At 44.0% G+C, this 71,835-nt stretch overlaps 8 protein-coding genes across 8 annotated transcripts; 2 read left to right on the top strand and 6 right to left on the bottom strand.

Moving 5' to 3' along the window:
- Positions 1-5,351: 5,351 nt before the first annotated feature.
- Positions 5,352-5,645, top strand: EV420DRAFT_1237095 (uncharacterized protein; the record flags this gene model as incomplete). The annotated part of the gene is made up of 2 exons (XM_060466595.1): positions 5,352-5,533; positions 5,585-5,645. Coding segments are annotated over 2 exons (243 nt in total), but the record flags the coding sequence as incomplete, so codon positions are not given.
- A 1,159-nt stretch (positions 5,646-6,804) lies between these two features.
- On the bottom strand, positions 6,805-7,146 carry EV420DRAFT_1279678 (uncharacterized protein; the record flags this gene model as incomplete). The annotated part of the gene is made up of 1 exon (XM_060468153.1): positions 6,805-7,146. A coding segment is annotated over one exon (342 nt), but the record flags the coding sequence as incomplete, so codon positions are not given.
- A 6,397-nt stretch (positions 7,147-13,543) lies between these two features.
- On the bottom strand, positions 13,544-15,554 carry EV420DRAFT_1486405 (uncharacterized protein; the record flags this gene model as incomplete). The annotated part of the gene is made up of 8 exons (XM_060470380.1): positions 13,544-13,654; positions 13,727-13,903; positions 14,034-14,083; positions 14,196-14,287; positions 14,377-14,488; positions 14,823-14,965; positions 15,298-15,353; positions 15,390-15,554. The coding sequence occupies 8 exons, from the start codon at positions 15,552-15,554 to the stop codon at positions 13,544-13,546; spliced, it is 906 nt and encodes a 301-aa protein (XP_060323197.1).
- Positions 15,555-18,182: 2,628 nt separating this feature from the next.
- EV420DRAFT_1486406 (uncharacterized protein) lies at positions 18,183-19,467 on the bottom strand (the record flags this gene model as incomplete). Its single annotated transcript, XM_060470381.1, has 7 exons — positions 18,183-18,223; positions 18,255-18,274; positions 18,538-18,644; positions 18,717-18,810; positions 18,965-19,104; positions 19,269-19,317; positions 19,364-19,467. The coding sequence occupies 7 exons, from the start codon at positions 19,465-19,467 to the stop codon at positions 18,183-18,185; spliced, it is 555 nt and encodes a 184-aa protein (XP_060323198.1).
- Positions 19,468-24,308: 4,841 nt separating this feature from the next.
- EV420DRAFT_1241725 (uncharacterized protein) lies at positions 24,309-24,488 on the bottom strand (the record flags this gene model as incomplete). Its single annotated transcript, XM_060466644.1, has 1 exon — positions 24,309-24,488. A coding segment is annotated over one exon (180 nt), but the record flags the coding sequence as incomplete, so codon positions are not given.
- Positions 24,489-46,355: 21,867 nt separating this feature from the next.
- Positions 46,356-47,635, top strand: EV420DRAFT_1486408 (uncharacterized protein; the record flags this gene model as incomplete). Its single annotated transcript, XM_060470382.1, has 7 exons — positions 46,356-46,438; positions 46,504-46,723; positions 46,828-46,845; positions 46,946-47,029; positions 47,156-47,245; positions 47,419-47,442; positions 47,591-47,635. The coding sequence occupies 7 exons, from the start codon at positions 46,356-46,358 to the stop codon at positions 47,633-47,635; spliced, it is 564 nt and encodes a 187-aa protein (XP_060323200.1).
- Positions 47,636-53,424: 5,789 nt separating this feature from the next.
- EV420DRAFT_1486409 (uncharacterized protein) lies at positions 53,425-53,898 on the bottom strand (the record flags this gene model as incomplete). Its single annotated transcript, XM_060470383.1, has 4 exons — positions 53,425-53,676; positions 53,697-53,744; positions 53,766-53,776; positions 53,799-53,898. The coding sequence occupies 4 exons, from the start codon at positions 53,896-53,898 to the stop codon at positions 53,425-53,427; spliced, it is 411 nt and encodes a 136-aa protein (XP_060323201.1).
- Positions 53,899-66,689: 12,791 nt separating this feature from the next.
- On the bottom strand, positions 66,690-66,935 carry EV420DRAFT_1243286 (uncharacterized protein; the record flags this gene model as incomplete). Its single annotated transcript, XM_060466658.1, has 1 exon — positions 66,690-66,935. A coding segment is annotated over one exon (246 nt), but the record flags the coding sequence as incomplete, so codon positions are not given.
- Positions 66,936-71,835: the final 4,900 nt, after the last annotated feature.

Here is a 71,835-nt window from a genome sequence, read left to right on the forward strand (position 1 = left end):
GACTAGTAGGTCACAATCGCAGGGATGGCTTGCCTGGCTTGTGAGGCTGCCCCTCCTACTACTTATATACTACAGAGACAAGTACAGAATAAATATAAATAGATTCTCTAGGGGTAATATTGGTAAGGATGTCTTGGCTAGTCATGAAATATGGGGGAATAATCATGCAATAGTCGGCCTAGCCTGTTCTTTCTGTCAGATAGCAGGTCGAGGGACTCCACTATTGGGTCGTTTCCGCACCCTTTGCCCAGCGGTGCTCCACTAGTGACACGGCTATACGAATAGTCGGGTAACCGTGCCTGTAGCAACTGCTCGATCGTGATCGGGGCACAGCCCAGCTATACTAGTGCCGATCGTATGAGATCTGTATCACACTAGCCGGATCTGGGCTAAGGGTTATGCCTTTACTGGTTCATTTCTAAGTCCTTTTCAGAAGTGCTTGCGTGACTAGTCATCCTGACTTAGGCGTTCATGCCCAGATCGGTCCACTAGCGACTGAATAGTCAAGATCTGTGTGGGTTCTTACTTCTTGTTTGGGCACTAGCAGCTGTATTCTTTACTAGTGACCATATTTTACTAAGTCATACTAGCTTTGGAGGTGCTAGTCCGGTCGGCTGGTAGGGCTGACCCACTAGTGGTATCATTCCTAAGTCCTGACTCGACTAGTAGCATGCTAACTTGACTATCAGTCCGAAGTCTCAACTATAGCCCTTGATATATGACTAGTATAGGATAGACCTGCAACAGTATTGTTATAAAATCGCAAAATCTAGGTGTGAACACGTAGACGGCATATCAGCATTGAAGGCGGTACTGTAACAAAGGATCAGTTTGTGACTTCGAGCTGTGCATAGAATTAGCAAGCTCACTCAGAGAAATACAAGATACCCTTTTGATAAGACTTTTGAGAACTTAGTCAGAGTGAATACGAATCAGTGAAGCTGTTTCTGTTCTGTTAAGTGTGATAAGTCTGTTTGGAGAATGTGTTGAAGTGGAAATCTGAGATCTGTTCTGTTCTGTTCTGTTTCAGTCTGTTCCGTGTCAGTTCTGTTTGAAGTTCCGTTTCTGAATCTGTTTCCAAGCGCTTTTGAAGTGTTCTTGAGTCGAGATAACCTGCTGGAGTTAGTTGGAGAACCCCTACATACAGTTGTGTAGCGAGCGGGCTAAGTCAGTGCTTGCCTGTGGTGTTCTTTTAGCGAGCTCACTAAAGTTTCGGCATGTATTGCCTCTGTTTCTGTCGGGATCAGTGTCCCTTGTGTATTATAACTCAAATCTGCCTTGAAGATTGCGTCGCGCCAGTGAACGACCTTCCTGTAAAAAGTTCTTAGACTTAGGGATTCATTAGAGAAAGCTTAGCTTCGCTAAGAGCGCTGAGAATAAGAGAAACTCTTCAAGATATAGAAGTATAGTTGGATCACATTAGAAATAATTGCTCCCCCTAGAACTTACGAGGGTGATTGTAGTTTGTGTAGTTGTGTGAGTGTGTGTGTGGGTTTTTGAGGTTCGCCTTTTAGCCTGCTCACTATTCCACAGGTGCTCACAGCCAGCCTCTTCAACAGGATTCGAGGCAGCAGTAGTGTTACCATCATTAGCCACGTAGGCACCTAGGTTGAGGTAGAATTCCCATAGCATCTCCCTGCAATATAGAGCTTTGGAATCTCAATATGTCCTGAACTGTGGTAAAACCTGCAGAATAGGCAGTAGACAAGCAGCAAAGAGCCAGGCAATACTCATGCACAAATATAACCAGCAAGCCTCCCATATTCTGCTGATACATACCCAGGTATTGGCCTTCCACAAGCGGTCAATAAGCTTGGAGCCATCGCACTCAAGACCGAGTGATGTGTGTGCATCACTTCACTGACCAAGTCTTCGATATGACAGACACTATGGACCATCTGGAAATAGAGGGTTGTGTCGATGCCAAGTGCATGTCCTTTGATGTGGGTATCTGAATGATGTAGTGTATGATCTACCAGATCGATGAGATGTCCAGAGGAATATGGGTCATCAGGATCGGTAAGCTCTTCCCAGACATAGGAAAGCGATGCATGTAGCAGCATTATAAAATTGTAACTGGGCGAGTGTAAAGAGGAATCATTCATTGAAACTGTGAGAGGTTTGTTAAGCCTAAAACCGGCAGACAGCCAACTTGGTCCCCTGAACGTCCACCTTGTAACGGCTCTGTTATGTTGAGGCAGGAATTGTCAAGGGTCAGAACGAGTTGGTGTATCCATCAGCGAGTCTAGGTCAAAGAGGCGGGACAAGATGGTACCCCGCTGGGTACTGATGCCAATAAGATGCTTGGAAACGACACAAATTGGGCTGCAGTGGTGCACAAAAAATGTGCTACCTAGCAGGGAACACTTACTCTTACTGCCTCCTTGGTTATAGAGGCTTAAGAGTGTTGCACTGTGCATAGATGGTAGTAAAGATGATGATTTTTTGGAGCCCCACAGGTATCCGAGTACTACTGGATTGCATAACATGTACCTAAACCCATTTGGATTGAAGGGAAGAGAAATGCAGAAAATACTACTGATGTAAATACTCGTTACAGTGTTTATCGAGGATGGACGAGGCAAGGAAGGGTTTGAGGGGAATGAGAGAGTTCAGTGTTGTTGGATGGAAGGAAATCGAAGAGTACATGGAGGGGCATGCAAGTGCTTTGATGGAACCCCATAATTGTAGACTTCACAAGCTGGTAGCATTGTGAGGGAGGAAGAGAAGATAATCAAACTTGGCTTTGCTCACAGTTTGTCGGATGCATGCATTTTTAATCACAATGGCTGCATGAACGATGCACCAATCAACTGGCCTCTTCCCTCACTGGCTATCATCCACCCAATGTTTCCTTGACAAGTAGTCATTCATATGTCAGGCTATCAAGAGTGGGCTACAGTTGCTAATGTTGTTGAGATGGTCTGGCATACTCTTCAGATGTTGTCACCGCTCTTCGAAAATAAGTCCAAATATACTATAAAAGTTGTATCAGTTATACTCAATGGACAAGGATGAAGTACTACCTCAGGAGGAGCTCACGGTGACATGTTTTAACAAGAGTGACAGGGCATGGAAGGGCAGAGATCATCAACGTTGAGAGCAGCACTGTTGGGATTTGTACTCTGCAGAACAAAGTCATAAACCAGGCAATGATGGTGATAGTGAAGACCAATGGATGCCTGAAGGGATGGATGGAGGCTGCTGTTGGGCCAATGCAAGAAAAGCAATGAAAGAAGGAAAGACCCGTGCACTCCCATGTGGCACCTGCAACCTGTACCTGTCCAGCATGGGTGCGATGACACCCAGGTGGCAGTGCAGGTGGCATGGTGCTTGCCAATATCACAGGTCCTACCAGAATGGGTGCAGGTGCATCCGGGTTGTGAATCGTGCAGATCTTTAGTATCTTCAATTCATTTAATCTCGAGTTTGTGTCAGAAAGTGAGGCGGGTGTTGCTGTATCACCTGTGAGTACTGATGTTTTTGAGACTCCAGCTCTGGCACCTGTTTGTGACTTGCACCTGTAAGAACACGGGTGTCCCTGGGCAGATTTTCTTCTACCTGTTCACAAGTGCACCTGGGTTTGGCACTTGCCTGGACCTGGAATTGTGTGACTCTTTAGATAGTAAGGACAATTCTATCGTCATGGATATATTTTTTGCATTTGTGACCTGGCATGCCTTTGCAAAAGCCTAGATGCATACCAACTCAAGCATTGAGGTTCTATGTGGGGTGACATCACTGCTTGGTTGCCAACTTCGGCTCTTCTCATGCAAGGTTTGCCTGAACTTCCGGTCAAAAGAGACACCTTCAGAAATGGCTGCATGTGTCCATAGACTGATAACCACAGCCAAGAAGAAAGCAACCTCAGCAAAACCATCCTCTGCTGGCAGTATTTACAAGTCTGTCAAAGTGTTCAACCTCTTCACATACAAGAATTATGCTCTTGGTGACTACATTTGGACAATTCCAAGGTTTGGCACTACTGACTCATATAGCATCCAGATTATAAGTGAGAATGCCTTTATATTTAACTAGTATTTATGGATTCTCTAGGGTGAGCAAGAGCATCACTGGGTCAAGCTTTTCTATGCACAAACTAACAAGTGAGGCTATGTGATGCAAATAGCCATTCTTGAGTGCCATCAATGATGACTACAACAAATTCTTGCTGGGCATATATCTAACCTGAAGGCTGCATCCAAGAAAACGTCTCCAAGAATCAGTCCAAATGAGAAGGATCCATTTCCCAAAGGAAACCCAGAGAATCATTATCAGATGTTGCTGTCCAGGAACTACCCTCTCAATCTTCACCGATGGCTTGCCAAGAATGAAGAAGATCTTACTGTGGTTGTAAGAAGCCTTCTTCCATACTATGACTGTCTTCTAACAATTGCTTTTTACTATAGGACTTCATTCCTAAACCTAAAAAACATATTTTTTGTTGACTTTTCATACATGAAATTGATCTGGGTGACAAGATTACAGCAGAACAATGACTGAATATTTTGCCACAAGGTTCTTAGGATCAACTATATGATGTATGATGTTTGTCATGACCAAGACTCTATTAATCTGTAACGAGCATGCTGATGGAAACCTGACTTCCACTCAATCCAACAAACCACACTCTGAAATCCTATGAATTCTGATTCCCAGTTTCCATTTTATATCCCATTCTATATTTTCTCTCTTCATATTAATTTATCAATAGCCTGACATCGGTAGCAAATATGTCATCGGACTCCACCAGCTATCGACTGGTAGAATACATCCTCCAACAACCCTAAAATGTAGACCACTCCAAGTAGATTGGACTCCTAACTAGTATATAAGCTCTAGATTTACACTGTAGATACTCAGTTCGAATGTCAACTTGGTTCAGCCCAATCTCTCTCTCTGACTCTGTCAACTCTTGTCCTCCAGTCTGCGGAACTCTAATCTGGTGGACTTATCTCCCAATCCTTCCCTATTATTCCTCAGACTTCCATCCATACTCATCTTAGGGCTTCAGCTCAGGAGTGACATTGCTAATAGCTTCACCTATGCCTGACGCATCCCATGGCATTCCACTATGTGCACTTACTGCTGCAATCCTATTGGCACAATCCTAACATAATCCCTGAACTCGTTCTGATGTCATGGTTCTGGCTAATGACTCAGAAGCAGAGACAACACATCCATACTGGTATGCTTGAATTATTGGACTCTTTCATGCCGATGTTCACTACAACAATCCTGATGGTGATCATGAGAACCAACAGATGTTTTATGTTGATTTTGCATGAGTTCACTAGTACAGGTTTGATAGCAGTCATTGCTCAGGCTTCACAGCAAAGTGACCCCATCATGTCAGATTTGTTGATGGTAAAGACCCAAGCACCTTTGATTTTCTTGACCCAGACAATATTATTCGAGCAGTTCATCTACTTTCAGTGTACAGACTTGGTCAAACTGCAGAGTTTTTGCTGCCATCAATTGCTCAAAGGCTAGAGAAGAATAAACAAGACTATGAACCATACTCTGTTGACATGTATATGCTATCTTGTTCCTTCCAAATATTGTTATTAAATGATGTTTGAAGATGGGTGAATCACAATATGACTTTTCATTACTGTGGTGTTGGTGTTGGCCATCGGAGTACTTGGAATGCAACTCATCTTTTCTGTGAAGATCTGTGCAAGGCATATAAGCTTCCACATGATCTCTTTGGTACAGAGGAGAATGTAGGCATGGGTTCAGAAGATGAAAGTGATGGTGAAGTGGCAGAGGACAAGGACAAGGACAAGGACAAGGACAATGAAGAACTACTGCCATATGAGTTGGAAATGGTTGACATGGTGGATGAGAAAGCTGAAGCAGATGGGGACCACAAAGATACTGAAGAAGAATACTCAGATGCTGAGGATGACAAAGAATGGGAGACTGACAAGAACTCTATCAATGACAAAAAAGCAGAAGACATAGAATTAGATGATGATGTAGAGACAGAACTAGATGACATCTGTGATGATGATGACAACGAGATGGGTCTGGAACTAGATTTGGGCTTTGCCACACTGTAAACTAGTTGTTAATTTATAATCAATCTAAATAAACTGTTAAGCACTAACTCTAATCTGAACCAAAGCATGATCTCTATCCTGACACTCGTGTTCAGTGATTCAGTATTAGAGAGGCTTTGGCAGATTGCAAAAAGTTAGGATGTCACTTAGATAGTGAGAGTAAGGAGCTTGTAAGAGTTAGGAGTGTATAACCTTAGCCAAAGCTGGGGTCTAAGGTCACAGCGTAGGCTAGCTTAAATACATGTCAGACTTATACTAAGAATAGTGTCTATAGAGGCACATGCAATGAGAAGTGCACTTTGTAGCAAATGAGGAGTGAGGACACTAAAAGAAGTGTGCTCCCAATGAATGAGAGTAAAGAGCGCATATCACCTGTCTTGACATGGGACTCCATCTGAATAGACCATATCCCATAGACCACCCTCGACTAGCAGTTGATTCTTGTCTAACCACTAAGAAGTGTGATGCTATCATGAGAAGCATGATGGTACATGCAAAATGTCAGTCATCTGAAATACAGCAACTGTGAACTGAGGTGATGGCAACCAGGTAAACAGGTGGGAGGTATGCTGGTGGAATATTATGGGTCTGAGAGATAGGATAGGTAGGTCCAGGGTTCCAGGAGATAAGGATAAGATAAGAGAAGAGAAATAGGGAACCATGATATTAACAAGAGCTGAGGCTCATTGCCATTTTGATGATCTAATGGACTGTATGAGCTAAGACCATCAAATTGATTTTACAAGCACTTACCTGTGTCTACTTTGTAGACACCACAGAGCAGGTTGATTTCATCATCAGTCAAAGCATCATCCCAAAAAGTAGGTGCTGATTCTGCATCTGCTACAAAGGAAAGCCCAGTTTTGAAAACATCATTTGAAGGGCCAGGATAAACCTCATCATCCAATATAAAGTCTTTGCTGATACAGCCAAGGATGCTACCTGCCAACAAAGCAGCATGGCCACACTGCAAGGTAAGAAAGTTTCTGCAGAGAGCTTGATAAGTTGTGAATTCAAGTCTATCAGACTTATAGTTGGTGGGACAATACCTGAGGAGACCATAGCATGGCTGCAGAGATGATCTCTGCAGCAGTCATTGAGAATCTTGAATTGCTGCATGGAAAGGTATCCCTCTTTCTATCAGCTTTTTCACAATGTCAGTCAACCTGGGTCCCTATTCTTACCACAAGATCTTGACAACAGAAGCAGCACTGGCTAGAAGGATTGTAAAGGAAGATGGTGCATCTGTTTGTCGGTTAGAAAGGATGTACTAGAGTCAACTGTTCAACACTTTCTTCTGGATTTTGACTGCAGCAGGATGATGGACATCAGCATTATGCTGTCTAAGGTCATATAGTTCATGGGAAATATCATGGATATTCTTGGCTTCTAGCAAGTAGCCAAAAAAGCTTGTTATGGCATTCCATATTATATGAGAAACTGCAGCATCCTTCAAGACACCAGCAAATTTACAGACATGATGCATTTCTGGTATGGTAGATGGACCAGGAACCATGAAGACAGGGTTGATGAAACTAAAACAGTAATACACTATATCATCCAAAGCATTCTCATGGCTCTCAACTGGTATAGAGGTATCTTTAGGCCTAATTCCATGGATACATTCAAGGTCTGCAGTGGAAGAATAGGGATCTTTATTATGAGGGACCTTATCATCATTGTCCAAAGGATGGTAGAGATCTTTGTCATCGCTGTCATTATCAGAATCACTCATATAAGTGAGCTGATTCTGGGAATCCAGCTCTTCACAGAGATCCTATTCATTGCGGAAAGAGTCATATCAGTGCTGCTTTTCACCAAAATAGTTCCAATGCCAGCCATAATTTTTCTGACCTGCAGTCCAACAAATCAAGAAGCTATCTTTTTTATCCCAATAAAACACTCTGGCACCCTTTCTTCCAGATACAACCTGCTTTTCAGCATTGGTTATTTGTTGCTGACATTCTTGTCAAGCTTTCTCAGTCTCCTTTTTGGCACACTTCGCATTCTCCACTTCCTGACAAGCAAAAAAAGACTTCCAGTCCTCACTAGCTCTTTGGCCACTGTACTTCTCCACCAGAGGAAAATTCTGATGTTTTGTCTCTACCAATGGAGACAAATCACTTGTAATGGTCACAGCAGCTGGGACTTCAGTGGGGAGTAACTGTTGCAGTGCACTGAACCATTTGAAAATAGCATAATTAGGCACCAGAAAATAAGATGACACATGTAGAAGTCTCATCCCTTGAATGTATCACTGCAATAGCAGCCTTACAATAGGTGCTGTGAGTGTGCTGATACCCAAAGCACTTCAGGTACGACCAAGGCCACTAAAATTTAGGCAGGGGGGCAGTGCTGAAATGGAGACAGGCAGACAGTACTGCTCGCAGATTGTTTTCAAGTGTAATCCAATCATTTCAAAAATTTTCATTGAATTCCCAAACCAAAGTGTTATTTAAGGCCTCATTGATTGGGATACTAGTGTCTGGGAGGGTGAGGCAATCAAACAGAAGTCCATAGAAAGGCTTCCAGGTCTGGACAAGCATCATATGAAAAAGATCATTAAACACCCAGCGAAATTGATTCATGGTCTCATATTTAGCAGTATTTGGATTGAGTATATTCAAAGTGCAAGAAAGCCACTCAGGAAGAGGAAGGGAATGCAAATACAGAGAAGCAGTAGAGTATATCTCGCCATTGACACAAGTCACCTGGATAGGTGAACTTCCAGAGGGTGGCATCTGCAAACTAGATAAATAATACATATGAACATAGTGCCACCAAAGAACATATCATACTTTCAGAAGATTGAGCTACTACATGCTAGACAAATGCAGAATGGATGAGAGACCTGTCAGAGTACAACACTGACAGTAGGCTTTGTATCAAATTTAGTGAGAGGCATCACCAAAGTTTAGACTCTAGAGGCTTGGTAAGTCTAGGTCACATGATATAGGAGTCTTGTCTTGTAACTAAAGTGTTACCTAGCAAATAATCAGTTAAATATTTTATTCTAGAGAATTTAACTATACCTTTCTATTCATACTCTTACTTGGAGAATTATCCTATGGATAAGCCCTTATATTATCCAGATACCAAACTGGTGCCCCTATATAGATTTCTCAGAATTTGGATCTGGACCAACTCATGGCACAGTATAGCCACATAGCCTCACCCTGCTTGCACCCCATGGCCATGATAGGTGTCATACATCAATCATAGTTGTCCTCGCTCAGTGTTGTATGCTGAGTGAGACTCAATTCTTCATGCACTATAAGCCTCATATGCTAGCATGCCTTAGCTCTTATAACAGTCTCATAGGCATCACATGCTAATATGCTTCTGTATAAAGAAACCAGTGAATTGACATCAGACTACATCTATTCCACTTCATCTACTGTTATTTTGTTTGGTATCATATGCTCAATCAACTCAAAGACTTCCTCTGACACTGCCAACTCCTCTCTGTCATCTTTATCCAGCAATTCCAGCCAGGCAGGATCATACAATGACTCTGGCAGCTTGGTAGGCACATTTACTTCCTCATCAAGCCTTGATCAAGTCTTCCTCTCTTGTGAAGCAGGCTGATTCCCCTTTTTAGCCATATTTCTCCCCAGACGATCAATCTTGTCTATGTATTCAATAATCTTTTCATGCCTCCAGAGGCAGATCTTTTCCAGATAAACCCTTTTCACTCACCCTTTCATCACCCTGGTGTGGCTTTCCTCTGAAGACATGCTATCCTTGCTTAGATATTCCATCAGTTGTTGCATAAACTTTCATGCTGGTAAGTTGTCCGCTTTCTGTTTGGTCTTCAAGAATATAACCTTCTTGACTATTTTAGTTCTAGCCTTGTATTTCTGTGATAATATTCGGTCAGAATAATAATGACCTAGCAAAAATCAGCCTTACCCTGTTCTTTGACCTATGCCCTTGTGCCTTTGCCTGAGCATAATAGCCTGTCTCTAGTAAATTTCTCATCTTCAGGCCTATCTCCTGTACTGTCATGCAATTCCATCATGATGGATTCATCGACAGGTTCACAGGTGATGAACTTCTCCAACATCATCATACCTATAAGCATCAAAAACTGTTTGCAAATGAATGTCTAGAGGTGTTTCAGTAAAATGAAAGTCAACAAGCTTTGTCCTGACCTGGAGGGCATTGATTTTGGCTTTACTCATATGTTCACACTGTTCCATCTGATGTCCATGAAATAAGAGGATTAAGATTCACTGCATACAATGCTGTGGATTCTGTAATTCTGTTTGTTTTGAAGCCTAGCTGGACATTGAATTTATACCACTCATTGACCATCTTTTTCCACCCTGCTCTCATTCTTTTATTGTTTGAAGATAATGTTTTTCAGTCAGTTAATAGTTGCCTACACCTTCTATTGTACAACACTCTTGCAGGCACTTTTGCAATGGGTCTAGCCTGATATCTAGCTTAACGTCAATGCAACATTACTCTCTGCTTCTTTTTTACTGGCTAGATCAGGAAGAGTTCTCTTGTTAATGTGTGGATATGCTGATACACTGCTCAGTTCAGAATTAAATTAGAATGAAGGTGCAGGGACGCAATGCATCATGTGATACTACAAATTCTACAGCTCCCACACTCCCCAACTCTCTCTTGCTTCTTCTCACACTTGATCCATCTCAATTATAGCCAGTAAGACATGGGATTTACTTAGGTATACATATATAATCATACTGTGAATATAATTATTTATTGCTTTTTGTATACAGTCAGTTTCCAACCCTGCCCCCACTGAGAAAGAATGCTAGACTTTCTAGGCACTGCAAATTTGAGCTTAGGACACCCTCGCCACCTAACTACCCATCTCCAGCTCCACCTGCAAGTCCTCCAATTCCCCCTCATCATCTCTCTCCTGCTAGCTCACAGAAATATATGTGCATTATCAATTTTATTTGTTCCATGCATATTCATTTATTTTCCACAGTACCTACCATCCATACTCTATGCTAAAGACTGTTGCTACTCCTGGGCCTGACTCAGGTTCTGCCACTCCCACCCCCATCAGCAATGACCACACCACTCCCCTGCTCCCTGCCTCCAATTCCTCCACTACCCTTGATCACCCTGCATCAACTACTATCAAAATGCTTCAAGCATTATCAGCTCATCGCACCCCTCCACCAGAGGTAATGACTTATTTCCATGGCATACTCCATTCCACTCTTAGCTGCACACTAGCATATACAGTTGCAAGCAAAACAAGCAATAATCAGGATCATATGGAGACACTAGCTGATCTATATTCAGTGATGGCTGGCCTTGGGACTGACCTTTCTTTTTTATTTGCTTTGAGTGAAAACATCCATGAAAAAGAGGTCCAGAATATAGAGAAGTGCAAAAAGATGATGAGGGACCTCAATAAATGCCAAGGAATTATGCAAAAAAATCTTGGTGACACTCTTACAATGATACCTAAGTAATACTTTGTTTTTGTTCTTCTTTTTGTCTTTTGTACTCTTATAAAATTTTGATTTTGCTATCCTATTTCTAAGACATAAAATGTATCCTTTGTTTTGTCTTCCTGCACTCTTATGAAATTTTGATTTTGCTATCTCATTTCTAAGACATAAAAAGTAATATCATTGCAAGAGTCAGCAATCCATGTCATTGTCAGCAGTTGCAATCTTGTACCTTATATCATTATGGCATGTTGTACACTAGTGAAAACGGGCAAATATGAACTCAAATTTCTACTGCAACAGAAATTAGAAATGAAGATTATCATTTCATTAAAAATAGGATGCAGGTATTTTAGAAGTCAGAGATACAGCTATCATATTTACAGGGTCCATGGTCGAAGTGTGCTTGGAAAGAACAGATGTGAAAGCAATAAGCACAATACACATTGCCCATAGAGATAATGGCCCAAATATCCTGAGGGACTCCAATACATGAGTTCCATTCATGCCATGCCATCCCTAGTGGATTCCAGAGATCGGGGCCATCGACGACTGGAATGCTGAGCCACCACACATTATAATCAAGAGGTCAAGCATGATCCACTGATGGAAAACATCAGACAATAATAAATTGGTGCAACGAGGAACTCACCAGTAATAGGCTCATGCCAATTCTTGCAGGTACTATTATAATTAAGATGGGCATTGAACCTGTTGATGGAAAAGACGCAGCAACATGCTGGGCATTCCTTGCTCTCCCTAAGTAATTGATATAGGGATGCAGGGACAAGACCAATTAGGGAGAGAAGTTGTCGGATGCGCTGTCCAATGGGTGAGTCAAAGAATTGTAGATTTGCTTGGACAGCTTTGGCTGAGGTGTATTGTGCCATGTACTAAGGGAGAGGTTCTTTCAGTATGGGGTGCATATTGGGATAGCCTGAGTATTTTATGCATTAGATACAGAAATAATGTACATCAGATATGCTTACAGCTATAGACACCACTATCATAGTTTTTTGCAAGAGTATAAATTAAATTTTCATCTGTAAATAATTATATCACAATACACACAATGAGAGAAGGATGACCAACTGCAAGAAGCCTGTTTTAGAGCAACAGCTTATAAAAAATATGCCTGTCGTTCACTATGATATAAAATTTTGGAATGGTCCCTGCTTAAAGAGGGGTCAAAGACTGCAAAGCACTGTTAGCAATGAGTAGAATACAAGAGAAGTGCACTTACTGATGAAGTCACATTGATGACATTTGGCTTTCTAGTAGGACCTGGGGCCATCATTATGGATTTTCATATGGCAGTCATCTTCAGTATAGTATGTGTTTAGGATATGAGGGCAAAGCAGGGTATGAGGGTGTCTGACAGAGAGAATTATGAGCAGTGTAAGTGGCCTAAGATGTGATAACATACAAAAATTCAACCCATTTGTTTGACTGCAAGTCAAAGGAGGATCTCAATCCTTGAGAATTGTGAGATTCCAGTGCTTGGTGTAGCCTTGACAAAACATTGGCACTGGGATCATTGCAGTGCATGAGAGAGCAGGTGACCTTGGTCTGTGTATAAACTGGGTGGCTTCATGATCAAGCATGGAATGGTGAAAGCATAATATTAATGGTGAGCAGCTCAGCTGAAGTTGTTGAAGCTGAAGCTGCTTAGCTACTGAGCATATCAAAAACATGTTGTTGGCAGAGGATGAGATCTCAGGACTTATTAGCATGGACTAATCATGCCTTATGCATTATGTCACATGTGACCATGGACATTACTACATAGTTTCTTCTTTATTCCTCCTCAGTCTACAACCATCATCATTGTCTGCCTGAGGATCTGACCATTGTGTATGTTCATATAGGCTCTGGTCTATCAGGTTATGGGATTCTTCATCTAGACCTGCTTGTATGATGCATGAAGATGACGAGATTGACTCAATTTGCCCAATGAGCGAGATTCAGTTGCCCCTGATCACATCTTGACCCATTTTGCCTTGCAGACACAATTTTCCTATGCATATACCCTGGTATTCAGACGCATTCTTCCCATAACCCAGTTTTACCGCCTCTCTCTGCATTCTTTGACACATATATCCAGTTTTTTTTTCTCCATGTTCTTCTCTCCAGCTTATGTTTTTGGCTCTGTCAGCACAGTGATTCGTGATACAATCATTCACCAGCCTGACTCTGATAATTCCTTGCCCAAAAACCCACATACTCCATTTCACCTGACCACACCTCCACATCCTCCATTTCTGCAACCGAACTTTCATAACCAGTATCAAGGCACTCCAGATAATGTACACTAGCACTACCAAGGTTCAGCTCCTCTGCCCCCCAATATGTTTGCCTCTGCCTTGAACTCCATGATGGCTCCTCTGCCCAGTGATTCTACTTATTATTTTTATCCTTTTTATTATCAACAACCAATTCAACCATCCCATTACATACTGCAGACTCAACATTACAATCAACAACAGCAACAACAACTAAATATTCATCGTCTTATCCCCATACATACTGCTTCTGCCCCAGCTCCTGTTTCGCACAATAATAACCATCCTTTTTTACCTTATTAAAATAACAACCAACCTTTGAATAATACATACAATTACAATTATACTTTACTGAATACCACAACTTCTTCCACATTACCTACCACTTCGTCTATACCAGAACTCACTGGGTGAGCTGCATGGAGGATTTGGTACAAGAGCATCATAACCTTGGTGGGTACTTGTGGCATAAAGCCCCATCTCTGTGACCCTCCCAATCCTAACCAGTGTTAAGTGGATCTGACAGAAGTACCATCTTATCCTTCTCGCTTTGACAAACATTCGTCACCAGTGGAGATAAAAACATACAAGACTTGGAGATGCCATGATGCTATTGCATTACACATTGTCCAATCCCGCCTCTCACCAGAAGCTTCAGCTCTCATACCAGCAGTGGATCCCAATACTGGAATGGGAGTCACTGCACAAGTTGCACTTGCAACACTCAAGGAGTTCTATGAGATGGCCAACACGGTGTTGGCACATGCAGCCTAAGCATGCCTCCACAACTATCAAGCAGGCATGACGAATATACTCAAGTTTGTTACCTAATAGCACAGAGTCATGCTTGCCATTTAGACCTCTCGTCAATTAGTGGTCTATACGAACGTCATGCTGGATTTTGTCAATAACCTCCTAAACAAGAACAACAGTCCCTACATTGCAATCAAGCAAGAAGTATACAACAATTGCTTCAAGAATCCCAATAGAGTTGATTATAATTATTTCATGCATATTACAAACAGAATCCTCACACTCGACTCCCAGTATCAAGCATCCAGAATGATTCACTCTCAGAACTGTCCACAATGTGGCAAATGCAATGTGCTCGGCCATACCACCGAACAACACATTGATAAACCCACCACTCAGACAGCTCAGAGACCTCCTCCAAAACCTAATGACAAGGGATCATCGACTCGTGCATATGTAGCAGAAGAGCAGACCACAGTGGAATCATATGTGGCTAAGGAGATGATGAATGATGACAACCTCTTTGCAGAATTCGAAGATACAGAATGTACTGATGCTTTCATAAACTAAGAGAACCTTTTTTTTTTTGACTGTTACGCTGCTGTGGCCATCGAGCTGGTCACTGAGTCAATGACGCACTTCCTTGATGTGATGAAGGAAGAATCCTATGTGACACTGCTAATGGATGTAAGAACCTTACTCAACTCGGCATGTACATTGCACATCTTCCGAGATCGACACCTATTCTAGTCTTACAATGAAGACAAAGCTGTCGCAGTGAAGACAGCCAACTGTGGCTCACTTTCCGAGTCCTATATGTATATATAGATATCGGTTATTATACCAACCTGGAACAATTTTTTTGATTGTCCAACATGGCGTTTGCCATCTGATTCTCCCTGGGCAGCCCATGGGAAATTTTCATCAACCTTCATCATTTTCCTGTGAATTGTCTTCCTTTTCTGAAGGGCGACAACTCGGTCTGGCTGGTCTGTCATTTCAGATTGTTGCATCTTGACTTCTTTCTAACACTATCTAAGCCATCATCAATGCGTCGCTTTATACTATGATAGCGATGACCTGTTCTTTCATTTCAATGTCTGTATGATCAATTTTTTATGCTTGGTACTGCTGTTGTTGTCCGACCTGACGTCCAAAATACTTTAGCACCACTCGGAATACCTCATCAGGTGTGACCCCACATTGTGTACTGCTGAGCTTCCTGCATATAAAATAGCATTCTAGGCTTTTTTGTACCTCCATTATGCTCATAAAATTGTTTGCTTCACTGTCAGCATATGTTAAGTGTTCAACATTCAACAGTGACTAGTTCTACTCATTCAGACTTGCATGCAGTCCTGCGAGCCAGACATCCAATTTCTGAGAGTGGAACCCTAACCTAATGATCATATGTACTTCATTTGCAACTATCATACCAGCCGATTGCATCATGGATAGCAACAAGACCATGCAGCCGTCATGACTACTGCCACCATTAAATGCAATTACTTCCTCTAGGAGTCAGCAGCTAGCAATGCTAGCAATGATACCATCATTTTGAAGAGACTTTGAGCAGGTCCCATGGCAAAGAATATCATGATGAATAAGACTCAGAGGCCTCTTGTATCTCGGTATGCTACTGCACTTTTGCTTGACAGTGTGCTCTTATTTTTCTTCTCTAGAGCGAACCTGGATGTTTGAACACTGTAACTACATCCAATATATTCACCTTATATGCTCTCATGCTAATCAAACGAGAAGATGATTTTATCTCACTTCTCACATATGATGAATGGTGTACAACATCTTACTCATCTGTATATCTCATGTTCTCTCCTAGCCAGAAACAATTAGCTGGATGTTAATGGGATCTGTCCAAGCCTCCTGCCACATATGAAGAAGCACTATCTCACCCAGATGCATCTTGTTGGAAGACTGCCATGAACATGGAGCACTCAGCCATGATGGAAAAGGGTGTCTTTGACCCCACCATAGTCGAGAAGCTCCCACCAGGTCACAAGGCAATAGGCCTCCGATGAGTATATGACTGGAAGACTGATGCATCAGGCACAATCGCAAAAGCTAGGATTGTCACCCAAGGCCACACACAAAGACCTGATGACTATGGAGAAACATATACACCTGTCACAAAAATCATCAGCATTCGGATCATACTAGCCTTTGCCAACAAATATGATCACAAACTCTACACATTCAATGTCAAAACTGCATTCCTTAATGCTCCTCTCAAACAAGAAGTATTCATCAAACAAATCCCTGGCTTTCCTCTTTCTGATCCATCTGCTTTTCAATGACTATTAAAGGCACTCTATGGACTTAAACAGTCATCCCATGAATGGTTTGAGGAATTGTCTCCTACACTAAATGCTATAGGACTCCACCCATGCTCTGTTGACACTGCAGTATTCAGCACATGGTGGAATGTCAACCATTCTCATCCAACCATACAAGTTCCTGCAGATGGTTCCAATCTATTCCTCATAGTACCAGTTCATGTTGATGATGGACTTACCTGCTGATGACTTCTCCATTTCCATTACTTGTGGATTCACTGAGAGCTCTCGACATTGCTACTTCAAAGACCAATTCCCCTCGACTCAAGCATGTAGATATTCAATATCACTTCATTTGCCAACATCTACGTGACAAGAAATTTAAAGCACACTGGGTTCCGACTCTTGACATGACTGCAGATATTATGACAAAGCCTCTTGCACACAACCTTTATGCCAAACATGCCAACTATCTTGGACTTGTATGACGACCTTAGTCCTGCTGATGGGGGTGTGTTGGCAGGGGATGGGATCCCAGGCTTTATTCCTCCTCAGTCTACAACTGTCATCATTGTCTGCCTGAGGATCTGACCATCATGTATGTTCGTATAGGCTCTGGTCTATCACACATGAGTGTAGGACCCCAACAGCTGGATGTTTGTTGGACATCCATCCTGTTCTATTCAGACATTGTCTAAACACTGTGGTATGGCATTTATACAATTGTTCTTGTAGACAGTGTTGCATACTGTCTACACAGTCCTCCTTCAATCAATGGACCCAAAGTTGGCCCCAAAATATACTCAATAATATTTCCTCAGTCATATGGAAGGTGTCCCTTTATCACATTCTTCTGTACTTCTGTCCATCTCTTCAGGGCCACCAAGCTGATTTGAGGGTGGTAGTGATCTGGACAGAACTTCGCCAAGTGAATTGTAGTAATGAATGAGAATAATGGCACTATCATTAAAAAATCCAGAATGAGAGACATCCTACAGTGCATCGCTACAAGAGGTGACCACGCCTTCAGCACATTCTCGTTTTGGATGCTATATCTATTTAGAAAGGTGCGTGGTCAGCAAAAATGAACCTGCTAAATTTAAACTCAGTTGTACAGGTCGTCTTATGAATATATCGTGAGCTTGCTCCCATATATAGAAGGTGACCAGTTACAGGTCTAGTCAGCAGTCCCCCTGGACCATGGCAGAAACATTGTGGTACAATGTTTACATTGCCTCTCACTTATTAGCTTGTTCTAAACATTGTTGTACTATGTTTATTTCATTCATAGTGCCATATTGCCATGTTAATAGCTACATAAGTAGCATTATACCACTCCAGAAGCTACTAATTAATGACCAAATGCAGTCCAGCACAAACAGTAAAGTCTGAAGAGCAACAAATCAGCAAATCACCTACATTGCACAATAGCTGCCTTACTGTAGAGTTCAGCAAAAACAATGCAATGAGAAGCCCTATGATTACTCAATTTTTGTAGCATGACAAGGTAAGTGCATCGTCTTTCACAATGTCAGTATCACTGAGATGCTGACTTTTGTTCTTCCAAATATAGATTCTACTAGAGTCTATTCCTATGTCTCTAGAACTTGCTGCTATGATAGTCAATATACCATTCATGCTTGCAGTCTATCATTCTATCAGTTCATGCCAGCTTGGAGATGGGGGGTAATCAGTAACATACTGTAAGGTTTGGACCCATGCAGTGTCTTCAGTGGTCAGCTTAGATACACTCCCATCTCTTCTCTCAAAAACATAGATGATGCCATGGTCACTTCCACTCATGACAATCTTGGAATCTTGAGTAAAGGCAACTTGTCACAGCCACAGTGTCTTTGTAGTCTTGACTGGAAGGGTTTTGACTTTTGCCCCATCCACAACATGATACAGAGCTATCCCTTGTGAAGGGTCATCTATACCAAACACATCCTTCGCAGTATTTACTGCTGCATGACCACTGCAATGCCATTAGTGTAATTTGAGTGGTAGAATTGATGCATGTACATGATACCTCCAGCATCATATGTTTCTATAATCATCCCATCATGCCCTCATAGCAAGTGTCTGTTGATATCATTAGATAGAGTAACATGACACTATAGCAGACATACATCTTGCCAGAGTGACAACCAAACATGATGATGTTTTGGCTCTCCTCATTGGGGAGGAAGCAGATGGCCCTCAGGTCGCAGTTCTGAATGATGATGGAGATGTGGCCATGTAATTTCATCTGTGTAGCCACTTTGTGTACCTGTATAGTACCATTTCAGGTGGATAGTGCCAATCAATAAGACAGTGGATCAAAGTCGAGTGCTGTAATCTCGGTGGCACTGCCAACATGCAAGCAATACAGCTCCTCAAAATCCTATAACTCAATCCAGTATGAAGACATGCCTGACTTCATGTAGTACTCACATTTATATTCTTGATCTGTTTCCAACAGATAAGGTAACCATGGAGGGTACTATATATCAATCCAGCATGATTGCGACTAAAGACAACAGTTCAACACATCTCTGCTGGCTAGGAACTGGCCTTTTTCTATTGCTGAAAGACAGAGGACAGTGGTATGAGGGGACTTGATAATTTGCTCAATGCTGTATTTGGTCAACATTATGTGCATGAACTAGGGAGTATAGCAAGATGGAGCCATCCTCTCCATCTCTTTTGAGTTCATGCCAGTTGCTATATTTTTTTGTTTTGACAGTGAAAAAAGCTCAATTGTTTGGATCTTGCTGCAGCTGTTGCCAGTGTATGCAGGCCTTGACTGCACACCATCATCATTATTGTTAGCCACCAACTTGCCAAACAATATCAAACAAAGGAACACCACTTGCACTTCAGTGGAACGTTCATGATGTAGACAATGTCAGGGTATTGAGTCGATAACTAGACTTAGATAGTTGCAGAGCAAGGAGCTATGAGTTGAATAGATTAAACCTTAGCTGAAGCTGGGGTTTAAGCCAGCTGAGACTCTACTTAAATACATATTCAGTGTGCTAATAATAGTATACTACTGAGTGGTAACCATGTGTGAAACAACAAAGAACATGTGCTGCAGGCACGTCATGATAGCTGCACCATCTAGGTGTGTGAACGGTCTGAGCACTTAGATGTTCTGATAAGATAAAGCTAGTGCTGAAGATAAGAAAAAACATAGAAATCATAACATTACCCTCTCCTTGAGACTCATTTGTCCTAAATGATTCACAAGAACTGTTGTCATCTTCTGACCACCAATCATCACTGCTTCTATTGAATTGCACCTCAAATTTCCTCATTTCTTCTAGATCCTCCAGTGTGAGGGATCCTTTGAAGTCTCACAGGTCTAAGGTGTTTGCGCTGCTCCCTCCAATTGCTTCCTTTCGCTCCTGTAGGTCATGGTCACAACATTCAGATTCTGACATATCGGATGGTGGATATATTGTTTTACAGTCAGAGTTGAAAGGTGTGATTATGTCCCAGGGGAGTTCTTAAAACCATCTGATACATCATATGGATTGGGTATTTTAGGGGAGGGTTCACCTATTCAGGATTTTAGTACTTGGATGCGTGCTTCGTACTCGTTGACTAGGGCTTCCACATTTTTCAAGTTTGCTCTCGTGACCCAAGAGTTTTTCTTGTTCAGGTATCCCTTCTATTTGACCAGGTAGTCTGTTACTGTCCTTCTGGTCCTTCCTCTTCCAATTGTGTGGTCTCTCTCTCTGTAATGAGCATGCCAACGAAAACCCGACTTCCACTCAACTCAACAAACCACAGCCCGGAATCCTACGGATCCCGATTCCCAGTTTCTATTTCATATTCTATTTCATATTCCTTTTTATATTTCACTTCTCCATTACAATTTATCAATAGCCCGACATCGGTAGCGAATATGTCATCGGACCCCATCGGCTACCGACCGGTAGAATACATCCTCTGACAACCCTAGAATGTAGACCACTCCGAGTAGGAACTAGATCAGACTCCTAACTAGTATATAAGCCTTAGAATTACACTGTAGATACTCAGTTCGAATATCAACTTGGTTCAGCCCAATCTCTCTCTCTCTGACTCTAAGTCTAAACTCTCGTTCTCCAGTCCGCGGAACTCCGATCTGTTGGACTTATCTCTTACCTCGTCTCTGCCACTCCACGGACTTCTGTCCATATCCATCTTAGGGCTTCAGCTCAGGGGTGACATTGCTAATAGCTTCACCTATGCCCGACGCATCCTGCGGCATTCCGCTACGTGCACTTTCTGCCGCAATCCTATTGGCATGATCCTAACACTCTCCTACAATTTCCTCTACTTCATATTCTTCCTCATCATCAATGAGTTCCAGTGGGGGACAACTGGGAATACTCTGATTTGGGTATTCTGGGGCATGGTACAGAGTCAACAGTGATTTGTTGAACTGATTGTGGATCTTCCATCTGACCAGTAGTTTTAACTTGTATGCAGAGAGGCCTTTCTTTGCAGTGATCTCAAAGGGTCCTACTTGTTTATTGTCCAGCTTTTTCTTTGGTCGAGGAAGATGGAGGTTAGTGGTATCCAACCACACCTTGTCACCTATTTTGTATGATTCTGCATTCTTCTTATGCTTGTCATATGACTTCTTCATACTCTCTGCTGCCTGTTCCTGTGTTCTCTTCATATTGTTCATAAATCTTTCTACTGCAGGAACCTCTCCTTTTCTCTCCTTCATGACCATTGTTTGTCCATCTCACCCAAAGTTCACTTTGTATGGGGAATATCCAGTTGCAGAGTGTTTCCTGTTGTTGTGAGTGAATGCTGCAAGTGGGAGCCATTCCACCCAATCATCTTGTCGATAATTGACAAATATCCTCAGGTATTTGTTTACCTCCTGGTTTGCCTGTTCAGTTTGTCTGTCTGTTTGAGGATGATAGGCCATGGAGGAGTTCCCCTTGATGTTGATGATGGCATAGAACTCCTTGATGAATTTGGAGACAAACACTGTTCCTTGGTCTGATATGATTTTTGAGGGAATCACCCCATATTATACATATACTTCATCACACAGTATTTTTGCCCATCCTAAGGATGACAATTCCTTGGTGCAAGGGATTGGGATAATTGCTTTGGACAATTGATCTACTATTACCAGTATTGCATTGTATCCTTGAGAGTCTGGCAGCCCTGTGATCATGTCTACCATGATGTGATCCCAAGGCTTGGTTGGGATTTCATTCGGATGTAGCAGGGCCTTTTTTTGATTGCATGTTGGTTTTATGTGCTGGCAAGTTTTGCATCCTTTGACATACTTTTCTACTTCTTTCCTCATTTTCAGCCACCAATAATCACAGAGAATTAACTTCTTTGTCTTCTCGATCCCTGGATGACCTGCCATCTTGTGATCATGCTTTTGCACAATGATTTCTCCCCATAACTCTCGATTCTTTGGAATGTATATTCAGCCATCATAGTACAACAGGCCATCTTGTTTGCAAATTCCCTTTTCATGGTTTAGGGAAGTCACAATTCCTTGGTCCCAATTGCTAGGGAGTTTCATTGCTCTGCAAATCTTGGCATGGACTTCTTCTTCTGTCGGTATAATCAATGCCCTGAAAACTTTTGGCTTTAACAGGACAATGTTCTTGTTATCTTTCTTTCCCTGCTGGTGGTCCTCCCTTCTGCTCAACAAGTCTATCTTTCAGTTCTGGGCACCGGGCTTACTGTACCTGACTGGGTAATGAATCAATTAGTCTGCACCTTGAACTTAGTCTTTTGTGGTGCAGTTTTGGGCATTTCTGAGGAGACAGTTTATTAGATAACTTGGTAATAGTACTTATTACAGCAGTCTTTCAGTTCTGTATCAAAATTAAGGAAGCTATGAATTTATTTGTGAAAAGAGTGACCCTCAGACCAAAAGAGGCAGAAACAAATCACACTTTGGCAATTTCTGACATCGCATCCCACAGTAACTCCACATTGATTTGCTTCCATTTCTCCCTGATTTTTGTCCTGTCTCAATGCAGGGTCAATATTCCACAAGTCATGCCCCTCTCCACTATCCAATAGGCCTGTGCTAGTGTCTGTAGGCACTGTTGGTCTCAGCTGAGGCTGCAGGTTGGTTAACGGAAGTAAAACCGGTCGAGTGGTCTTGTAGATTGGCATTGGCATAACATGAGGACACTTGGGAGGGCTTCTTGCCAGCTATTCTCTGCTGCTGCTCGACACACCTGAAACTGCTCTAGCACTTTCATCTCCTCATGGAACACCTTGATATTGTCCTTCCAATCAGCCTCAGCCAGTGCCTGGAGCATTTCAGGTGCAGTCATGTGGCAAGCACCTGCACCTCCTAGATGCTGCTTTTTGGGTTTGTTTTTCTTCACAAACAGCTGCTGTCTTAGCAACTGATTCTCACCATCCATTAGCTTCTTTGCAGCATAGTCACTTTCCATTTGATCCTTCGCTTGTATGTCTATGTCTTGAAGGCAATCAAGCTGACTCCATAGCTGCTGTTTGGATGCATTATGAGGCAATGGAGCAGGAAAATTGGCTAGTTGGTAACCACCGCCAGAGCTTGTCATTGGCTCAAATGAAAGGACACTATTGGCTCGGGTAGGAGGTGTGATTGCACCTGTCGGGATACTTGCTGAATCATTTGACACAGGTGATGATGTTCTTGGTGGGGGAGATGTGGGTGTTGGATCAGAAGATGCATGAGCCAGTGACGATGATGGTGTCATTTCGGGTTCTGTGGAATCATCTCCAGGGCTCTCATCCTCCTTTAGGATTGGTTCAAGAAGTGTTGGAAGTGCGGCAGCAATGGGCTGAGCACTGTGTGTTGTAGTATTCTTTGCTGGCTCATATGCAATCTCAGGAATTGCATAGCGATCCACAGGCCAAATTCCTGTATGGCAGAAAGCACTGGTGACAGTATCTAGTAGGAATGCCCTTTTTCGTGCTTGGTCATAAAGTTCTAATAGGTTATATTTAGTGATCCAGATGAATTGTCACAATGCTGCCATGACCTCCTTCTTCTATGCCGATCCTAAAGGTCCAAAACAACCCACATCCAAGGGTTGTGCCCAATGAGTAGTATGTGCAACCAGGCATAGGATGATGATCATTGCAGCCTCGGCATATGAGCAGAATCGGTAAGTGCAGTGTGAATTATGACTGTCAAGAATGAGAAGCTGATGTTTTCCAGATACGTTTCGTGCATGTGTCGCAGGATCGAAATCATTCTCAAGCCATTTTGAGCCTAACTTGTTATCGGTCCAGCCCTTCGGAGAGAATGATATACTGTCATTCATGCTGTAAGCCCCAATAGCATATTCTGCTGATGTCCACTCACCTTGTATTACAAGGATTCTTCTGACCCCATGCTAAATCACACGTCTTTCCCTTGTAGATGATGCTTGGATGCAGGACAGTCCCATCTGCACAGACTGTTTTGATGACTGTAACCAGTTTGCAGTCCCTGTTCTCAATGTGGTATGTGGATCCTCTCTGGTCACAGTCCACAAGAACCATGGTGCGCTTTCCGATCCCCATCTGTATCCCCTTCTCATCCATATTGTAGACATTCTCCTGTGGAATGTCAAACTCCTTCATAATTGTCTCTAATTTGTCATAGTAATGGTTCATCATCGGATGGTTCAAGCACTCAGTGTGACATGATTCCAAAGAAGTCGTCCACTTTGCTTTGAGATCTGGATGGTGTGTCCGAAATCCTTGTGCCCAGTTAACTGAGACCTCTTCCCCAACAATATGTGATGCACGTTCTGTGACTGCTTCAAGACTGAGCGGAATTCCTTGTTTGCTGAGCACCTTGATCCAATCAGCCAATACTTTCTCCTGTGGTGGAGTCAGTTTCTGCTGTTCAGCATGACTCTCCATACATGTCTTCTGGCCATTCCATTGTGCTGTAAGTGTTGAGTACCTAACATCATACTGTTTTGCAGCTGCCCAAAGTGACAATTTGGGCCATCCTTTGCCATCCAAACCAGAGTCAATAGCAGCCTTGAGAGCAATCTGAAGCTGGGCCTCTTTTTCAGCAGCCTCCTTGGCTGCCTGGAGGCTTTTGACCATTGTCTGGGGGATGTTTGTGTGCAAGGTATGTGAACAGTGGTGCAGATGTCATGTCAAGTCACATCTGACTAAGCATGACAGAAACTAATTTATCATTATGTGTCATCTGTGTGAGGGCATTTTGTGAGCATGAGAGAGAGTACAGCAGCAGGTCGTTGACTAAGATCTAACCGTTTTCCTTCCCTAGCATGTCTCCTCTTCATGTTCTTAAATAGCTCCCCCATCTCATCTTCCTTTGTCATCCAAAAATATTCCACTAAAATGTGCCTCCAAACCTCATTGATGAGCTGAAAGCCATGCAGATCTACAGCCAGGCTTATTGTACCATATATCTCTTCATATGCTTGTAGCATTTCTGCATCATCATCATCCTCTGGGCCAAGAAGCACAAGCTTCTGCATGATACAAGCAAATTGCACAGTGGATGAATAATATCCATCAGTTGGTGCTTCATCGGGCACAATAATGGTATCCCAGTCTGGTAGTTGAGGAGGGTCAGGCCAGGGCTTGCTAAGGATACATCAGAGATGAATATCTAAACTGTTTGTGGCATTATGCACCTGTTTGTAGGGTCTATAGTAGGTGAGCCTTTATCCCACCCATGCCAAGGAGCCTTCTTATGAGGAGAGCTGTATGGCTCAGAAACTGTGTCATCTGCTGCTGTTAATGGAATCAGTCAGCCTCTTGTGTGTATATATGAAAAGTTCTAACCATCAGACATGTTGGGTCTACGTGTGCAAGCAGGTAGAGAGACAGAAAGAGGATAGTGCCGAATTTGCACACCGAAAGAAAATCCAGACTATATGTGGCCAGATTGGGACCAAATAAATCCGGAAAAATAGGTTTATATCAGTTTATGATCTATAGTCCCCAAAATTATCCTCAGCAGCCCTAGCCATGCCCATGTTTTGACCAGAATTGACCTTGCATTGTACCATAATGAGATCATGCTCTATTTGGAACAGGAAGCATTGTTTCATGTCCTTGAGCTGAATTATGAGCATTGAGAGTGATTCAAGTTGCAGAGATAATTTATATTGTATCTTCAATGATATTCGTATATTCTTTTGAAGCCAATAATGGGATGGGACTGCATGAGAGGTGTGCGAAAGTTTCAAGTGACTGAAAAAGGCAACCCAATTAAGAAATTGGTCGATCATGTCAGAATGTGTCGGCTCTATTAAGGTTATTTAGTACTCTCAGAGGCTGATTATTTCTGAGTATATACAGAAGAAGTACATGACAAATGTGTACTACTTGAACTTGCCCAAAAGCGAGGGGAAAGCCCATAAATTCCTACCTGATTCGGTTCTCCCTCTGATTTATCACCTGGTCAGGTACAGTATGATGCAACATGAATTGGTACTCTGCTAGCTCTGTTACCCATTGCACTTGTCAGCGATTGAGCTTTTGAGGTTTACAGAAATACTGAAGGTTCAAATGATCAGTCCAGATCTCAAAGTCTTTGCACGCTCTCATCAGGTAGTGCCTCCAGTCCTCTAAGGTGATCATGATTGCTAGTAACTTCTTGTTGTAAATCTTATAATTACGTTCCATGGCAGAAAGAGATTTTGACATAAAGGCTACTGGCCTCCACTTTCCCTCCTGTTCTTGCCATAACACTGCTCCTACTGCTTCTTCACTTGTGTCTGCTTCTACTCAAAATTTTCCTTCATCCAAGGGTATCGCCAATACTACTCTGTTTCAGAATTGATCTTTGATAGCATCAAACACATCTTGTTCCACCTTTCCCCACTTCCATTCTGCTTTTTCTCTTAGACTCTGGACAAGATCGTCATCTATCTCTGTCAGATGTCAGGGGTGTACCCATCCTTTCAGAATGCTCCTGGCTTCTTCAGCCATTTTTGCAAGATAGAACACTCGTCTAGTCCAGTCAGGACCAAACGGTTGCATCCATCGCCATTCAGGGTACTCCTTTTTGTTGTTGGAATTCCCAGAATTGCTGGCTTTTCCTGACAACTCTCTGCTGTTTTGGTTGCCTCAACCAGAGTTGTTCTGGGAGATTCCTGCCTTGTTGGGTGATGTTGTAGTGGTAGTTGGCATCTATCCAATCAATTTGATGCTTCTATTCTGCATACATGGTTGGGCAATTGTTGTTGCCATGCATGATTGTGTTCTTGGTGGTGGGGTGGATTGCCTTCTCAACCATCTTGAACATCTGCTTCTCATCACTGTACTCATCACACTTGATGGCCAATTCCTCAAACTGAGTGAAGAATTTGATTGTGGATTTGAAGTCCTTTTGTTGGAGCTTCTGCCACTTCTGTTTCTTTATCACCAGCTCTGCCTCTTCCCAGAATCAATTCTCAATCTGCTGATGGAAATCAAACCAATTGGGATATTGCCAATGCCCCCTTACTGGGTCCTGGTATACATGCTTCTGTTGGTCCCACCACAGTCAGGCATCTCCTCTGAAGTACCCTGTTGCAAAGGTGATGCAGTAAGGGTTATTGCCCTGTTCATTTAAGGCAAAGTGATTGGCGAATACCTCAAAGTATGTCTTGCACTGGTTAAAGAACTGGCAGAGTTTGTTGGCCTTCCCATGGAAAGGTTCAGGTTCTGCTACAAGTTTGGGTTTGACCTTCCCCCATGAATTCATGTCAGCAACATCCATCTGCCATCTCAGTGGTGTTGGTGGCAGTAATTCTGGATCAACTGGCCTGGATAGGGACCTCAGCATGTAATTGTGGTGTGGGCTTGAGTAGCCACCTGGCTGACTGTGCCATGGAATTGGTGGCAACTGAGACAGCTTTTGTGTGGTGGAGGTTTTGGTGGGTTCGCCTTGTCCTTCCATCCAGCTGTCATTGGCCTCTTGTGCTCCAGCCAGAATGCCTCCTGGTGGCAAGGTTTTCAGCATGGGTGCCAGCCTTCTGTAAGGTGCTCTAGGCTCTCTTGAGTCTTCAGCATGAATGATATTCCATACCATTGATATCTGGTGATAGGCTTTGATGACTAATATATTGTCCATGCTTGTCAACAACCAACTTTAATCGACTTAGATCAACTAAGGATCGCCACTCGCACTTCGGTGGACGATACTCTTAGAGGTCAAAGGAGATTGTAGAAGTCGATCGAGGGCTTAGATAGTCATGAAATAGGGAGCTTTCAGTTAGGTAGATTAGATCTTGGCCGAAGCTGGGGTTTAGACCAGCTAAGGCTCTACTTAAATACACTTGGATATGCTAATAATAGTATGGTGAGAAACTGTCCATTATGATCGCATATGAGTAATCAGGCTGAGTAAAACAAAGAAAAACGAATAAACCATAACATTACCCCCTCTCTAAGACTCGTTTGTCCCGAATGAGTCCTCAGACTCCCATTCGTCACTGTCTGAAGAGGAATGTTTAGATTCAGAGTAGAATGATGGTATATCATTGTCCTCATCTTCATCATCTGCATTCCAGTTTTCATGAATTCGTTGGAGGTTTTGGAGGTTGACCTCTTCCTCAGCATCCTCTTCCTCTATGATCGGTACTCCTTCGGCTTCATCTGTGGTGACAGTGGGCCATTTGTTTCGTAAGAACTCAGGTTCGAGCTTGGGGTTGAATGCAGGGTGCCAGTTTTGGGCTGCCAAATCCATTTGTTGCAAAGAAATGGAAGAGGGATAAGAGTCTTGTTGGGTATCTGAATGTTTTGGGTTAGAGCATTGGGATGAGTAGACTGTTTCAATATCGGTGACACAAGGAGTGTCCAGTTCATGGTATGTGGCCCTATCGTTGGCAGGTATCTTGTTATCGATCCCGACCGTCCTTCCTCTTTTATCGATTTCCCATTGAATCCTTTGGAGGCGGGCTTCATACTCGTTCACCAGTTCCTCTGCATTAGCCATGCTGGATCTTTTTACCCAGGAGTTTTCTTCGGAGGGGTACCCTTTCCATTTCACTAGATATTCGGTTATCGTGCGACAGGTCCTTCCTCTCCCAACGACCTTGTCCCATTAATGAGCCTAAACTTCCATGGCAACGGCAAAAACCAAAACTCTAGAGGAGTTCATGGCAAATGGCGCATAGCGGCAATAAAGGCTTTGTTGTTGTGCAAGTGTTTCGGTGCACCTCCGTGCGATGAATTCCTCAAGAATGCAAGTATACACTGCGACTTTTCAGTCAGCGAAGTAGTACCCTTAATGATCGAGTACTAGAAAACGTTGGCTGTAAGCCGGGAAGGGTCTCGATAGATGAGAAGGAATGGAATCCAGTATAACTGGGAATACCAGCAAACCGTGAACAAAGTGATGGCAATTTAACTAGTAAAAGCCATGGGCGATGTTGACGGAATTAGAGAAAATGCCGTCAAAGAGAATTACTGTTGGGAAGATAACAAATACCGTGACGGCAAGAGACGAAGACTGTAGTCGAGAAACGAGAAACTGGTGGTAAAACGAAGATAAGATGAACGGGTGATAATATGAGGGGGAACTAGTGATGGCAAAACGATGGCTGGGACTGGGCTGGACTGAAACTGAAACTATACTGAGGTTAACGATGGCAAAACGAAACTGATACTAATCCTGAGTCTACACGGAGACAATCCTATACTGAAACTAACGGCAAGATACCAAATACCGTGACTGATGATCCTATACTGAAGCTGTTGACTGAAATTCCGTGACAGATGCTGCTGGCGGCAATAACGATCCTAATCTGAGTCCACACGGGGACGTAACAATCCTGAACTGAACTGGGTAAAATGATGGTGACGTAGAAGGTGAAAACTGATGAAAACGATGCTGGCTGGTGAAAGTGAAACGATGCTGGCAGATTAAAAGATAAAAGCGAGTTGTGGACACCAAATTCCATGTATTGGCGCAATATGAGCGTAAGTCCTTAGTACATCGATTGGTAAGAAATGATACAAAACGCATGCTCCCAGAGTTTTAAAGTAACAGCACCCACACGGTTTTACCGCGTATAGACTTAATGATCAGAAAGAATTCCCCCGACATACGGACTCTTGGGCTGCTGTGTTGCTGCAGCAAAGTACACTGAAGGTAGTACACTGAAGTAGATGCGTGTGGCATTATCTTGGTGTTGTAACAGCCTTAGTAAAGTGAGTGGAAAGGTCACGGTATTAGGTCTTTTGCCGTGGAATAGGTATTTTGGCTGCGGCATTCTATTAAGTGACGCTTGATGCTGATGTCAGTGATGGCTGTGCTAGGCGATCAATGATGGTCCTAATTCCGTGAGATCTGCAATCAGGTGCCTGGCGGCAATAATGAAGTGGCGCATATTGATGCGGAATACGAGTTGGGATGGATAGTTGGCGGTAAAAGTGGGTATTGCCGTGATTGCAATCGTTGACTTAGTGAAAGTCCGCTAAGTGGACAAGGCATTTATTATAATGCTAAAATCTGCGAATTCTGAGCGTACAGAGCCTTGAGGCTCATCACCGTTGTTCCACAATTTCCTCAATCTCATACTCTTCCTCATCATCTATCAGTTCTGGCAGTGGCCTTTCGGGTCGGGGCTGACTCGGGAATTCAGGAGCGTGGTATGGGGTTAAAAGGGATTTGTTGAAGCGATTGTGAATTTTCCAACCCATGGGGAGCTTGAGTTCATACGTGGAGGGACCTTTTTTGGTGACAATGGTGAAAGGTCCTACATGTCGATCCCTGAGTTTCTTGGTGGGTCGAGGTAGGTTTAGATTGGTAGAGTCCAGCCATACCTTGTCGCCAACTTGATATTCCACGGCTTTATCCTTATGTTTGTCATAGGCCTTCTTCATCAATTCGGCCGCCCGTTCCAAAGACTCCCTTGCCTTCTCCTGCACTTCTTGAATACCTTGGACCAACTTTGATGTGGCTGGGACAGCGTCGGGATGTTGGGCGGTCTTGATGACTTGCCCGTCCCTTCCAAAGACCACCTTGTAGGGAGAAAAACCCGTTGCCGAATGTTTCCGATTATTATGAGTGAACGCGGCTAACGGTAGCCAATCGCTCCAGTCATCTTGTCGATAATTCACAAACATTCTGAGGGATTACCGGTGATTTGGATGAGGTGGTAGAATTCTTTCATGAATTTGGATATGAAAATGGCCCCTCTATCCGAGATGACTTTCTCAGGCAGCACTCCGTATGGTACATAAACATGATCTCACAAGATTTTGGCAAATCCGAGGGATGTGAGTTCCTCGGTGCAGGCAATTGGGATTATCGTTTTAGAGAACCTATCAACTAGGACCAGAATGGAATCATACCCTTTTGAGCCAGGGAGTTTGGTGATCATGTCTACTGAAATGTGAGTCCACAGTCTGGTTGGTACTTCGTTCGGATGAAGGGGAGCTTTCTTTGGGCAACGATCCGTCTTGGTTTGTTGACAGACTTCACATCCTTTGACGTACGCCTCCACTTCTCGTCGCATCCTGGGCCACCAATAGTCTCGTAGAACGAGTTCCTTGGTCTTTTCAATGCCAGGGTGCCCTGCCGTTACATGATCGTGTCGGAGGGCTATGATCTCTCCTCGTAGCCTTCAGTCCATAGGGACGTAAATGTGTCCATCATACCAAAGCAGCTCTTGATCTCGAGAGACCCCCTTTTCGTGATTAAGAGAGTCGGAGATGTCTCAGTCCCACTTGTGTACATCGTGAGTGGCCAGTTTGATTTTCTCATGGAGCTCCTCCAAGGTGGGCATTACCAGGGCTCGGAAATGCTCCGCTTTTAGGACCGTTACATCCCGATTGTCCTCCTTCCCTTGATCATGATCTGCTCGTCGGGACAGTAGGTCCGCTTTGCGGTTTTGGGCCCCCGGCTTATGATGTAATGTGAACTGGTACTCTGCCAACTCCGTCACCCACCGGGCTTGTCGTCAGTTGAGCTTTTGGGGCTTATGGAAGTACTGGAGGTTGGAGTGGTCTGTCCAGATCTCGAAGTCTTCTCGAGCGCCCATGAGGTATTGGCGCCATTCTTCTAGGGCTATCATGATGGCCAGGAGTTCTTTGTCATAGATTTCATAATTACGCTCCATCGCTGATAGCGCCTTGGAGAGAAATGCGACTGGACACCACTTGTCATCTTGCCATTGGGATAACACCGCCCCTACTGCCCCTTCGCTGGAGTCGGCTTCCACCCAGAACCTTCCCTCGTCAAGCGGGATTGCCAATACCACATCTTCCCAGAATAGTTCTTTAAGCTTCTCAAAAGCTTTTCGTTGCGCTTCCTCCCACTTTCACTCAGTCTTTCCTGTTAGAGAGGTGAGCGGCTTGACATGTTTACTGTAGTCCCGGATGAAGTGTCAGTAGAAATTGCAGAACCTAAGGAAAGACTGCAACTCCTGTTTTTTTCGGGGAACTGGCCAGTCTAACAGCCCGGCAATTTTTACTGGGTCCATCCGAATCTTTCCTTCGCTAATGATGACCCCTAGGTATTCCGTCTCCTCGACCTCGAACTCGCACTTTTCAGCTTTAAGGAAGAGGTTATTGGCCCGAAGCCTCTCCAGAACTTTTCGCACTATACACTTGTGCTCGGCTTTAGTCTTGGACACGATTAGAATGTCATCGAGGTATACCAACACTTCCCCAGCGGTAATGAGGTCCTTAAAGATGTTGTTCATCATCCATTGGAAGGTAGCGGGAGAGTTCATCAGCCCGAAGAATATTACAAGTGGTTCGTAGAGCTCGCGATTGGTATGGAATGCTGCTTTCCACTCATCACCTTGCTTGATGTGAACATTATTATATCCCCACCTTACATCCAACTTGGTAAAGTACTTGGCCTTTTTCAGTCGGTCCATCAGTTCTCCGATAAGTGGCAAAGGATACTGGTTTTTGATAGTCATTTCGTTCAACTTTCGGTAATCCTGCACCAGGCGAAGCTTCCCATCCTTCTTTTTGACAAAAAAGAAAGGGGATGCCATGGGAGATTTGGATGCCTGAATACGGCCGGTGGAAAGGTTTTCATCCAGGAATTGGTCCAATTCCTCCTGCTCCGCCAGATTGAGGGGGTAGACTTTACAATCCAGGTTGGCATTAGTGTTAGGGATTAATTCAATAGCGTGGTCCCAAGGTTTATGTGGGGGAAGTTCATCGAAACTCTCCTTGTCAAAGACATCTTTAAAGTCTTGGTACTCTTCTGGTACAATTTCTTCAAAGGACTTAGCGGCCTTTTTTGCGTTGGCCTGGGCGGCTAAGTCGTTAGCCTTAGTCCCCATGGCACGTATGTGAAAGGCTTCCTCGAAATCTACTACCAGGATGGTATCTCCCTCTTCGTACTCATCCCAACGCGAAGAAGGGTCGGTATCCAGTAGGTGGAAAGGGATTTTGCGACAGGCACAGCGGGCTAGGGTAACAGCCCCGGTGTCCCAATCGATCAGCGGGTTATGCCTCTGCAGCCAATCATGCCCCAAGAACAGGGGCGTGGTACCCAGATCTACTACTGCGAGCTCGATCCTTTCCACGTGATCCCCAATCCATAATCATACCTCTGCATATTCGGTGATGTCACCCCCTTTATTCCTGGTGCTGTCGGCATTATAGACCGGGACAGGGTGGGCTGCCTGTTTAAGGTTGATTCCGTGCTCTCGGACCCAATTGCGGTCAATGGAACTTCCCGTGGCCCCACTGTCTACCAGTGCTTTGAGCGCGAACATGTCTCGAGTGTCTAACATTTCCAACTGAATATTAATGGATACATTGTGCCCCTTTCTCCCTCATATGTACATAGGGGGTTTCTTCAGGTCCTCCATCCACTCCCACCTGTCTCTAGCTTCTTTTGGGGTCTCCAGCTGTTCTTTGAGCATATCCCACAGTTCGATGGTCACCTCCCCTAGTCAACGAGGGTGTACCCACTGTTTTAGAGCAGAAAATGCGGCCGACTCATCTTTAGCAAGTCGTAGTGCCCAGTGGGTCCAGTATGTTCCAAAGGGTTCATAGTACATGTCCAGAATAGCTCGTTTGGCTTCGGGCACCAACTCGGGCTCAGGGGTCATGCGAGACTTCCCTTTGGGTGGTGTGATCGGGATGTTGGACTGTAAGTATGCTTCCTCATCATCAACCTCTTCCAACAAAATGTGGGGTTTCTTGTCTCGAGGTGGCATTTGGTCACCAGGCCGAAGAGGGCCCCTCAGCAGCACTTGGTCACCTTCCGTCGAGTTGGTGGAGGAGGGCGCGCTGCCCTGTGTTTGGCCCTGGCCACGGGCACTTGTGCTCAGCGTTGTAACCTCCACAGTTGGTCCATACTTATCCTCATTCCTGTACCCGGCGGTACTCTCGGTAACCCTATGTGAACGCACACATATTGGCTCCCCAAGGGGGTCGGCACCGTTTGCGGGTGAGGCCACTACTGAGTGTAGGTGGTCCCCTTGGTTCCTGGCCTCAGCTGCTTTTCCACCTCTGACTGGAGGAACAACAGGTGAAGGCCTCCCAGTCAGGGTCATTGGCCAATTCTCCCTGCCGGGGCGACCGCAACCATGTCTGGCGCTAGTCTGAACTTGACCTGAGGTGCTCGCTGGGTCCTCCAGAACTTTCCCCATGCAGTCAAGCGGGGGTTCCTGAGGTGGGACGGCCCCTAGGGGTTCATTGCTGTATGCTGGTTGTGTAGAGCGGCGGAAATCCCCTCCTACGCCGTGGGCGTTTTGCGATTCTTCTTCCTTAGTCTCTTCTACGGTTAACGCGGCGAAAATGTTGTGATATTGCTCATATGGAGTACCTACATATGTAGTATAAGTCCGACTAGTAGTACAGGAGCACGCACCAGATGAAACTAAGTCCTCAGCCGACGTCGTGGAATCACTTATTTTGACGTCGGCTCGTCTTTTGACGACTTCTCCTCTTTGACCTCCTCGATCTTCGTGTCTTTGCCATTATCTTCCTTCTCGGCCTCAGCGAGCAACTGTCGGAGTCATTGGGCAGGGATCTTTTTGCGTGGGGGAAGTTTGACAGGGAGCCATTTCGATTTGTCCGTTGGACATTTATGGTCCCAGCTCCACCCGGTATTCCCACACTTGAAGCACCGCTTATCGCTACGCAGCTTGTCGATCTCCATCAGCTGCCCAGCCCCACCATAAGTGGTTCCTGTGGCGTCCTTCTTATCGCCACCTGCGTTCTGGCTACTGCTTTTCTGATTTTGATTGCCTCGACCCAAACTGCTTCCCTGGTTCGAGGAGGACTTATTGCCCAATCCCTGGGTGATGTTATACCGATAATTGGTGTCGATCCTCAGAACGCGCCCCTTCCATCCCACGTAGGTTGTGGGGCGCTCATTGTCCCCATGCATAACTGTATTTCGGACCGTCGGTCATATTGCGGCTTCCACCGCTTCAAACATCTGCTTCTCGTCTTCGAACTCCTCGCACTTGTGGGCTAACCTTTTGAACTTTGCGAAGAACTCCACCACTGATTTGAAGTCCGATTGGCGGAGCTTCCTCCATTCCTGCTTCCAGATTGCTAGTTCGGCAACTTCGCGGAACTGGACGGTTAAATCATGGGAGAATTCCTCCCACATTGGAAACCTCCAGTGCCCCCGTAGGTCCCTGTAACGATAATACTGATCGTTCCACCATTCCTGCGCTTTTCCTCGTAAGTATCCCTGGGCGAACGTGATTCAATAGGGGTTCTGCCCCTGGTCATTCATCATGTAGTACATGGGGAATACTTGAAAGTACATTTCACAGTGATAAAGGAAGCAGGTTATATCCGAGGATACCCCGGTGAAGTACTTGGGCTGCATGATCAGCTTGGGTTTGACGTTGTTCCATGGATTGTTCCTGGCTCCCAGGGCCAATTGCCATGGTGGAATGGGGTCAGGGGGTGAGGGCGGTATGGGTGGAACCGGCGGGTTTGGAGGTCGAGGTAGCGATCACAGTCTTGGATTGTTCCCCGGAGATGGGTATCCCCCCCAATTACCACCCGGTCGGGGTCCCGTCAGAGGGGGTGGTCCTGCTGGTGGCTGCTTGGGCACCGTAGACCTCTTCCCTTTATTGGTTGCTGAGGGCCCAGCCCCTGCATCTGCCCATCCGTTATCTGGTCGGCTATCGGTTCAGTGAGTACCCTCCAGATGTCCCTCATCACCTCCATGATCGCACTGAGAGGCGGCCTGCTTGGCATTCCACTAGGCGACCTCTTCGGGTCTCCACTGCCTACTTCCTCGTGTTCTCCACAGGCTGGGATGCTCCCTTTGCTGCCTCTGCCTCTGACGGTACTCCCTTCTCCACTCGGATAAGGTGGAGCAGTCCTCATTGAGGAGGGTGAATGATAAATCTCGTATGGCTCGACACTCTGCATTTCTTGTGCATGTGCTTGCCGCTCTTCCTCGGTCCATGAGGGCCGCTCCTTCTGGGGTGAGCCGGGCAGCTCAAAGGTCAAAGTTGGACTGGATGAGCGTGTTGTACTCATCGGTCCAGGGTCTCTGATTGATGGGTTGGGGGACCGCGAAGGCTCACGCCTGGACTGACGGTGTGAAAGTGGGGACGTCGGGGAACTCGCTGGGGGAGGGACCTCCTCTAAACTGATCGAGGATCTGCTCTCCCTCCAGCGTGTCCCCTGGATATTCGGTGAATTCGACGTCGTCGGTAATGGTATCTCTTGTGTATAGATTGGGGTGAGCATCCAGGGAATACGCTTCGATGGTGTCCCAGATACGCTCTTCGGTTTTGGCGGGGAGGGCAATGGTCCTCTGAACGGGGGTGGTCTTGGGTCCGGCGTCTTGGGCTGAGGTCCTGGCCATAGGAGTTTCTTCCCTGGTGAAGACCCAACTGGTTGTGGGGTGCCACACCACAGGGATCCCACTGGACTCTCGGCCGCCGCCTGGCACGATTCGACCGTTATAGGGGTCTGTTCCAACTGGACGGGAGGTAGTTGTGGTGGAGGCCTCCGTCATCCTCCTCATAGAGGCTTCTGCCATGGTAACCTCACGCTCTGTCGATTTCTCTGATTCCGGAATCGTCTTCATCCTCTTCGTTCGCCGGGATGAGGCCATCGAGGAGGTCTTGGAGTCTGATCCTTTCGAGGTCTGTAAGTTCATCTCCTTCGAACTCTGTTTCAACATCACTTTCCTCGCCCTGGTCCAGAGACCCTCCTTCTTCTCCTCCAATGGGAGGGAGGTCGATGATCCCTGGGGGCGAGACGTGGACGTCTCCGAGTAGGTCGATGCCTCATACATCTGTGATGTTGACGGAAGCTGCTCTCAGGGTTGGGGAAGACTCCCTGGAATCTGAGGATTCTCCTCTGGGTGTGATAGGTCATCCATCATGAAGGGTAGGTTGCACTGGGATATGCGGGTAAGGGACAGTTGGATATGGGATCGGGAGGTGTGGAATGTAATGGAACGGGAGTCTCGCTCTTCGAGCGCGGGTGCAACACCTGTATACTGCCCTGATGGCAATTGCTAGGAGTGCCTCTGCAAGTAGTCCAAAAGCCACCGCTATAGTTGGTAGCAGTTCAGCAAGTGGCATGCGAGCTGTCGAACGACGAGGATAGTGAGTGCAATCAAGATTGCGATAATCAGGCTGAGGTCGGTTTCGTAGTTAGAACCGGTCATCAGCAAGGAATCGTCCTGTATGGATGGGGAGGTGCTCGTCAGTGCTAGCAGTACGACTGCCAACAGTGAAGCAAGCTTGAGGGAGTAGATGAAAAGGTTCAGGGTGTAGGTACGCTCTTCCATTGGTCCACTCGCGATACGCTAACAGTCTCGAGACTGTCCTTACGAACGCAAGGTGATGACCTCTCTGGTCAAGCAGGGTAAACATTGGTTTTTGTTAGCCACTAACTCTAATCGACTTAGATCGTGTTAGGATCGCTACTCGCACTTCGGTAGACGATGCTCCAACAAGTCAAAGGCGACGAAAGTCGATGGGACAGATAGACGGAAGAACGGAGTTCGATGTTAGGTAGAATAAACCTTAGCCGAAGCTGGGGTTCAGACCAGCTGAGGCTCTACTTAAATACACGTGAGTATTCTAAAAATACTACTGCACAGTCAGTCCGTGGTGATCGCGCGTCGCGTAATCCGGCTGACTAAAGAAAAGAAAAGAAAAGAAAAGGAAAGAAAAAGAAAAGAATAATCGTAACATTACCCCCTCCTTAAGACTCATTCGTCCCGAATGAGAATATGTCTCCTTCCTTCCACACCAGCGAATTGAAGGGCTCCCTTCTGCTTTAAAACAGGATCGATTGGACCTCCGCTACCCCATGAAGAGTCACATCGGTGGGTTCGGCCTCTGACCCTCTCTCCCCCTGGACTCAGGTTCCTATAATTCCTGAGCCACCTTGCGCCGGTTAGGCCTCAATTGTCTGTCAGGATCCGCGATCCCTAAGGGTTCAATGCTCGTAATTGAGCGGTGGAAATCCCCTTCTACACCGTAAGTATTGATTTAGGACTCCTCCGATACGAAGGAGTCACTAGATTCGCCTTGCGAGGAGGAAGGTCGTGATTCGGAATAAAACGACCACACCTCGTCGTCTTCTTCATCGTTGTTATCATCTTCATTCTTGTCCCAATTTTCGGTGACCCGTTGTAGGAGGTCTACGTCCGAGTTATCACTATTTGGCGTTCCTTCCACTGTTGGTACTCCGTCCGCTTCTTCTGCAGTGACTTCTCGCATCTCCATCGAGGACTGTGCATCGGAGTGTCTTGGGTTGGTGCATTCGGAGGAGTAGACTGTCTCCACGTCCGTGACACATGGAGTATCCGGATCGTGGTATGGCGTTCGCGCCTCCAGGGGTATCTTGTCATCTCGTCCGACTGTTCTCCCGTATTTGTTGACTTCCCAATAAATCCGTTGGAGGCGCGCTTCATACTCGTTTACGAGTTCCTCCGCGTTTGCCATGTCTGACCGTTTGACCCAGGAATTCTCCTCTTTCGGGTATCCTCGCCACTTTACTAGGTACTCTGTTATGGCGCGGCGAGTTCGTCCCCGACCTACAACCTTGTCCCGCTGCTCCACTATTTCCTCGATTTCGTATTCTTCTTCCTCGTCAATAAGTTCTGGAGGTGGACTCTCGGGGCGGGGTTGGTTTGGGAAGGTTGGGGCGATATAAGGTGTTAGGAGTGACTCGTTGAAACGGTTGTGGATTTTCCATTTTATCGGTAGCTTCAACTCATAAGCAGAGGCCCCCTTTTTGGCCGTGATGGCGAAGGGGCCAACACGACGGTCCCCAAGCTTCTTGGTCGGTCGAGGGAGATGAAGGTTGGTCGAGTCGAGCCACACCTTGTCTCCTACTTGGTATTCCACTGCGACGTTCTTTTGTTTGTCGTAGGCCTTTTTCATGGACTCTGCCGCCTTTTCTAATGATTTCTTGGCTTCGCCTTGTGCTTTCTCTATCTCCTCCACTAGTTTCCCCGCTGCTGGAACGGTCGTTGCTCGTTGAGGGTTCTTGATTACCTCTCCGTCCCTTCCAAAGATAACCCGATAGGGGGAGTATCCCGTCGCCGAGTGTTGACGATTGTTGTGAGTGAAGGCTGCTAGCGGCAACCATTCGCTCCAATCATCTTGCCTGTCGTTGACGAACATCTTGAGGTATTTCTCGATCTCCTGATTAACCCGCTCAGTTTGGCCATCTGTCTGCGGGTGGTATGCCGTGGAGGGATTCCCCTCGACCTGGAGCAGTCGGTAGAACTCCTTCATGAATTTAGATACGAAGACCGAGCCTCGGTCGGAGATTACTTTCTCGGGCATTACGCTGTAGGGTACATAGACGTAGTCCCTCAAGATTTTTGCAAATCCGAGGGAAGTAAGCTCCTCGGTGCACGCAATAGGGATGATAGCTTTAGAGAAGCGGTCGACAATGACGAGAATGGAGTCATATCCTTTGGAGTCCGGGAGTTTGGTGATCATGTCGACCGAAATATGGGTCCACGGGCGTATAGGTATTTCATTGGGATGCAGGGGGGCCCGTTTCGGGCGACGATCCGCTTTAGTCCGCTGACAGACGTCACATCCTTTCACATAGGCCTCTACGTCTCGACGCATTCGGGGCCACCAGTAGTCGCGGAGTATCAATTCTTTGGTCTTTTCGATGCCTGGATGGCCAGCGGTGACGTGATCATGTTTGAGAGCAATGATCCGTCCTCGAAGTTCCCGGTTTACGGGAACGTAGATTCGCCCGTCATACCACAACATCCCTTGTTCTCGGGATATCCCCTTTTCATGGTTGAGGGAGTCTGAAATCCCTCGGTCCCAATGTCAAGCATCATGAGTGGCGATTTTGATTTTCTCGTGAAGTTCCTCTGTGGTGGGCATTATCAGTGCCCTGAAATGTCCCGCCTTGAGGACTACTACGTCTCGGTTATCCTCCTTCCCCTGGTCGTGATCCGCCCTTCGGGATAAAAGGTCGGCCTTGCGGTTTTGAGCCCCCGGCTTATGGTGTAGACTGAACTGGTATTCCGCCAACTCAGTAACCCATCGAGCTTGTCGTCGGTTGAGTTTCTGTGGTTTTCGGAAATACTGGAGGTTGGAATGATCGGTCCAGATCTCGAAGTCTTCTCTTGCCCCCATGAGGTACTGGCGCCATTCCTCGAGAGCGATCATTATAGCCAACAGCTCCTTGTCGTAAATCTCGTAATTGCGCTCGGTGACTGAGAGGGCCTTGGAGAGGAAGGCAACCGGTCTCCATTTCTCGTCCTGCCATTGAGAAAGTACTGCTCCCACTGCTCCTTCGCTGGAGTCTGCCTCCACCCGGAATTTCCCTTGATCCAGGGGAATGGCTAGGACAACGTCCTCGCGGAATAGCTCTTTGAGCTTTTCGAACGCCTTCTGCTGGGCTTCTCCCCACTGCCATTCTTGCTTCCCCGTCAAAGAGGTCAAGGGCCTCACGTGCTTGCTGTAATCGCGGATGAAGCGTCTGTAAAAATTGCAGAATCCCAGGAAGGATTGTAGCTCTTGTTTCCTTCGAGGAACTGGCCAGTCGAGTAGTCCCGCAATCTTAACTGGGTCCATACGGATCTTTCCTTCGCTGATGATTACCCCCAAGTATTCGGTTTCTTCCACTTCGAACTCGCATTTCTCTGCTTTAAGGAACAGTTTGTTTTCGCGGAGAATCTGCAGTACCCTGCGCACGATTCGTCGATGTTCCGCCTTGGTCTTTGAAGCGATAAGGATATCGTCCAAGTAGACTGATACCTCTCCGGCCGCGATGAGCTCTTTGAAGATGTCATTCATCATCCATTGGAACGTGGCGGGGGAGTTGGTTAGCCCGAAGAACATTACCAGGGGCTCATAGAGTCCACGGTTGGTTCGGAAGGCGGCCTTCCACTCGTCCCCCTGTTTGATCCTCACGTTGTTATAACCCCAACGCACGTCCAACTTGGTGAAGTACTTGGCCTTCTTCAACCGGTCCATCAACTCCCCGATAAGCGGTAACGGATACCGATTCTTGATGGTCATCTCGTTTAGCTTTCGATAGTCTTGGACGGGGCGCAGCTTGCCATCCTTTTTCTTGACAAAAAAGAACGGCGAAGCCATGGGAGACTTCGAGGGTTGAATTCGGCCGGTGGACAGGTTTTCGTCCAAGAACCTGTCTAGCTCTTCCTGCTCGGCATGGTTGAGAGGGTAGACTTTGCAGTCTAAGTTGGCGTTGGCGTTGGGAATCAGCTCAATGGCGTGATCCCAGGGTTTACGGGGTGGTAACTCGTCAAAGTTTTCTTTGTCGAAAATGTCCTTGAATTCTTGGTATTCTTCCGGGACTATCTCTTCAAACGACTTGGTGGCTTTTTTGGCGTTGGCTCGGGCTGCCAATTCATTAGCCCGGGTTCCCATAGCTCGCACGTGGAAGGCTTCTTCGAAGTCGACGACGAGAATGGTATCCCCTTCTTCATACTCGTCCCATCGTGCCGAGGGATCGGTGTCGGGAAGGGAAAATGGGATCTTCCTGCATGTGCACCGGGCCAGGGTAACTGCCCCGGTGTCCCAGTCAATGAGCGGGTTGTGACGCTGTAACCAGTCATGCCCCAGGAACAAGGGAGTGGAGCCTAGATCGACCACGGCTAGTTCGATCCGTTCCACGTGATCTCCTATCCGTAGTCGTACTTCGGCATATTCGGTGATGTCCCCTCCTTTGTTACGCGTGCCGTCGGCATTGTAGACCGGGACGGATCGGGCCGCTTTCTTCAAATTGAGCCCGTGGGTCTGGGCCCAAGTGCGATCAATGGAACTTCCCGTGGCCCCGCTGTCGACTAGGGCGGACACGGCGTGGGTTTCCCGAGTATCGAGCGTCTCTAATCGCACTTTTATTGAAACGTTTCGCCCCTTCCTGCCTCGTATGTACATAGGGGGCTTCTTCAGGTCCTCCATCCACTGCCACTTTTCTCTGGCCTGGGTGGCCGTCTCCGTCTGCTCCTCGAGTTGGTGACACAGCTGATCGGTCACCTCCTCACATCGTCGAGGGTGTATCCATCCTTTGAGAACGGCGCGAGCCGCTGCGTCCCCCCGAGCGATTCGTAGGGCTCGACGGGTCCATAGGATCCCGTGGGGCTCATAGTACATCTCCGCGAACACCTTCTTGTCGTTGGCGTTTGCGGTGAGGGACATGGCCGGTGACGTCGACCTTTTGGGAGTGACTACCGGTATGTCGGACCGTAAATGAGCTTCCTCGTCTTCGACTTCCTCCAGCGAGACCGAAGGGTTCTTCCCTCGAAGTGGCATTTGGTCACCTGGACGAGAAAGGTCCAGAGGCGGCACTTGGGCGCCTTTGGAGTTCGAGGTGGTGGAGGAGGGCTCGCTGCCCTGTGTTCGGCCCTGGCCACGGGCGCTTGTGCGCGACGTTGTAACCCCCACAGTCGTCCTATTCTTAGTGCTCTTCCTAGACCCGGCGGTACTTCGGGTTGCCCTTTGCGGGGGCACACATATTGGCTCCCCCGAGGGGTCTGCACTTTTTGCCGTCGGGTGTCCCTTGGCTACTAAGGGCAGGTGGTCCCTCGAGCTCACGACCTCAGCTGCTTTTCCGACGCTTCCCGCTGGAACAGACGCCTCTGAAGACGCAGGCCCAGCGGGCTGGGCTGGCGACCTTTCTCCCTCTCCGGGCTGACCTCCCTTCGTCAAGGGTGCAGTCGAGACACGACCTAGGGGGCTCTGCCCTTGAGGGGCTTTCCCTGTGCGGTCGGCCGGGGGTTCCTGAGCTTGGACGGCCCCTAGGGGTTCAGTACTGGGCGCAGACCGCGCCGAGTGGCGGAAATCCCCTCCTACGCCATCGGGGTGTTGCGATTCCTCGTCCTTAGTTTCTTCAACTGGTAACGCGGCGAAAAAATTGGTATATTGATCATACGGAGTACCTACATACGTAGTATAAGTCCGACTAGAATTACATGAATGCGCACCAGTGGAAACTGAGTCCTTTGCCGACGCCGTCGAATCGCTTATTTCGACGCCGGCTCGTCTTTTGACGACTTTCCCTTCTCCTCCTTCACTTCCTCGACTTTGGTGTCCTTTCCTAGATCCTCCTTCTCGGCTTCAGCAAGCAATTGGCGGAGGCGGGCGACGTTGGGTTTCTTGCGAGGTGGGAGTTTGACAGGGAGCCACTTCGCTTTGTCATTGGGGCACTTGTGCTTCGGGCTCCACCCAGTGTTCCCACACTTGAAGCACCGCTTGTCGGACCGCAGCTTGTCGATCTCCATTGGTTGCCCTGCTCCACCGTACGTGGTTCCCGTGGCATCCTTCTTATCGCCACCTGACCCCTGTCCACCCTTCTGTTGATTGCCTCTACCCGAACCGGCCTGGTTCGAGGAGGACTTACTGCCCAGTCCCTGGGCTACTCCGTATCGATAGTTGGCGTCTATCCTCAAGACGCGCGCCTTCCATTGTGCGTAGGTTGTGGGGCGCTCGTTGTCCCCATGCATAACCGTGTTTCGCACCGTCGGCCTTATCGCCGCTTCGACTGCTTCGAACATCTGCTTCTCGTCGCCGAACTCTTCGCACTTGTGTGCTAGCCTCTCGAATTTCGCGAAGAACTCTACCGCCGATTTGAAGTCCGATTGACGGACCTTCTTCCACTCGGCCTTCCATATCGTCAACTCCGCTACTTCGCGGAATTCCTGCGTGAGGTCATGGGAGAATTCTGCCCAGGTGGGGAACCTCCAATGACCCTGCGGGTCTCGGTAGCGGTAGTATTGGTCGACCCACCACTGCTGGGCGTCCCCCCGTAAGTACCCCTGAGCGAACGTGATACGGTAAGGGTTATGCCCCTGATCGTTCATAGTGTAGTACATGGGGAAGACGGCGAAATAGACCTCGCAGTGGTGGAGGAAGCGCGTGATGTCCGAGGAAACCCCAGTAAAGTACTCGGGCTGAGTTACTAACTTGGGTTTGACATCATTCCAGGGATTATTGACGGCTCCCGGCGCGAGTTGCCAGGGAGGAATTGGATCCGGGGGGGATGGTACATGCGGCGGTACCGGCGGTTTAGGCGGTCGCGATACCGACCGCAAGTTTCGATTTTCTCCCGGGGGAGGGTATCCCGCCGGATCCGGCATTTTTGGCGGGAACGGGGGTACTGTAGACCCCTTTCCCTTGTCTCGTGTGGACGGACCAGCGCCCTGGTCGTCCCACTCGTCGTCGTCTTCTCCCGCTCCTCCGAAGAAGCCTTCGGGGAAGAAGCCCGAGGGGTCCGTAGGGGGAGGCATCGGTTGAGGCCTCCTGTACGCTTCACATCCCCGCTGTGGTGCATTGGGGTTTACCAGGTTCCAGACGATAGCCGCCCGGTGCCAGGTCTCCACTTCGAGGATGTTCTTCATTAGATATACATCCCCCATTTGTTTCGCGTGGCGGTAGTCTTCGCCCGCCTCGGAGAAGAGCCACTGCGGGTCTCTCTCCATATCTTCCATCATAATTTCGTACAGTCCATGCCAGGGTAATAGTTCGAAAATGCCCGGCCTAGGCACTGGGCCCTGAAGGAGGACCTGCTTCACCGCCGCCATTACCGTCGGTTCCAGGGCCTGGTTTGGAGGCCGACTTGGCATCCTCTGCCTCCTTCCTCTCTCGGGCGATTCGGTCAATTTCCTTGTTTCTCCGCCACCGCCCGATGTCGGAGTCCTCGTTGGAGATCTCCTCCTGGTAGACTCTCCACGCTCGGGTCCTGGCTTCGAGATCGGTTCCGGCCCTTCGCGCATATCCTGTGTAGCGGACGGCGGCCGCTCGTATTCGGTTGTCCACTTCGGCGGGAGTGGCATCGGGCTCGAGGGGAAGGTCCCAGAAGCCATTGGGTCCATAGAGGGCATCCTCTTCGGCGCGTCGGATGCGTGCATCGTGCGCTCGCCCTCGGTCCATTCTGGCCTGGACTTCTGGGGACTCCCGGGCATCTCCATGGAGTCGGAGGGACTCGACGTACGTGTGATAAAGGAGTGGCCACGGACGCTGGGCGATTGTAGGCGAGCTTCGGCTAAATGTTAGCCACTAACTCTAATCGACTTAGATCGTGTTAGGATCGCTACTCGCACTTCGGTAGACGATGCTCCAACAAGTCAAAGGCGACGAAAGTCGATGGGACAGATAGACGGAAGAACGGAGTTCGATGTTAGGTAGAATAAACCTTAGCCGAAGCTGGGGTTCAGACCAGCTGAGGCTCTACTTAAATACACGTGAGTATTCTAAAAATACTACTGCGCAGTCAGTCCGTGGTGATCGCGCGTCGCGTAATCCGGCTGACTAAAGAAAAGAAAAGAAAAGAAAAGGAAAGAAAAAGAAAAGAATAATCGTAACAGTTTTGATGCTCGGCATGCACACCGATTAACGTATAACGAAGATGGGTAGTACACGGTGCAAGTTTGGAAATTAGCAAAGAGATCGTTGGGTAGCGTTCGTTCTCAGACGTGGCGCTAGGCAATGTAGGATGAGCTTCAGCTAAATGTCAACAACCAACTTTAATTGACTTAGATCAACTAAGGATCGCCACTTGCACTTCGGTGGACGATACTCTTAGAGGTCAAAGGAGATTGTAGAAGTCGATCGAGGGCTTAGATAGTCGCGAAACAGGGAGCTTTGAGTTAGGTAGATTAGACCTTAGCCAAAGCTGGGGTTTAGACCAGCTAAGGCTCTACTTAAATACACTTGGATACGCTAATAATAGTACAGTGAGAAACTGTCCATTATGATCGCATATGAGTAATCAGGCTGAGTAAAACAAAGAAAAACGAATAAACCGTAACAATGCTGATACGGTCTCCTACTGTGCAGGCTCCTGCCCAGTCAATTCCTGCTTCTGACCTCAGCCAATAGGGATCTTCCTGGATCCTGAATACCATAACATCAAATAGTTCTTCCCATCCAAGACCTCATAGGAGAATTGGCATGATGCCTACAACTCTAGCAAGTACCTGATGGACCTGCTCCAGAACCTCTCGATAGTATATCCTGACAGACAGCTTTGCTGGCATAGGGATTGTCAGGTGCTGGCCAAGAGTATATTGCAGCATATCGGCAGGCCTCATTGTCATCGAGAATGGGGATGTGGCACCAATCGTAGGTCTCCTGCCCTTGATACCTGGCAACAACCTTAGGTTCTCCAACCCCATACCTGGTTTGTATGAAGTTGGCCTCAGGGTGGTTGTTGTTGCTGACCCAGGTTGGGCTTGGCCTGGTGGTGGGAATTGCTGTCCCATCAAATTTGTGGGGCCACTGGTTGCATTCCCACTTCTGGACCCTTCTTGAGAGTGCTGCTGTTGCTCTTCCAGCCTTCAGATGGGCCTTGACTTCTGGGAGGAGCCAGGCAGACTGAACGTCGAAGCCCGACTTGATGAGCATGAGATGGACCCTGGTCCATGGTCACTCGAATGGGACGACAGGGCTGGCAAGCACATATGCATCTGTGATTTATCAGTTCTCAGTGACAAAAGGTTGCTTGGCATTTTCAAGAGTCAGCAAATCTGGTCTAAGGGGACTATGGTAGAGAGGGTAGGTGGGAACACCTTTCGTCTCTCTTTCTGGCTTGGGGAGGGGGAGGGGATTGCTATTTGCCCTGATCCAATCCCAGATGGCCTGTCTTCTTTCGTCTTCAGCAGTGGGGAAAGGAGGTGGTGAGTAGGGCTTCAGTGAAGCAGTGACCTCAGTGGCATGTCCCTGAGCAGATCCAGCAGCTGAGAGGTTATAATGCTCAGGTCCTTCTCCTCCGAGTAGGAGGCTAAGGCTTGGTACCACTCTGTGTCGAGCAGTCCATGGATGAACTGTGTGAGAGAATGCTGGGGATGGGGACTTAGGATGGTAAGATCCTCTATCTGAGTCTCCACCATTGTCGATGCGAGTGAGAGCATCTTGGTATTCCTGGAGTGCCACTTGGTAGAAACTTCTGAGATGGGGGTCAAGGTTCTCTTCAGTCCTGATTGACAGGAGGTAATCCTCAAGAGCACTACCTTGTTGGCTATAGTCCCCCAAATTCCTTTTTTCTTCGTTTCTTCACTCATCTGGGAGCTCTGGCTGGTGAGTGAAAGGTGTGAATGCTGCACTTAAGTGGTTTGATCCTGGTATGGACTCTGTGATGTCAACAGATCCTGATCGGCTGGAGTGTTGGGATGTGATGGGTCTGCCATCGTGAAGGGTTGGTTGGTTGATTACTTGGGTGTGCAGATACAGATATATGTAGTATGACACAGGAAGGTGAGGGATGGGTTGTAATAGTAAGCATGCTTGTTCCCTGCATTGGCAACAGGAGAAGATTCTCCCAATCCAGTACAACAGGGTGGCAGCACAGAATAGGCCAAAGACCATGGAGATTGTGATAGTGTTTTTGAGAGATAGAATGGGCATGTACATTGGTCACCATAGTATAATGATGAGAAATATTTGAAGCAAGCTTTGGCTAAATGTTAGCCACCAACTTGCCAAACAATATCAAACAAGGGAATGCCACTTGCACTTCAGTGGAACGTTTATGATGTAGACAATATTAGGGTATTAAGTCAATAACTAGACTTAGATAGTTGCAGAGCAAGAAGCTATGAGTTGGATAGATTAAACCTTAGCTGAAGCTGGGGTTTAAGCCAGCTGAGACTCTACTTAAATACATGTTCAGTGTGCTAATAATAGTACACTACTGAGTGGTAACCATATGTGAAACAACAAAGAATGTGTGCTGCAGGCATGTCATGATAACTGCACCATTTAGGTGTGTAAACAGTCTGAGCACTTAGATGTTCTGATAAGATAAAGCTAGCACTGAAGATAAGAAAAAATATAGAAATCATAACAATTATTCTGTGTGAAAGTTGACTCAGAGAAAGGTTTTCTCTGATGTTTTGCCAATTGTTGTCCCTAGAGGCTGCATTTGTATTGTGTGAACACGAGGGTCCTTACTCCTTTGCTGTCACTGCTGTAGCATATAGACAAGGGCAAAAAGTGACAAACAATCATGCCACCATGGTGTACACCTGGACCTATAGACAGTGAGGGTGAAGAAGACAAAGATGAAGAAGACAGTGATGAAGAAGACAGTGAAAAAGGTGAAGAACTGTAGAATGAGCATGTTGTTCATCAGCCATCTCGAGTAACTATTGAAAGGCTCCTGATTCCTCAGCCAAAAGGAATTGGGTCTTTGGGATTAAAGCAGTTGGGCATCGAGCTGAACTAGAGTGATGATGCCTACAAACACCTTGTTGTATGTTTTCTGCTGCTTCTTAGCTAGAATATTCTCACCCTCTTGATACAGAAACATGTGGAAAAGATTTTCCCCAAGCACATGCAAAACGATGTATGTTGGAAGACTCAAGTAGGTAAGCAAACACTGTTACTCACTGCTATTCATGGTTAACTGGTAGAAGAGAGTCCAGCTGCATGGAATGCATTTAAACATGAGGCAAATACATGCATCCAAGTCTCCACCTATCACTATTACTAATGCAGTGAAGAGAATGGTGACAGCCATACAAGAAGCTGTTACCTCTTGACCTGTTTCTTGAATGATCAAGGTCAAGAGGAAGACGGTGAACATTGTACAAGAACCTACTACTGGTTCTTCTCATCCTCACAGGAACTAAAGATCTTCACAAATGTCAGATGTTGGGCCTGTACCTGCAGGACATCCAGCACTTGTATCCTTCACATGACCATCCACAGAACCACAACACCTGTGGTACTCAAGTGTGGCACGAGTCATGAGTAGGCTAACACAAGTTTTTTGTAAAAATACCCATTATATACTGTTGTCTTCACCCATCACTTTCTGGAATATGAACCTATGTGCAAGTCAGATGAAGATTGGTGAGCATAGAGTGAAGTCTGTCAACCAGAAGGACTTACTGCCTGTCAGTCTCCCACCATCTGCCATCTGCCATCCATTCCATCCCCCTTTACCCAGTACTTGCTTGCCAGATAATGATAGATGGTGGGTCTATCCAGAGAACATTGATGGTTTCTGTGTCCTTTTATATCCCTTCAGTTGCCATAAAATTCTCTGTGATGTAAGTCGCTATCTGAACCAACAAGTGTTCTTCAAGAATATTATATTGAAACAGCACCAAAGATAAGAAGGTGGATACTCATAGCCAAGAGCAATATTTGTTAAGACTTGATGAGCCATAAGGAAACCTTCGATTGGTGGTAATCTAATATGGTGCAAGCAGGAGTGTCGGTCAAGAGGAACAGGGAAATTTTGAGAGCAACCAGCCCTAGTCTCACAAGAACCAAGAAAGGTCAGATATGCTAAGGACTTTAAGTGGATTCAGCTTCGAAGAGAGATCATGCTCTGAGAATGAAATGATTTCTGTTGATGACACTGTAATACAGTAGGTGTGTCTGATATCTGAATGGGCTCAGGTTCATCAATAACAGTGGCAGATAACTACCAGATTTTCTCATGTTTTGCATGGTATTCTGCTTCTCATACATCTCATTTCCATTGCTCAAGGTGAGTAAGACTGTATACTCAGAGCCAGGAGATAGGGTAGTAGCACTTATTGCTATAGTGGAAATGAAAGTCAATCCGAATGTACCTGTAAAAGTCATGAAGCAGTGTTGGCAGATGGAAGGACTAGCAAAAGTCAGACTGAGTACAAATAGCAGCAATGATGCCTCACCTGTACACCCCAAACATTCTTGGCTCTGTAGGTCTCAGCCATGCTTCAACCCTCTTCTTTTGTTGTGTATGTCTTTGGCATGCTCACAGTAAAGTCCTTAAGAACCCCACTGATTGTCAGCAGCCATAGGCTCTTATCAGTTTTTGTCTTTGCTCTCCTGCTGTTAATAACTCTTATCCTTCCTTTGCTGCTATTTTTCAATCTTTCAGCTACCAAGGTGAGGAATCCAGAGCATTCTCTGTTCAATGACCTGAATAGCATTCATAGATAGAGATTAAGATATACATCACAAGGAGATTGGAGTCCTCATTTGGGATATACTTGGAGGATGAAACCCAAGACCTATACACTGCCTTACAGCATTGTATTGATGACATACGTCTGACCACTTGAGGTTATTCTCATATCTATTACATTGTTGTATAGGTTTCTGTACCACTGACTATAATTGTACTGATTCTTTCACAGTGATTTAATTGTTGATGGTTCCTCATGTAATGTGGCAAAGATTTACAATTTTTATGGCCATTTACTTGGCTTCCTGCAGTACACAACTCCTGGTGCAATAGAATATATTCCCACTACTTTGAACATCTGATGACATGGCTGAGGCCATATTTATTTTATCAGAAAATTATATGTTTTCCTTTCCTCCTTAACTCGTGGACTCCACTAATATCTTGAAGAACTTTCATCTGACTCTCAAGAATTAAAAATTGTAGCATTCAATTTATACTTTTATCCTTCATACATTTTATCCATTGTCTTGAACATATCTACCTATGATGCATGCATTCTTTCTTGTAGCCAAATGTAACATGATTTACTCTATATTTATAAATTGAGTTGTTTGGCTTCCATTTGTTAGAATCATGCCAATAGGATTGTGATAGTAAGTGCACATAGCGGAATGCCATGGGATGCATCGGGCATAGGCAAAGCTATTAGCAACATCACCCCTGAGCTGAAGCCCTAAGATGAGTATGGATGGAAGTCTGTGGAATGATAGGGAAGGATTGGGAGATAAGTCCACCAGATTGGAGTTCCGCAGACTGGGGGACAAGAGTTGACAGTCAGAGAGAGAGGTTGGGCTGAACCAAGTTGATATTCAAACTGAGTATCTACAGTATAAATCTAAGGCTTATATACTAGTTAGGAGTCCGATCTAGTTCTTACTTAGAGTGGTCTATATTTTAGGGTTGTCAGAGGATGTATTCTACTGGTCAGTAGCCGATAGAGTCTGATGACATATTCGCTACTGATGTCAGACTATTGATAAATTAATATGGAGAGAGAAAATATAGAATGAGATATGAAATGGAAACTGGGGATCGGGATTCACAGGATTTCAGAGTGGTTTGTTGGAGTCAGGTCGGTGGTTGGGTTTCTGTTGGCATGCTCATTACACTATTCAGCTAAACATTGGCTAAAGCTCAGCAGCTTCGGCTACGTATTGGACATTCCAGAATCAATGGTTTCAGGAGGAATATAGGCTATTCTGAGATTGACTCCTAAAACAAAACTCCAGGTTCATCCTATCTCAGCACTAAAATAGAAAATTAAGGTTAATATACCGGACTCTCCAGTACCTTTTGTTTTCATGTTCCTGATACTCAAACATGAATGAAAGCTTCCAGAGACAGTTATGGATCTCTCAGAACCTTATGTTCTGATTCTCATATTTGTGTTGCCTATAATGTGCCCAATTTTTTCTATTTCCAGATATGTTCTGTTTGTTCCAAAATTGAGAGTTTAGAAACAAGTTTAAGGTATTCTTATTTTTTTGTGGAAATCTTTGCTACAAGAACTATAATAGAATCATCCTAAATTTTTTGATTGCTCATGTGTTGCATGCAGCAGAGGCTGTGGAGTGTATAGAGTGTAGGCAAAGCTATTAGTAATATCACCTCTGAGCTAAAGCTTTAGGATGAATACAGATGGAAGTCCACAGGGAGATAAAGAAAAAGCAAGAGATAAGTCCAACAGATCAGACCTTTGCAGACTGGAGAGTAAGAGTTGAACCAAGTTGATATTTGAACTAAGTATGCACAGTGTAGTTCTATTATTTATATACTGTTTTAGAAGTCTGGTTTAATTTTTACTTGGTATAATCTACATTCTAGAGTGGTCAGAAATTGTAGTCTACTGGTCAGTGGCCTATACAGTCATCCACCAGTCCTTAATATGGTACCACTCCTTGATATGGTGGGCTTTTATACTTGCAAAACATACCCTTTTTTCTCAGAGTTTTTTAAATTATATATATATACATTATACCTATAACATATATGTATCTCAACGGTATCTGTGGGGTCCTCAAACTACAGTCCTTAAAATGATTGTGAAATTAAGAAAAGATGAAATTTAAATTACATCTAGAGGCAGTTAATCAACAAAAGACATGATTATTTGGAGAGCATATCATTTTGATAGCATAAAGGAACATTAAACAAAATCTGAAAGGTGAAGCAGGTGCATGAACCTTGAGCTTTTGAGATTTCAGCAGTGTGAGACTAATTAGACTGATTAGGCAGTGTCACAATGTGATTGCTAAATCATGAACAATATTTTCTAGGTGCTTATCTTTGGCACAGAGATAGATGAGCAAGGCTCAGATGGCCAGGATGAGTAATTTTGTAGAGATACTGATGATGACGAGGCCGAAGAAGTCGACAAAGATGAGGAGATGGGTGAAAGCAGCTCAGTGATGGAGGATGATTAATTCAATTGATGGTACCTAAAAAAGACATATCAGCTGTGATGTGATGCATATCAAGGAGTGGTGAATCAGCTGATAAGGATTTTTACTACTGATCTTGGTCTATATTATGCTCCTCTTACCATACATGTTCAAGAAAGTGATGAAATATATACATCAGATCTAGAAGCAGACATCTGTGTACTCAATTTTGTCTTACAAATTTGTACAAAAAAATCTGAAGCCCTTCTCAATTTCATCATATCAAGGACCAGTGGATGATTGTAGAGTCTAATAACATATTTGTTACCAATGTTAGGCTCTAGAATTGATAAATTAAAATATAGAGATAAAATATAAAATAGAATATGAAATATAGGAATCAGAATGTATAGAGATCTGAGATGTAGTTTGTTGGAGTTAAGCTTGAGATTAGAGTTCTGTCAGCATGTGCATTACAGTATCCCTCTCTTAATGTTTTTGCTCTTAAGGATGCAGATTTCAATGGTCAAGCATGATTATATGGAATTTTACAAGTGGGTCACATGAATTTTCACCTCTTAAACTACAACCACCACTATCTCTGCTTGTTTTCTCACTTCATTCTTGCTGTCAATCATGTTATCCAATATGAAATACTACTTGTCTGTCACTTCTAAGCCTTATATGGCTCCACCAACATCCACTAATGTTATCCCAAACAACCTTGAAGTCTTTTATGAGCAGCAGAATGCTGATCTCAAGATGTACACTGAAGCCATGACAATCAAGTTTAGAGTTGAGGCATGCCAGATATAGGCAACATTTTCATCCAGCTGCATTTTCATGATGATTCAGAGCACCTTGGAATTAACATTCTTCAACTCCCCCAACTTGGCCTTAGACACTACTCATTCCTCCTTAAAACCCTTATAAATGAAAATTTCCAGGTACTCCATGGCATTCCTGGAGTGGAAATTGTCCACAAAATCATCAATCCAGCTTTTAAGGGTATCCATCTTTCCCTCAACATGTTTCAACTTTTCCTCAAAGTCCTCCATCTTCATGTATAATTTTTGCAAAAGATCCAAGACATCTTTAGACTCTGCAGCCACTGATTCCCCCATCTTGTTAAATGAACATCTAGATTTCTTCATCTTGCACTGTTCATAGGTGCACTTACTATGAACAAAACACTTAGTGTTGTCCATACAATAACACCCACAACAATCTAAAACACCAAGTCAGTAACACTGTCAGTGACTGTCAGAAAACATATCATTACCCTTATACTCCTGATCATTAGCCTGCATTTCAGGCTTCATCTTTAACTTTTTCAAAGGCCTTTCTGATGGCCCCTCAGCATTCTCATCTCCACTTATCATGACTATCTCGCTCAATTTGACCTTCCTCTTCTTTAAACCTCCTGCAGCCTCTGAATCTATTATCTTATTCTTCTCTTTTAGCAATCTTCTCTTCCTTATCAACTCTTTCCTCACCTTCACCTTGCTGGTCATCAGAAAATAAGCCTGTGGGTGTTGGACAAGCATCTCTTGGCATGCATTTAGTGAGCTCACTATGGAAAAGAGACTAAAACTGAGAAGTTCAACTTGAATGCTCAGTAAGGCAGTGGTGGCAGTAGGCTATGCTTATAGGAGTCTGGGTACTGCACAATGTTTGTAATTTTAAATCCTTTATAAGTATAAGTAGCCAGTCAATGTACATAGTAGGCAAGTTTTAAACCCCCCAGTTACTGTACATGTGTGGAAGGCAGTGCTGTGATGAAGGCCTAGTTGTGACTTTGAGCTTTGCATAAAATTAGTGAGCTCACTCAGAGAAATATGAGATAACTTTTGAATAAGACTTTTTGTCCACTTAGTCACTGTATGGTAGCTTCAATATTTAATGCTAAAATATTGAAACCAAAAGATATTTATTTTCAGCAATGTTTAAATCTAAAATATCTAAGAAATAGTCAAAATATGTTTTCAATATTCATGATTTGTTTCAGTCTGTTCTGTGTTAGTTCTGTTCAAAGTTCCATTTCTGAATCTGTTTCTGAGCACTGCTGAAGTGTTCCTGAGTTGAGATATTTAGTACGAGTTAGTTAGAGAATCTTTGCATATAGTTGTATCAGTGCTTGCCTGTGTTGTTCTTTTAGTGAGCTCACTAAAGTTACAACTTGTATCATCTCTGTTTTTGTTGGAATCAGTGTCTCTTATGTATAATAACTTAAATTTGCCTTGAAGATTGCATCACACCAGTGAACTCCCTTCCTGTAAAAGTTCCTAGACTTAGGAATTCATTTGAAAAAGCTTAGTTGTGCTAAGAGCATTGAGAATATAGAGATACTCTACTTGATTTGAAGTACTAGCAAGTCACATTAGAAATAATTGCTCTGCCTAGAACTTATGAGAGTGATTGTATATTGTGTAGTTTGTATAAGTGTGTGAGTGAGTTTGAGATTTTGTCTCTTTGTCCAGAGAGGATAGTAGGGACTCATCCTCAATGGGATGATCAGCCATTCTCTTCTTTGTACTAAGCTTACTAAGGGTATCCTCATCAAACTCGACATTCCAAAAGAAGTGATATTTTCCCTTCAAGTCATGCACCCACTAGCTAATGTGATCTTCCTCATATCTGACAAATATACCCTCAAACATCTTCTGACCACTCTTCATTTGCTTTTCTCTAGGAATAGTAATCCAGCATCAGCATCCTCATACTCAAAGATGAGACAGATCTTGTCACAAATTCACCCTTATTTTTTGCTTTAGTTATTTGCTTTATATCATCATTCCTCGATCATCATCTGATTCTTGTCATCACTTCTATCTGGCTCATTTGTAACCCGTGCTGATGCTTCTGCATCACACAATACTTCCATCATGGTATCTTTGTTCTGATCAATCAACAGTCACTTCCACATCACTTGATCCCTAGTTCATGGCAGATAAGCTCAGAGATTCTTACTCAGGTGGAGTTTTGGCCATAAGGGCATGACTCCTCCAGAATCTCGTTTATCTAGCTGGCTGCTCACCATTGGATAGTCCTTTCACTGGCATATTGCTATTGGCTGTATCGCACTCATTCTCTATCATGGAACCATAGTAGTGTAGTTATTATTAATGCACCAAACTTGTATTTAAGTAGTAGCCTATGCTGTGGTTAAACCTCAGCTTCAGCTAAAGCCATATACTCCCAACTTTACCTGAACTCTAAGTTCTGTGACTAATTAAGTCCTGAATACTTAACAACACTTTGCATTGCTACCTTTGTTTTATTTCACCAAAGTGCGAGTGATGAACTAAGGCTCAACCTTGCATAGTCAAGTTGGTGCTTGACAGATCTGGCTTCTTCGAATATAATTGTTTATACAGCATAGTGCTTTTCAGAATAGAGGAGTTTAGAAGTCTTATATAGAGATAAGCTGTAGTGAGAATTGCATCAGCAAGAAAAGATATTGGCAGTCCAGAGTGCATGAGAAGTGCGAGAGCATATTCCTCAATAGTCCAGATGAAATGTTCAATTTTTCTGTTTTGTTGATGAGTATAAGGAACACAGTTCTGATGATGAATACCCTTCTTACAAAGATATTCCCCCATTTCACCATCAATGAACTCTGGAGCATTATCAGAACACATGAACATCATAGGACATCCATAAATCCATTCCCATTTTGCCACTGTAGTCTCAAAATGATAAAAGGTATCATTCTTCCATTTTAGCATATGCATCTCCATGGCCATGTCTTACCCTCAAGCATAGTGAAAAAATACCAAGCACCTTGAGAGAACACTGTCAGAAAAGGACCACAAGTATCAACATGGATCAACTTGTTAACAAATTCTGTGCAATGACTATTGTGTTCATAAGGCTTCTGCACATGTTTATCAATCAAGCAGGAAGAACAAACAGGTTTCATCTGAGGACCATAAGATACAATGCCAGTGACTGCGTCTCTATTGATAACCTCAGTTGTGATGTCTTGACCTGAATGACCCAGTCTGCAATACTAGGTATGATGTGTTAGCTTTACTCTCTTGAAAGGCTCTAGTATAGCAGGACAAGCTAACTCTGATACTATACAGTCCAAAAAGGAGAGGCAACTATGCACTTTAGCCATGAATTTTATACTAGCCAGATATTGATGATCTTTTGGAAAATGAATTGAGGTCCAGTTATTTCCAAACAACAAGTACATGTTCCACTTGGTCAAGGCTCCAACTGATATGAGGTTGACTGGAATGTCTGGAGCATGAAGATAATCAAGAAGATGAATGACAACTTAGGTATCATCCAAGCATCAAACACACATCCTGATTTCACTGCAAGCTTTGATGCTAAGGATACCACAGTTTGCAGTCTTCACATCAACTGCCAAATCCTTCTGGTAGGACCAGAAGAATCACTTTTCTTTGAATATGTGCATTATACAACCAGAATCCAGCAGAGTACAAATAGCCTTCTCTAGCAAGATAAAAGCACTGGCACTTAATGCATCCAAATATAGTGTTAAGGCATTGTACAGAGGGCTTACAGTGGTCACCCTTGTGCACAGGAAAAGTTCATCTGAATTATAAATATTGACTGTACAATCAGATTCAGGTATCTCACTAACAGCTGCATAGACCTCTTCATCCACAGAAGAGGAGACATCATCAGGAGAGGAGGGAGAGATGGATTTGGCATTTGCTAGGTTTGCATAGTGAAAATTCAGAGGACAATCTGTTAGACATGTGTCAAGCACTAACTCAGATATGCAAGGTTGGGCCTTAGTTTGTCACTCACACTTCAGTGAAGCGAAACAAAGATAGCAATGCAGACCGTGTTAAGTAGACAGGACTTAGATAGTCATGGAACTTGGAGTTCAAGTAAAAGTTGGGAGTATATAACCTTAGCCAAAGCTGGGGTTTAGCCCACAGCTGAGGCTTGCTTAAATACAAGTTTTGGTATGTTAATAATAACTATGCTACTATAGTTCCATGATAACAAATTAGTGCGACATAGCCAATGGTAATACACCAATAAAAAGACTGCCTAATGATGAGTGGCCAGCAAGGTGAGCAAGGTTCTTGAAGAGTGGTGTCCTTATGGTTGGAACTCTGTCTGAGTAAGAATGTCTGAGCTCATCCACTGTGAACCAGGGATCAAGTGATGTAGAAGTGACTGTTAATGATTAGAATGATGATATTGTGATGGAAGCAGGGTATGATGTGGGAGTATTGGCAAGCAGGTTACGAATGAACCAGATAGGAGTGATGATGAGAATCAGATGACGATTGAGAAAGAATGACATGAAGCAAATGACTAAAGTAAAAAATAGAGGTGAATTTGTGACAACATGATGGATGTGGCTAAGTATTATTTGAAACATGAGGAGTGGAGAAAGAAGGATCAGCCTTCTTGTGATGACTCAGGTCATGTTGCTTAGTTGAATGACTTTGCTGACCACAAATGTCACACTTAAGTCTCACTATATAATAATGCATGCTGCAGATCTTTCACTGAGTATTCAGATCCAACATCTGAGCCATATTCACTTGGATGTAATCACCCAAGCCAAAATGATGCTGAAGCAATGCCAATATATCCTGAGCCATTAATTCAGAATCTGTCTCTGGAAGGTCATCCACCATGGGAAGAACAGAGAAGATCTCAGGAGACAACTTGGACAACAGTATATGCATCATCACTGCATTCTTCTTGTTTCACTCTAAGTACTTCTGCCAGTCTTCCTGCATTAATCACTGAGTAAGTGTTAGTTGATATTGTTAGGATCATGCCAATAGAAATGTGACAAAGATTACACATAGTGGAAAGCCATGGAATGCATTGGGCATAGGTGAAGCTATTAGCAATATTACCCCCTGAGCTGAAGCCCTAAGATGAATACAGATGGAAGTCCATGGAGTGACAGAGACAAGGTAAGAGATAAGTCCAATGGATTAGGGTTTTGCAGACTGGAGAATGAGAGGAGAGAGAGAGAGAGATTGGGCTGAACCAAGTTGATATTTGAACTGAGTATCTACAGTGTAATTCTAAGGTTTATATACTAGTTAGGAGTCCAATCTAGTTTCTACTCAGGTTGGTTTATATTCTAGGGTGGTCAGTAGTTGTAGTCTACTGGTTGGTAGCTGATAGAGTCCAATTACATACTTGCTACCAATGTCAGGCTATTGATAAATTAAAATGGAGAGGCAAAATATAAAATAGAATATAAAATAGAAACTGAGAATCAGGTTCTGTTGGATTTCAGAATGTGATTTGCTGGAGTTAGGTTTGGAGTCAGAGTTCTGTCAGCATGTACATTACAGTATCCCTCTCTTAGTGTTCTTGCCCTCAAGAACATAGATCCCAATGACTAAGCATGTCCATATGGAATTTTTTCAGGCTGGTCACATGAATTTTCACCTCTTGACTTTTAACCACCACCATTCTCTGATTTTTTAAAACTTTGTCCTCATTGTCTATCATGTTGTCAACACACAAATACCATATTTCTGTGACTCCTGAGCCTTATGAGGCTCCTCTGATACTGACTGATGCCACTCCTGATGAGTTGGAGTTCTTTTTTGAACAGTGGGACATTAATATTGAAGCATATAACAAGGCCATGGAGTGCCAGGACAAGTATACACAGAAAAAGACTAAGTTAGAAGCCACAGAGAAGACTAAAGAGGAGAGGAAGAGAGAGAGGGCCTTGAGACTTAAAAAGGCAAAAGAGGAGGTGAAAGCAAAGATGGAGGCCACAGAGAGGCAGAGGTTAGAGGATGAGGCAAAGGCATTGGAGGAGGCTAGGAAGGCCATAAAGGCTGAGAAGGAGAAGGAGAGCAAGGGTGAAAATGAAGAGAGCAAGGATGGTAGCAGGTTTAATGGAGACAACAAGAGGGAGAATGATCTGAAAGGAAAAGCATTGAAGAAGTTAGTGAAGCAGAGGAAGGATAGGAAGGGCAAGAGTAAGGTGACAGATTTGGAGGCCATGGGAGGATCAAAGAAGAGGAAGGTGAAGTCTAGTGGTATGGTATTGAGTGGAGGTGAGGATGTCATAAGGTCATTAGAAAGGCCCTTGAAGAAATTGAAAACCAAGCCTGAGATGCAGGCTGATGATAAAGAGTATAAGGACAATGGTATGTTTTTCCATGAGTTCTGAATTTTTTGCTGACTTCTTGTACAGAGTGTTGTGGACACTGTAAGGCTGACAATGTCAAATGTTTTATTAGGAGTGGTCATACTTGTGAGTAGTGAAAGTTGAAAAAGACTAAGTGTGTTTTTAATCAAGGATCAGAATCAGGATCTGTGGGGTCCAGTGAGATCTTAGACCTCTTACAAAAGCTTTGCAACAAAATGAACAATTTTCAGGAGGATTTGGAGAGGGTTGAGAGAAAGGTGGACTTTCTTGGAAGTTGAATTGATCATTTGGTGCTAAGATAAGAGAAAGATAACAGTGATGCCAAAGATAAGACAAGATAAGAGGAAAAAGCTGTAATAGAAGATCTGCTTTCTTATTGGACACTCCAGATTTGTGATGAAGTGTAAAGTGATACTCTGCTAGCTTAGTCACCCATTGTACTTGTTTTCAATTAAGCTTCTGAGGTTTATGGAAATACTGCAGGTTTTGATGATCTGTTCAGATTTCAAAGTCCTGCCTAGTGCCCATGAGATAATGCTGCCACTCTTTGAGCACGATCATTATGGCCAGCAACTCTTTGTTATGAATCTTGTAATTTCACTCTATTGTTGAAAGAGATTTTGACAAAAGTATGACTGGTCTCCATTTTCCATCTTATTCTTAAGACAAAACAGCACCAATTGCCTTCTCACTGGAATCTGCTTCCACACAGAATTTGTCTATGTTATTCAGCATTGTCAAGACAACTCCCTCCTTAAACTGTTTCTTCAGTTCTTCAAACACTTCCTTTTGTGCTTTCCCTCATTTTCATTCAATTTTCCTAGTTAACATGGTCAATGGCTGGACAATTTTGCTGTAATGCCAAATAAATCATTGGTAAAAGTTTGTGAACCTTAAAAACAATTATAATTCTTGTTTTTTGGTAGGTTCTGGTCATTCCATGATTCCTGTAATCTTTACAAGGTCTATCTTGATTGATCCTTCACTGATGATCACCCTGAGATATTCTGTCTCCAAGACTTCAAGCTTGCACTTCTTCACCTTTAGGAATAATTTGTTTTTTCTCAGAATCTCCAGTATCTCCTACACAATCTCTCAGTGTTCCACTTTGTCCTTCATAAAGATAAGAATATTATCAAGGTAAATTGTAACCTTTCCTCAGATGATAAGATCCTTGAATATATCATTCATCATCCACTGGAACATAGCAGGTGAATTTGTAAGATCAAAGAATATTACTAAAGGTTTATACAGGCTTTAAAATTGATAAATGAAAATGGAGAGATGAAATATAAAATAGAATATGGAATAGAAAACTGGAAAACAAAATCTGTAGGATTCTAAGATATGGTTTGTTGAAGTTGAGCTTGAGATCACAGCAAGCTCTTTGGAAAAATACTCAGCCTTCTGAAAGAGGATATAGACTCTGCCATACAAAAGCTAAGTGAAATCATAAGAGTCCATCAGGCTGTTGAAGACAGAACTGCCAATATAGAGAAGGAGTCAGAGTATTCAGAGGTTGAGATACACAATAGATAGAGGAGATTATAAGGCTTACCTCTGATAGTGACTGTTGCAAGTTGTCAAAATCACCTGGGAGTCTGACAAAGTCTGACTATGACAGCATCTCAACTCTCCCAGAGCTTAAGCAGAGGCATCTTCATTTGTTAATGCTAAACACTAGTCAGATAGAAACAGAGACTTGAGGGCATAAAGAACATATATGATCTAGATGGAATGATTGTTCTTTGCTGTGCTTGGAGGGGGTGAGCAAGTGAAAACTTGACAGACAAAAAAAGTGCATACCAGAGAGGACTGCAGCATAGTTCTGTTGTGCACAGAAAGCATCTGCCCTATGACTGCTAGACATTAGAAGGAAGAAATGTAAAGAGAATTATGGAGGACAGCAGATTTTCTAGCCCTACAGTTGTAGACAATCAAAGATGACAAAAATTCTGATCTATTTTTAAAAGGACCCTGGTCAGGTAAACAGCCAGTTTTTTTGCATAAAAGTGAAAATATAGACTTAATAAAAATATTTGCATGAGATGATTTTGCAGAATATAAGTTTTGACCAAAAATTATACTAAAAATTTGGTGTACCCTCAAAAAGTCATGGGAAAAACTTTGGAGATAGCACAATTGACTCCTTTTCAAAATCCATATCCAATGTTGCAACTGCAGCCTACTTATGCATGTAATTTTACAATCTAGTGTGTTTTACATACACACACTGAGATATAGTGAGCAAGTGGATATTATAACCTTACCCCTATTTTTCTTATCTTATCCTTATCTCCCAGAACCTCGAACTTATCTATCTTATCTCCCAAACCTACAGTATTCTGCCAGCACACCTTCTGCCCATCTATCTGGTTATTATCATCCCATCAATGACTTGCACATCTTGGATAACCGATGTACCGTATGCACCATCATGCTTCTTAATGGTTCAACTATACAACCCACTAGTCAAGGGCAGTCTACAGCATATGGACTATTCAGATAGAGTCTTGCTTCCATGCAGGTGACATGCACTTTTTACACTTATTCACTGAAGACTATACTTCTCCATACAAGAATTGCAGCCAAGACTTATTATTAGGTAGAGCAAATGTGTATTTAAGCTAGCCTACACTGTGGCCTTAAGCTCCAGCTTCAGCTAAAGTTATACACTCCCAACTTTTACTGAACTCCCTGGTTCACAACTAACTTGTCCATCACCATCTACGAGAACTTACAATGCTATTTACCCTGTGAATCACCAAACACAAGTGACACATTGGACTCATGCCTTGTATAGTTTTGAGTTGGTGCGTTACAGTGGACTAAAACAATGCATTGATACTAATACTACATAGTGCAATGATGCAGAATATAACTTATGGTATAAAAAGCAACAGGATTCTAAACAGGACTTAGTCACAGCATTGTACCTGATAGGCATGCATGATGAGAGAGCTGAACCCTATACATGCATTATGCTCTAACTTATCAGCACACTTGTGGGAGTTAAATGACACTTTGAAGATTATATTGACATTAAGAATATTTAGCATGCTCACTAACTATGATGCACTGTACCTGAAAATCTAGGGAAATCCTTATGCAAGATGATAGATATCACCAGCATGAACTTGGGCAGTGGGTTTCAGCTGAAGTTCACAAGCCTGCATTCCATTTGTCCTGAGTCCCATTGTTTGAAGACTCACTTGTTGCCATTTTTTTAAATTTTTATTTGTACATTGCTTGTACATAGATCCTACATGCTAGCATATAGTTGGATTATCCTGCCTTGTATTCTACTTTGTCTATATGTATCTATGCTTTTGTATCATAACTACTGAGCAAGGCTTTGCTCCTTGCAAGTTATCTTGCAGTTGTCAACATGGTCTCTTGAGCATCGTATGAGGTAGTAATGTACAGATTCATTAGGATGGGAGCAGTTTAGGCATGCAGGGGATTCAATGTAGCAAATGTTGAATAGATGACAGTTGAGCCCAATATGTCCAGTTCAAAGCTGCATGAGTATACTTGTGATGTTGCATGGTAATGAAGTGGCTAGCTTCTGGTACTAATGTGTGGCTTGCTGAGCAGGTGCTGAATCAATGTTTCAGAACCTAGAGTAGTGGGGCAACTTCCTCCAGGCTCAGTCAGCTTTAGTCTTCTGCTTCATGTAGTTTTCTCGGAGTGTTGATGTTTTGTTTTGAGGGATGAGTTTTTATAGTGATGCTGAGAGGCTCTGCACTGTACTAGTATTGCCATGAGCTGCTGCCTTTGCTTCTTCATCTGCTGCTTTGTTCCCTGCAATGCCTTGGTGTCCAGGGATCCAACAAATTTTTAAGGAGATATCAGGGTGTCTTTACAGAACCATGTCAACATGTTTGTGAAAGAGGTTGATGATATGGTGGGATGGAGCTGGTTGCAGTGTTGTCAATACTGATGGAAGCACTCTTGATGTTGGACATGTTGCACAATGGCTCTAAGCATAGCATTAGTGCCAATCCTTCTCCATCATATACCTCATGCTCCTTTGCCAATCCAACCTTTAACCTCAATATCTTTACTCTCCAGTCTCCTTTGTATATAACAGCCACAGCTTGTATCCCTCCATCTATCCCTGATCCATTGCTGTATGCCCTGACTTCACTGTGGTCCATCTGTTCCATTATCATAGCCTTCTGCATTGTCTCTGCAATTTCCACCTCCACCTTTGTCTTCTAATAAGGTGGAAAGCGGACTGCCTTGATAGTCTCCAGAGTATCTGGCTGCACATTGAAGTCTCTTGCAAGCTCGTGCAGTGGTGACCTATATCGCTTGATATAATAGTTTGTCACCCTTTGTACTGGCTTGTATAGTGGGTGTTCTTGTGGTAGACACACCATGCATGTAAGAGCCCTATGTTAGTATACGTCCACCTGACCCATCATGGAGAATAGATTGGCATGGATGTCCAGTATGTCTGCTGCTGTCATGCGTATTGCTCTCATGATGAGAATTGCCACCTTTCTCTGTATTGAGGCTAGGCAGTTCACTGTGCATACTGTACTATTATGACCAGATATTCACATAATACATAACAACCCTCTGTGAAGTGAATATCTGTGAACTTTGTAACACATAATAGGCTCTTTTAGTACCTTAAATTACTCAATATAGCATTATTTTTTCAGTCCAGTATTAGCTGGACTGCCTATTAAGGTAGATGACATCATAATGAAGATGTAACTTTGTGAAGATGTACATAACATGTAACACCCTGTGAAAATTCGGTTGTAATAGTACAGTATACTGCTCTTTCCATCCTTTCACTTCTTTCTTGTTCATCTCTGTGAATTCAAAAAGACTTCAGCAGCATATAGGATTCTTGGGATGGCAATAGAGATATATGTGAATCACATACACTCTCTTGAGACTCCTGATCCCATGCAGGTGAGGCATCAAAATTGGACTATCCAGTCATTGCCCTTCTTTATTGCTGCTGTATCTTGCTCTTTCCATCATAGCCAGCATCAATGTGGACACCTAGGAACTTTGCAATGGGTTTTGGATGGATGACATGTTGGCCAATCTGAATTGCTGTGCCCATGGCCAGTTTGTGTTGCCATGCTGAGAAGTTTGGTCAGAGGGCTGTCTCCCATGTCTTTGTTGTAAAGTTAATGAGTTGGAACTTTTCTATCCCATATTTGCAGTTGTGATCTGATGCCCATTTGAGTATGCCTTCTGGTCGCTCTATGATGTCCTTGATTTTCTGGTGAATGTCCATAAAGGTTTTGCCCTATACAAGGAGTGTCTTGTCATCAATGAAGAGGAATTCCTCTTTGCTGTTTTGGAGCCATCATAGTGTGCTGAAGTTGTATATAACATATAGTATCTGTGAGAGTGGGTCTCTTTGGTCGAGCCCATTAGTGACTGCAAATATGATAGACTTGAAGTTATTGAATGTGAGGATGGTCTTATGCTCTCCAAGCCTCTGGTATAACCAGTCTGTATACTGGGCTAGTATACCCATCATCAGCATTTCATGGATGAGCATGTCCATATTGATGCTGAGGAATGCACCTTTGACATCAAGAAATAGAATGGATACTATGTTACCTTTATGCATTCTTGATGGATGATACTATGAGGTGGATAGTGGATGGAATCTATCATACATCTTCCAGGATGCCTGCCAAAGTGCCAGTCTGGGATTATACCTATGTACTCACACCATGCTACCAGATCTTGGTTAAGGGTAGTATGTAGTCCCCACCCTCAGCCATCAGATAGGATAATCAAACAATATGAGTTGGGGTTCTCATAGTTCAATTTTCCTGGTTTGCATAGTATGATAGTGTTTATTGCACTTAATCTATCTGGATATTCCTCCTGTGTAAACATTGCCTGATAAATAGATCCTATATGTGGTGCAAGGAGGTCAGCACAGTGAAGTAGTATGCTGTTTGGGATGGTGCCTGGTTTGGTGGCCTTGAGGGGTTTCATTCATTTGAAGGCTTATTCTACTTGCTTGTTAGTAATGAGGCAGAATTCCCCAGCTGGTGGTAAGTATTGGATGTTCCATGGTACAGCTGATATAGTTGGTTTGGGTGGAAAGAAGGCTGTTCTGAATACATCACCTTTCTCTGAGTTGTCCTTGATCCTGCATGCTGGGTGCCCAGTTCACTTGACTACAAGGTCAGGGACTCTGGCTCATCCTCCATCTGAGGATGGTTGTGATATGAAACTGCATATTTTCCATATGCTGCTGCTTCCTGCTGCTTCCAACCATTCCATCCAGTATGTCATTTTTGCCATGTCTATGGCTATAGCATATTTGTTGCATAGCTTGTTCCTTTCCTCATGTATGAGATGGTCTCCAAACATCCTGAATCTGTATGCCTTTTTCTGCATATTGTGTAGTCATTTGCATAGATCTGTAAGCTCACCTGTCCACCATTGCTTGATGTATGAGCTTAGTTTGGTCCATGAGACATATAGCTCTATGGTTTTTTGTATGATATGGTCAAGATCTTCAAGCGCTGTGTGCATTTGGTTTTTGGTTGTTATCATTGATAGCAGTGGTAGATCATTGAGCTTGGATTCAAGCTTGCTGTAGAACTTGTTCCAGTCTACCTTTCAGTAGTTGCATCATGGTTCACAGCTGCTGTGTGGAGAGGATATGTCGATGGTGGATATGATAGAGAAGTAGTCTGTTCATGGTGGTTGAGCAGCATGGTCAATGGTGCATTGGATGAATGCTGGCAGCAGTTTATCTGAGCAGAAGACATTATTGACACAGGTATAGTTGTCTGTGGAGAATGCTCACAGTGTTGGTACAAGTGCAGGTAGTGGCATCTTGAGATGATGCCATTCTATAATCTGCAGTAGGTGTCCAGGCTTGGTCTGTGAAAAGGTGTGAGTTACAGGGTTTATCCCATAGTGGGTGGTGCACATTCCAATCTCTCATACAGATGGTAGGCCTCACTCATCTTGTCATTTGGCTGAATACTCCCTTAGCATGTCATCAATGATCTTCCATGCTGCTATTGAGTTCCCATCACTATAGAGATTGACAATAATGATTGTCTCTGTTGGAGCATGTAGGCTCATTGTGACTATGTCTTGAGTGTCCAAGGCAATGCTAGACCAAGCATTAGTAGAGAGAGATTGGTTGACAAGAGTTACAGTTTTTATCAGGTGAGGGTCTTGTTTGTGATGTGTTGGGTATATCATTATCCATCCTTGTGTTGCTCTTGACTTGCCTTGCTTGCTGATGTATGGTTCTTGAATCATGATAATGTCATCATCTTGGTGTACTTGGTTTATAAGGCAAGAGTGGGCAATGAGCAATTTGTTGATGTTGAACTGATAGAGTTTTAGTTGCATCAAGATAGGGTTATTGTCAGGTGTATCAATTATAAGTCTATGGGTGGAGAGGATGCAGGTGGTTCAACATCTATGCTGTTCTTGTTCTCCACATTGAGGATCTGACCCTCCTCTGCTCCTGTCTCTCTATCTGATGATGCTGTCATACTTGGTGACTGTTGGCTCTTTGCTAGGTACTGATTTATTGAGGGTTGGTGGTACTTGTTCAGTCTCATGAGTATCATGTTGGAGTTTGTCCTCTTGCCCTTGTTTTGTTTTGTGCTGCTGCCATCATGTTTGTCCTGAGTCATATGGGGTGAGACTAGAAAACTCCCCAAGGATGACGTTGTAGCATCACTTGGGGTGTTTGGTCTGCTCATACTTTTGCCTATCACCTTCAAAGGATATGCAGTTTCGGCTTGTGTTTGAACATCATAGGTGGCCCATGTAGTGGGGTCCTCAGTCACAAAGTATCGATATTTCAACTTGGGGTGTTGACTACATACAATGTCAGTAGCTCTAGTGAAAGAAGGATATGCATTATGGTCAACAGTGCTATAGCTGTTGCTTGCTTATGTCTCATTGCCTGCTGCCCTCTGTATGTTCTCTAGTGCTTCAGGTGTGCAGAGCTATGTGGCTGCATTGTCTGAGTTGAACATATATGCCACTCTGCCATTGGCAATTTTTCAAGCTCCAACAACCCTGATATTGTCTGGCATGACATAGAGGGCATCCTCAATGCTAGTGGTCATGCTAGCTAAAGCCTCATTCATCTCTGAAATGACGTCCTTCTCTGATTGCTTGTTCATCTTATTGCGTGTCTCATCTGCCATTGGTTTCACTATAACATGCCAGTTGGCCAGCTTGCCTCTGGTGATGATGTCAGCATGGCAAGAGTCAGAGAATGGGCATGGGGATGATTTGTTGACAGCATCCACATAAGTAGAGGGTTGTGATTGTGATGAGTTAGGGTGTAGCATCATTTGGGTGTTTGTGGTCTGCAGGTCTTCAATGATAGACTGAAGAGTGGCTATGCTTTGCTTTAGCTCCTATAGCTGTTTATTAATGGCCATGCCATTGGTGTTTTGGTTGTCCACTGTGGTCTTCAGCATGTTTGAGCTTTTCTGCAGAATTACAAATGTCATGCAGTACTCAGACTCCTATATGCATAGCACATTGTCACCATTGCCTTGCTGAGCATATGAATTGGACTTCCCAGTTTTAGTCTCATTTCTATAGTGAGCTCACTAAACATGTGCCAAGAGGTGCTCTCCCAACACCCACAGGCTTGTTCTCTATAGATCTAGGCACACGGAACTATCAGTTCTGGCATATGTCTTTCAAGACTTCTTTCTTGGATTCAGAGGCTTCTTGTAGACATGGCAACAAGTGGACACCTCTTGATCCACTACAGCCATTACACCCAATCTTCCCATGGTCCACTAACACTATTTGAAGGAAATTGGGAGAGCATATGAGGTATTACGATTTTATCCCTATTTTTCTTATCTTATCTTATCCTTATCTCTCAGACCCATGATATTCCACCAGTATACCTTCTACCTGTTTATCCAGTTGCTGTCACCTCAGTTCACAGCTGCCATATTCCGGATGACTGATGTTTCGCATGTACTATCATACTTCTTAGTGGTTAGGCAGGAGTCAACTGCTAGTCGAGGGCGGTCTATGGGATATGGTCTATTCAGATGGAATCCCATGTCGATACAGGTGACATGTGCTCTTTACTCTCATTTGTCAGAGGCCCACTTCTTTTAGTGCCCTCACTCCTCATTCACTGTAGAGCGTTCTTCTCATTGCATATACCTCTATAGACACTATTCTTAGTATGAGTCCAACATGTATTTAAGCTAGCCTACACTGTGGCCTTAGACCCCAGCTTTGGCTAAAGTTATACAAGGATAGATACACATAAATACTTCTTGTAATAACTACCTACAACATCAAGAAATCATACCAACAAAATGTCCAAAGGACTGAACCCACCCAACAACCCAGAAAATGCGAGTCTTACTGTGACAATGGCAGAAGCAAAACAGGCACACATGGTCAAGCTGGAGATGTCCATTGAGTGTGCTAAGTCTGTTTGGAGAATGTTTTAAAGTGGAAATCTGAGATCTAATCTGATCTGATCTGATCTAACTGTTCTGTTTGAAGTTCCAGTTCTGAATCTGTTTTCTGGGCACTTCTGAAATGTTTTTAAGTCAAGATTATCTGTTGGAGTCAGTTGGAGAACCTGTACATACAGTTATATAGCAAGCGGGCTAAGTCAGTGCTTGCCTGTGGTGTTCTTTTAGCAAGCTCACTATTGTTTCAATGTGTATCATCTCTGTTTCTGTCAGGATCACTGTCCCTTGTGTATTTTAACTTGAATCTGCCTTAAAGGTTGCATTATGCCAGCAAATGACCTTCCTGTAAAAGTTTCTAGACTTAGAAATTCATTTGAGAAAGCTTAGCTTCACTAGAAGCATCGAGAACCAGAGAAACTCTTCAAGATATTAAAGATTGCTGGAGTCAGGCCTGAGCATCATGCAGGTTCTGGTAGTCACTATGTAGCATCTTAAATTCTACTAGTATATACTGCTGTGTCTGTGTATATAATGTCTAGAACTGGCATTCACTGTATGGATACTACTGTGTAATTCTATCTACCTATCTACCTCACAGAAGGTATTTGCCGAGTAAATAGGATCTTTGGAGATTCAATTTGTCATTGGCTGATAAGTATACAAGAATGTTTGAAAGACATCAGAATCAGTGCTGTGTGGTTTTCAGCTGTGGATGTTGCCAATAGAGTTAAATGACTGACTGATGTCTGCTGCTGAGGCCAAAAGAGGTATATATAATTTAATTTTTTTAGTTTAAAATTTTGGCACCACAAAAATATTATGGGAAAAACTTTAGAGGGTGTTTTTTAAACATTTTCACCCTCTGACTTTCTGAATCTGAACTTATTTTTGCCTCAGAAAATCTGGTTTAGCCAGAAATCAAATTGTTGTGTTTGATTGTTAACAACTGTAATAAAATCAAGAAATTCATCATGATAGGGTTTGCCAATTATTCTGTCAGGAGAAATTGTGCTAAGGGAGCTGTCACAGAAACCCAATTGCTTGGTTAGCACATATTCCAGTAGCATGTGAATTTATTGTTGACTTTGAGATTGATTTATGTGGTGACAGAAAATTGCAATAAAGTTGGTATAGATGTGTGTCTGATGACTTCTACTTTGACTTTAAAGTTTCTAATGATAGAAAACTGTCCTGCTTGTTAGCGATACATCTCTATTTTTTTATTGTTAGAATTATAAGCTTATACATTGACCAGAGCACATGACAATGTTCTTGACTGCTTCTGTGATGACTTCTTTATCCACTATGAAGAAAGGGAAATGGATAAGCAGTCATTTCTTATGCACCTTGTGAGATGATATTTTAGGACTTGTAAGTTTGTTATCATTGTAAGTTTTCTGTTTTGGCTGATGAGAATATTCAGATCATAAACTTTTGTCTTAATTACACAAAGGATTTGGCTGCCACATGGACTGAAAGGATGGAGCATATGAGTGTTGTGTCAGCTTTCCATTTTCATTAAACTAAGTGACTTTTAGCATTGCTGATATCTGGTTGAATCATTTGATCTACTCAAGGACATGCAACCAAAGCAATATTGGAGCCCTTCAGAATTGCACTTACTTATCAAAGAGTCATTTCAGATGTTAGCAAAGCCTAATAACGAGATGACTATGGATCAAGTATAATCATTCTTGAAAGTTGATCTTTTCTAATGCTTGCTAGGTCCTACAACACATACCACTCTGGTCACTAATGATGATGATCAGATGTTATCCTGAATCATTTTTAAAAATCTCTCACTATTCCAATGAGTGGCTCAAGTTCTCAGTGAGTAGAACTTTGGAGTTTTTCAACCTGGATTTGACTAATACTAACAGAATCTGACTTTATGCCACACTCCACAATGAGGTGTCTTTGACATGCTGATCACAATTCAACACTGAAAGAGCAGACATATAGATAAGCTATATGTGTAAGTCATTAATGCCAAAGAGTTGTTTTATTCTAACAGGTTGCAGAGTGACATTTATGATCTGAGGTATCACCCATGAGAATATGTGGATAATGAATGTGAGCAGGCACCATTATAGTGAAAAACCTTTTTGTAGCAGAGACCATGCCCCTCAAATAATCCTCTACAGAAAACAGATTCATCCCCAAATTTCAGCTTCCACTGAATAATCAAGTCATCCATCCTCATCCAATAACTCATCAAGTGTGTTGTATTTGAGGAAACCTCAGTGTTGAAGGCCAATCATGATGAGTTGCATTCCTTTAAATCAAGATGGTTGTAGCTAATTGTGGACTTGGCTGTGAGTTGTATGATTTTATCTGTATATTTTTTTACTGAAATGATGCAGTGGTTCTTGAGGGAGTCATCCATCCTGTACTGTTTCTGTTATAGTCTTGCTGCTTTATTGCATATCATCTTTGGCAGTGAGATGGCAAAAGGCATGCTTCACCATCAGATGCAATCAGATACACTTAGTGAAAGTTGCTTCAATGCTCCCACCACAGTTAATTTAACTGGTGCAGTTATCGATGGAGTTGCCAAGCATGCATGGGAGATGATGCATACCAACACCCCAGCTTTACACTGTAGGTACATGTTCTCTCATTTCTCAGTATAGTCTGACAGGTTGGTTGCAGTGAAAATGCGAAAAAGATGATCTGCTTAACTGTGAAAGAGGCTATAGAGTCACACCCACATCTTCAATCCCTATTTGCAGTCTGAAAATATTTAGCAGAGCATA

The sequence above is a fragment of the Desarmillaria tabescens genome (assembly GCF_030435595.1).
Source record: "Desarmillaria tabescens strain CCBAS 213 chromosome Unknown EV420scaffold_88, whole genome shotgun sequence".
Classification (NCBI taxonomy): Eukaryota; Fungi; Basidiomycota; class Agaricomycetes; order Agaricales; family Physalacriaceae; genus Desarmillaria; species Desarmillaria tabescens.